The 72089-nt window shown below is 46.0% G+C and overlaps 1 protein-coding gene across 4 annotated transcripts; it reads left to right on the top strand.

The window, feature by feature from the left end:
- The first annotated feature begins 11585 nt into the window (after positions 1 to 11585).
- Positions 11586 to 47552, top strand: LOC134957862 (vascular cell adhesion protein 1-like). Of its 4 annotated transcripts, XR_010186770.1 has the most exons (12): positions 11587 to 12018; positions 14142 to 14417; positions 15181 to 15504; positions 16282 to 16551; positions 17200 to 17466; positions 18962 to 19216; positions 20961 to 21227; positions 22697 to 22963; positions 24084 to 24350; positions 27302 to 27568; positions 44716 to 45144; positions 45461 to 47552. XR_010186770.1 is itself a non-coding variant. In XM_063940080.1 (11 exons), exons 1-11 carry the CDS (start codon positions 11952 to 11954, stop codon positions 44871 to 44873), a joined length of 2493 nt encoding a protein of 830 aa, XP_063796150.1. In that variant the 5' UTR covers positions 11586 to 11951; the 3' UTR covers positions 44874 to 47552. The 4 variants fall into 4 exon arrangements, 3 of the variants coding, with proteins under 3 accessions (XP_063796150.1, XP_063796151.1, XP_063796149.1); XM_063940080.1 differs by having other exon boundaries at positions 11586 to 12018; positions 27302 to 27376; positions 44716 to 47552; XM_063940081.1 differs by having other exon boundaries at positions 11586 to 12018; positions 27302 to 27355; positions 44716 to 47552.
- The last annotated feature ends 24537 nt before the right edge of the window (positions 47553 to 72089 follow it).

Raw genomic sequence — 72089 nt, forward strand, 5'->3', positions numbered from 1 at the left:
TCACTAGTAACTATCAGCAAAACTCTGCAATCTGAGTACTCCTAATGCTCCCCAAAATTATTAAGTTAGTAGTAAATCAACTCAAGTGTCTCTATCTATTCTAACGGAGAGGACGCCAGCCACGTCCTCTCCCTATCAATCTCAATGCACGTGTGAAAATGGCGGCGACGCGCGGCTCCTTATATAGAATCCGAGTCTCGCGATAGAATACGAGCCTCGCGAGAATCCGACAGCAGGATGATGACGTTCGGGCGCGCTCGGGTTAACCGAGCAAGGCGGGAAGATCCGAGTCTGCCTTGGACCCGTGTAAAAAGGCTGAAGTCCGGGGGGGTTCGGATTCCGATGAACCGAACCCGCTCATCTCTATTATATGCAGGGTGTAGTTACCATAGGTGCAGCTGCTTTGGGACCCACAGCTGAGAGTGGCCACCTTCCCTGTCACAGTTACATGTATTATATACAAGGGTGTAGCTACCATAGGTGCAGGGAGTGCAGCTAGTCACCCTCCTCTCTCTGTGCCACTGATAGGAAGGGGTGGCAAGTTTGAATCCCTGTGCCTATATAAACCAGCTACTCAGTGGCGTCACAAGGTGGGTACGGCCCACACCCGAGTGTCACAAGCCGAGGGGTGACACCAAAGTGCCGGCTCCTGCTCAGTGACAGGAGCCGGGTGCTGCACTGTAACATTATGTGCAGCAACCCAGCTTCTGTCACCATGTAGGAGCAGGCAACACAGGCATACTAGTCTTAGAGATGAGCGGGTTCGGTTCCTCGGAATCCGAACCCGCCCGAACTTCATGTTTTTTTTCACGGGTCCGAGCGACTCGGATCTTCCCGCCTTGCTCGGTTAACCCGAGCGCGCCCCGAACGTCATCATGACGCTGTCGGATTCTCGCGAGGCTCGGATTCTATCGCGAGACTCGGATTCTATATAAGGAGCCGCGCGTCGCCGCCATTTTCACTCGTGCATTGAGATTGATAGGGAGAGGACGTGTCTGGCGTCCTCTCCATTAGAATAGAGATAGATTAGATAGAGAGAGAGAGATTGTGCAGAGTCGCAGACAGAGTTAGTTTACCACAGTCAGTGACCAGTGCAGTTGCTAGTTAACTTTTATTTAATATAATATATCCGTTCACTTCTCTCTGCTATATCCGTTCTCTGCCTGAAAAAAAAAACGATACACAGCACAGTCAGTCACACAGTGTGACTCAGTCTGTGTGCACTCAGCTCAGCCCAGTGTGCTGCACAGTCATCAATGTATAAATTAAAAGCTTATAATTAATTGTGGGGGAGACTGGGGAGCACTGCAGGTTGTTAGCAGGAGCCAGGAGTACAATTATATTAATTAACAGTGCACACTTTTGCTGCAGGAGTGGTGACCAGTGCCTGACCACCAGTATAGTATTGTTGTATACTACTAATATCTCTTTAAATATCAACCAGTCTATATTAGCAGCAGACACAGTACAGTGCGGTAGTTCACGGCTGTGGCTACCTCTGTGTCGGCACACGGCAGGCAGTCCGTCCGACCAGAATTGTATTATTTATTATTATATACCTACCACCTAACCGTGGTTTTTTTTTCATTCTTTATACCGTCATAGTGTCATCCTAATTGTTACGAGTATACTACTATCTCTTTATCAACCAGTGTACAGTGCGGTAGTTCACGGCTGTGGCTACCTCTGTGTCGGCACACGGCAGGCAGTCCGTCCGACCAGAATTGTATTATTTATTATTATATACCTACCACCTAACCGTGGTTTTTTTTTTCATTCTTTATACCGTCATAGTGTCATCCTAATTGTTACGAGTATACTACTATCTCTTTATCAACCAGTGTACAGTGCGGTAGTTCACGGCTGTGGCTACCTCTGTGTCGGCACACGGCAGGCAGTCCGTCCGACCAGAATTGTATTATTTATTATTATATACCTACCACCTAACCGTGGTTTTTTTTTTCATTCTTTATACCGTCATAGTGTCATCCTAATTGTTACGAGTATACTACTATCTCTTTATCAACCAGTGTACAGTGCGGTAGTTCACGGCTGTGGCTACCTCTGTGTCGGCACACGGCAGGCAGTCCGTCCGACCAGAATTGTATTATTTATTATTATATACCTACCACCTAACCGTGGTTTTTTTTTCATTCTTTATACCGTCATAGTGTCATCCTAATTGTTACGAGTATACTACTATCTCTTTATCAACCAGTGTACAGTGCGGTAGTTCACGGCTGTGGCTACCTCTGTGTCGGCACACGGCAGGCAGTCCGTCCGACCAGAATTGTATTATTTATTATTATATACCTACCACCTAACCGTGGTTTTTTTTTCATTCTTTATACCGTCATAGTGTCATCCTAATTGTTACGAGTATACTACTATCTCTTTATCAACCAGTGTACAGTGCGGTAGTTCACGGCTGTGGCTACCTCTGTGTCGGCACACGGCAGGCAGTCCGTCCGACCAGAATTGTATTATTTATTATTATATACCTACCACCTAACCGTGGTTTTTTTTTCCATTCTTTATACCGTCATAGTGTCATCCTAATTGTTACGAGTATACTACTATCTCTTTATCAACCAGTGTACAGTGCGGTAGTTCACGGCTGTGGCTACCTCTGTGTCGGCACACGGCAGGCAGTCCGTCCGACCAGAATTGTATTATTTATTATTATATACCTACCACCTAACCGTGGTTTTTTTTTCATTCTTTATACCGTCATAGTGTCATCCTAATTGTTACGAGTATACTACTATCTCTTTATCAACCAGTGTACAGTGCGGTAGTTCACGGCTGTGGCTACCTCTGTGTCGGCACACGGCAGGCAGTCCGTCCGACCAGAATTGTATTATTTATTATTATATACCTACCACCTAACCGTGGTTTTTTTTTTCATTCTTTATACCGTCATAGTGTCATCCTAATTGTTACGAGTATACTACTATCTCTTTATCAACCAGTGTACAGTGCGGTAGTTCACGGCTGTGGCTACCTCTGTGTCGGCACACGGCAGGCAGTCCGTCCGACCAGAATTGTATTATTTATTATTATATACCTACCACCTAACCGTGGTTTTTTTTTTCATTCTTTATACCGTCATAGTGTCATCCTAATTGTTACGAGTATACTACTATCTCTTTATCAACCAGTGTACAGTGCGGTAGTTCACGGCTGTGGCTACCTCTGTGTCGGCAGTCGGCAGGCAGTCCGTCCATCCATAATTGTATTATTATTATAATATATACCACCTAACCGTGGTTTTTTTTTCATTCTTTATACCGTCGTCATAGTGTCATACTAGTTGTTACGAGTATACTACTATCTCTTTATCAACCAGTGTTCAGTGCGGTAGTTCACGGCTGTGGCTACCTCTGTGTCGGCAGTCGGCAGGCAGTCCGTCCATCCATAATTGTATTATTATTATAATATATACCACCTAACCGTGGTTTTTTTTTCATTCTTTATACCGTCGTCATAGTGTCATACTAGTTGTTACGAGTATACTACTATCTCTTTATCAACCAGTGTACAGTGCGGTAGTTCACGGCTGTGGCTACCTCTGTGTCGGCAGTCGGCAGGCAGTCCGTCCATCCATAATTGTATTATTATTATAATATATACCACCTAACCGTGGTTTTTTTTCCATTCTTTATACCGTCGTCATAGTGTCATACTAGTTGTTACGAGTATACTACTATCTCTTTATCAACCAGTGTACAGTGCGGTAGTTCACGGCTGTGGCTACCTCTGTGTCGGCAGTCGGCAGGCAGTCCGTCCATCCATAATTGTATTATTATTATAATATATACCACCTAACCGTGGTTTTTTTATACCACCTAACCGTGGCAGTCCGTCCATAATTGTATACTAGTATCCAATCCATCCATCTCCATTGTTTACCTGAGGTGCCTTTTAGTTCTGCCTATAAAATATGGAGAACAAAAAAGTTGAGGTTCCAAAATTAGGGAAAGATCAAGATCCACTTCCACCTCGTGCTGAAGCTGCTGCCACTAGTCATGGCCGAGACGATGAAATGCCAGCAACGTCGTCTGCCAAGGCCGATGCCCAATGTCATAGTACAGAGCATGTCAAATCCAAAACACCAAATATCAGAAAAAAAAGGACTCCAAAACCTAAAATAAAATTGTCGGAGGAGAAGCGTAAACTTGCCAATATGCCATTTACCACACGGAGTGGCAAGGAACGGCTGAGGCCCTGGCCTATGTTCATGGCTAGTGGTTCAGCTTCACATGAGGATGGAAGCACTCAGCCTCTCGCTAGAAAACTGAAAAGACTCAAGCTGGCAAAAGCACCGCAAAGAACTGTGCGTTCTTTGAAATCCCAAATCCACAAGGAGAGTCCAATTGTGTCGTTTGCGATGCCTGACCTTCCCAACACTGGACGTGAAGAGCATGCGCCTTCCACTATTTGCATGCCCCCTGCAAGTGCTGGAAGGAGCACCCGCAGTCCAGTTCCTGATAGTCAGATTGAAGATGTCAGTGTTGAAGTACACCAGGATGAGGAGGATATGGGTGTTGCTGGCGCTGGGGAGGAAATTGACCAGGAGGATTCTGATGGTGAGGTGGTTTGTTTAAGTCAGGCACCCGGGGAGACACCTGTTGTCCGTGGGAGGAATATGGCCGTTGACATGCCAGGTGAAAATACCAAAAAAATCAGCTCTTCGGTGTGGAGGTATTTCACCAGAAATGCGGACAACAGGTGTCAAGCCGTGTGTTCCCTTTGTCAAGCTGTAATAAGTAGGGGTAAGGACGTTAACCACCTCGGAACATCCTCCCTTATACGTCACCTGCAGCGCATTCATAATAAGTCAGTGACAAGTTCAAAAACTTTGGGTGACAGCGGAAGCAGTCCACTGACCAGTAAATCCCTTCCTCTTGTAACCAAGCTCACGCAAACCACCCCACCAACTCCCTCAGTGTCAATTTCCTCCTTCCCCAGGAATGCCAATAGTCCTGCAGGCCATGTCACTGGCAAGTCTGACGAGTCCTTTCCTGCCTGGGATTCCTCCGATGCATCCTTGCGTGTAACGCCTACTGCTGCTGGCGCTGCTGTTGTTGCCGCTGGGAGTCGATGGTCATCCCAGAGGGGAAGTCGTAAGCCCACTTGTACTACTTCCAGTAAGCAATTGACTGTTCAACAGTCCTTTGCGAGGAAGATGAAATATCACAGCAGTCATCCTACTGCAAAGCGGATAACTGAGTCCTTGACAACTATGTTGGTGTTAGACGTGCGTCCGGTATCCGCCGTTAGTTCACAGGGAACTAGACAATTTATTGAGGCAGTGTGCCCCCGTTACCAAATACCATCTAGGTTCCACTTCTCTAGGCAGGCGATACCGAGAATGTACACGGACGTCAGAAAAAGACTCACCAGTGTCCTAAAAAATGCAGTTGTACCCAATGTCCACTTAACCACGGACATGTGGACAAGTGGAGCAGGGCAGGGTCAGGACTATATGACTGTGACAGCCCACTGGGTAGATGTATGGACTCCCGCCGCAAGAACAGCAGCGGCGGCACCAGTAGCAGCATCTCGCAAACGCCAACTCTTTCCTAGGCAGGCTACGCTTTGTATCACCGCTTTCCAGAATACGCACACAGCTGAAAACCTCTTACGGCAACTGAGGAAGATCATCGCGGAATGGCTTACCCCAATTGGACTCTCCTGTGGATTTGTGGCATCGGACAACGCCAGCAATATTGTGTGTGCATTAAATATGGGCAAATTCCAGCACGTCCCATGTTTTGCACATACCTTGAATTTGGTGGTGCAGAATTTTTTAAAAAACGACAGGGGCGTGCAAGAGATGCTGTCGGTGGCCAGAAAAATTGCGGGACACTTTCGGCGTACAGGCACCACGTACAGAAGACTGGAGCACCACCAAAAACTACTGAACCTGCCCTGCCATCATCTGAAGCAAGAAGTGGTAACGAGGTGGAATTCAACCCTCTATATGCTTCAGAGGTTGGAGGAGCAGCAAAAGGCCATTCAAGCCTATACAATTGAGCACGATATAGGAGATGGAATGCACCTGTCTCAAGTGCAGTGGAGAATGATTTCAACGTTGTGCAAGGTTCTGATGCCCTTTGAACTTGCCACACGTGAAGTCAGTTCAGACACTGCCAGCCTGAGTCAGGTCATTCCCCTCATCAGGCTTTTGCAGAAGAAGCTGGAGGCATTGAAGAAGGAGCTAACACGGAGCGATTCCGCTAGGCATGTGGGACTTGTGGATGCAGCCCTTAATTCGCTTAACAAGGATTCACGGGTGGTCAATCTGTTGAAATCAGAGCACTACATTTTGGCCACCGTGCTCGATCCTAGATTTAAAGCCTACCTTGGATCTCTCTTTCCGGCAGACACAGGTCTGCTGGGGTTGAAAGACCTGCTGGTGACAAAATTGTCAAGTCAAGCGGAACGCGACCTGTCAACATCTCCTCCTTCACATTCTCCCGCAACTGGGGGTGCGAGGAAAAGGCTCAGAATTCCGAGCCCACCCGCTGGCGGTGATGCAGGGCAGTCTGGAGCGACTGCTGATGCTGACATCTGGTCCGGACTGAAGGACCTGACAACGATTACGGACATGTCGTCTACTGTCACTGCATATGATTCTCTCAACATTGATAGAATGGTGGAGGATTATATGAGTGACCGCATCCAAGTAGGCACGTCACACAGTCCGTACTTATACTGGCAGGAAAAAGAGGCAATTTGGAGGCCCTTGCACAAACTGGCTTTATTCTACCTAAGTTGCCCTCCCACAAGTGTGTACTCCGAAAGAGTGTTTAGTGCCGCCGCTCACCTTGTCAGCAATCGGCGTACGAGGTTACATCCAGAAAATGTGGAGAAGATGATGTTCATTAAAATGAATTATAATCAATTCCTCCGCGGAGACATTGACCAGCAGCAATTGCCTCCACAAAGTACACAGGGAGCTGAGATGGTGGATTCCAGTGGGGACGAATTGATAATCTGTGAGGAGGGGGATGTACACGGTGATATATCGGAGGGTGAAGATGAGGTGGACATCTTGCCTCTGTAGAGCCAGTTTGTGCAAGGAGAGATTAATTGCTTCTTTTTTGGGGGGGGTCCAAACCAACCCGTCATATCAGTCACAGTCGTGTGGCAGACCCTGTCACTGAAATGATGGGTTGGTTAAAGTGTGCATGTCCTGTTTTGTTTATACAACATAAGGGTGGGTGGGAGGGCCCAAGGATAATTCCATCTTGCACCTCTTTTTTCTTTTCTTTTTCTTTGCATCATGTGCTGATTGGGGAGGGTTTTTTGGAAGGGACATCCTGCGTGACACTGCAGTGCCACTCCTAGATGGGCCCGGTGTTTGTGTCGGCCACTAGGGTCGCTAATCTTACTCACACAGTCAGCTACCTCATTGCGCCTCTTTTTTTCTTTGCGTCATGTGCTGTTTGGGGAGGGTTTTTTGGAAGGGACATCCTGCGTGACACTGCAGTGCCACTCCTAGATGGGCCCGGTGTTTGTGTCGGCCACTAGGGTCGCTAATCTTACTCACACAGTCAGCTACCTCATTGCGCCTCTTTTTTTCTTTGCGTCATGTGCTGTTTGGGGAGGGTTTTTTGGAAGGGACATCCTGCGTGACACTGCAGTGCCACTCCTAGATGTGCCCGGTGTTTGTGTCGGCCACTAGGGTCGCTAATCTTACTCACACAGCTACCTCATTGCGCCTCTTTTTTTCTTTGCGTCATGTGCTGTTTGGGGAGGGTTTTTTGGAAGGGCCATCCTGCGTGACACTGCAGTGCCACTCCTAGATGGGCCCGGTGTTTGTGTCGGCCACTAGGGTCGCTTATCTTACTCACACAGCGACCTCGGTGCAAATTTTAGGACTAAAAATAATATTGTGAGGTGTGATGTGTATAGAATAGGCTGAAAATGAGTGTAAATTATGTTTTTTGAGGTTAATAATACTTTGGGATCAAAATTACCCCCAAATTCTATGATTTAAGCTGTTTTTTAGGGTTTTTTGAAAAAAACACCCGAATCCAAAACACACCCGAATCCGACAAAAAAAATTCGGTGAGGTTTTGCCAAAACGCGGTCGAACCCAAAACACGGCCGCGGAACCGAACCCAAAACCAAAACACAAAACCCGAAAAATTTCCGGCGCTCATCTCTAACTAGTCTCTGGGGGCAGCCCGCAACTCCCGGACCCCCGGAGTGATGAAAACGCGTGTCAGGGTGCTTAGCCACGTCCCCTCAGTGAAGCCATGCCCCACCTTGCAGGCCGCCATGCTTAGCCACGCTCCCTCCCGTGAAGCCACACCCCGTCCACGGCCGCCCCGTATCGGGTGCATTAGAGGTGAGTGACGCCTCTGCAGCTACTACTGGTAAGAGATGATTCCAGAGTATTATTAATATTTAAACCCCCAGCTTATATGGACTACATCAGCTGCAGCCCATTGAAGCTGAATTGGGATGAAGATCAGGCAGGGAGTGGCTTCATACAAGAAGCCAGCTCTCTGCTTATCACAGCCCGGTCAGGCAGTCCTGAAGGGAGGAAACACCACTCAATGTGACTGCCTATTCCTGCAGGTGACTGGCAGATAGGAATTCCAATAAAAAGTCACTGTCAGTCACAGTGAAGCCTATGAGCCAGTGCAGTCACACAGACTGCAACTGGCTCAGCTGAGCTCACTGAAGTGGCAGATTTTACTGTAGGGGGCTGCAGTCCAGCAGTCCATATGTAAAATCTGCCACTACTCATATCTCTGTAATAATGTTTCTTGTAAATCTAATGAATTACAAATACAAACAGGACTAGTGTTACTATTATTTTATCCTAGGTGGTTGCCTAGGGCATCAAGGATAAGGAGCAGATAAAACACTGAGTGAAATAATGTTGTTTTATTCTTATTTATCTGCAGAAACAGCATTTGACATATCACTAGCTGGGAACATCATACCTATAAACATGGCAGCTGCTGCTCACCCATGCTATGATACACTTGACGTATGGCACTGAGCTAAGATATGACTGTCAATTCTGGGTACCAGAAGATGCTGAAACTTACCTCCTGTCTCACTCGGGAGGTTGGGGGGCAGAGATACACTGGGTGCTGCTCTCTTATGAACAGAGCCGGCCCTAACCAATATGATGCCCTAGGCAAGATTTTCGCTGGTGCCCCCTAGCACCACCGCTGGTTCTGCCTCTGACCTTGCACCTCTTTCCCAGCACCATCACCCCTCACCCATAGCAGTCCTTGTACCCCCTATATTTTAAATAGGAACAGTTCGCACATTTGACGCACAGCCCAAAAAGGGGCATCTTCTTGCTGGGAAGGGGCATGGCTACACAATAGTAACCCCAATTCCAATTACGCCACACAGTACTGTAACTTTATTCACATTTTATCTTGCGATAGTGTCCATAATTCATATTACATTCCACAGTAGTATCACTTTACCTTATAAACGTTACTCCTCACAGTAGAGCCCTTTATTCACATTACATCACACTGAATTGCTCCTTATTCACATTACACCACACCTTATTGCTCTTTATTCACATTAGACGACACAGTAGTGCCCTTTCTATATGCAACGCCACATAGTAGAGCACCTTATACACATAATGCCACACATTAGTAATGTATTTATACACAATTCCACACAGTAATGCCCCTTACACATATGAGACACATTAATGTCCTTATAAACATAATGCACCTTACACATTATGACAACCTTTATTAATGCCCTTTTACACATAATGTCCCTTACACTTATGCCGCACATTATTAATGCCCTTATACACATAATAACACACATAGTGCCCCCTACACATTTGCTGCACATTATTAGTGCCCTTATACACATAATGACACACATACATTAGTACCCTGTTACACATATGCCGCACATTATTAATGCCCTTATACACATAATGACACACATAGTGGCCCTTTACACATATGTTGCACATTATCAAAGCATTTTTACATGACACACATAATGCTCCTTACACGTATTCTGAACACTACTGCACAACCAACCCACTCACATGCACACAGCACTCACAAATCCACTAACACTGTGACCTCTGCCTCTGCTTGGATACAGATGTGTCCTCACAAATCTTGCATCAATGCTAACGTCGGGCACCTTTTTTTAAATGAAAATGCATCTTATTTGCATTGCTATGTGGCTAGGATGCACAAGCAGCTTCTGCTGATTAAACTGATATGCAGCATGCCAATATACTGTGTGAGACTGTGGCTGTATCTGCATATGAAATGCTACATACAGAATATAGGCATGCCGCATATCATTTTAATCAGCAGAAGCTGATGATGCCCCTAGGCATATCAAATGCCCTAGGCAATTGCCTAGTTTGCCTATGCCTATGGCTGGCTCTGCTTATGAACCCCCAACCAAAGCCTGGGAAAGAATGTCAGTGTGTGCACAGCAGCACAGCTCTATATCGCAAAAGCTGCAAAACATGTCGATCTACATGTGAATAGGGCCACAATGTATCGCAATGTATTTGTTATACATAATACATTCCACTATACCCAGATTCAAGGGGAAGAAGGGGTGGCCAGGGGATACTGTTCCCTGGGCCCCCCTATGTCAGAGGTCTCTCTGACAGGAGCATGCTGACATCACTAACTCTCCCTCTTGTGCAGCAAACGTGCTAACGTGATTACTTCACTTCTGTTTACTGCTCATGCACTTCTGTTCACCACTCATGCGGACTGTTCACCACTCATGCGCGTGTGCGGTCTGTTCACTACTCATGCGTGTGTGCGGTCTGTTCACCACTCATGCGCGTGGGTGGTCTGTTCACCACTCATGTTCGAGAGGCCATTGCCGGCGAGGGCTCCTCTCCCAGTCATTTTGGAGAAGTGTAGCCTATCGGGCTAACCCCATGTAAAGATTACACTCCATGTTACATACAGAGTATACTTAGTATTTGTGGGTATTTTGGGGGGATATTTGGCAAATATTTGATAAATAGGTCGGAGAGGGAAAGAAAGTGAGAGAGTGGGGGTTAGATGGGTAGGAGAGAGAGAGCGAGAGAGAGAGAGAGTGGGGGGTAGATGGGTAGGAGAGAGAGTGGGGTGTAGATGGGTAGGAGAGAGAGAGAGAGAGAGAGAGAGGAAGTGTAACTCAGTGGAAGATAGTAAGTTTACATTTTGGGAGATATGTTTTCTACGAAGGTAATTCTGAAGTGTAATTTTCTATTAAACTGTATCAATAAAGCAAAAAGTACAGATTTGCATTGTTTTCTCATACTTTCAAATTATTCCGGTTTTTATTCCTATGAATAATAATAACAACAACAATAATAATAATAATAATAATAATAATAATAATAATAATAATAATACAATTATTTATACTATATTATGACAGTCAAAGTTGTGTTATTTGCTATTTTTAAAAAATAAATAAATAAATAAATAAATAAATAAAAGTTACATATTGTATGATAAAGAAGATAGAAAAGTCTCACGTTGCAGAAACATTTGCTCTTCTTTGCCAGCAGGTGGCAGTAGTGTGACTCGTTCTTGTATCATGATGTAAGCAAGGAAAGCATGTGGTTTCCCAGCCTGGGAATCCCGCTGCTCCTGTACTGTATATAACGCTGCAGGGGCGTCTGCCGCCCGGGTCACATCACTACTGGTGGTAACGCAGATCGTGTTGCACAGAATAAGCGAGAGCTCTTTCTCAACCGCGGCATTTATCATCGCCAGAGAAAACCTCGAACGCACAGGTTTCCATAAACCTCCTGTGATTTTAATCACCTAATCAATGCACAGATTTCAATAAAGATCCTAGGATTTTAATAACCTAATCAGGACCTCAAATTTTTGGACCCGTTAGAGAACCTCGGATACAAAGAGCTCATTGAGAGAACATACAGTAGGTTACTGCTGGACTCCACCATGTCTCGGACCAATGTTCTCCCCATCGCCTCAATAATATTCCTCCTACAGATCATCCCTACGCATAGTAAGATATTTCATGTTATACATAAAGATTGTTTATTAATGAATGGATTTATCGTGAATTAAGTATTGAACGAACAAAGTGTCTAGTGTTTTGTATTAATTTGATTCATTGATGCTTATGTCTATTCATGTCATTGTTTATTGGGATCCCAATGGCATGTTCTTATGTGTTCTGTTGTAGAATATTGGCAATTGTAATCCAGATTCTGTTGATACCGCAGGCACAAATTACAACTAAACTTACATTTAAATACAGAAATAAATCTGAGGGGGAGATGAATCAAGGCTTGGAGAGAGATAGAGTGGAGAGAGCTAGAGTACCAATCAGTCAGTTCCTAACTGACACAATGGTCCATTTGCAAATTCTCTGAGAGAAATTAAGTGGAGAGAGATAAAGGGGCACATGTACTAAGCAGTGATAAAAGTGGAGAAGTGAGCCAGTGGAGAAGTTGCCCATGGCAACCAATCAGCATTGACATAACATTTTTAATTTGCATACTATACAATTGTATGGAGCAGCTGATTGGTTGCCATGGGAAATCTCTCCACTGGCTCACTTCTCCACTCTTATCACTGCTTAGTACTTGTCCCCCAAAGTGCCAGCCAATCAGCTCCTAACTGCCATGTTACAGTCTGGGTTTGAAAAATGACAGTTAGGAGCTGGTAGGCTGGTACTTTATCTACATCCACTTTATCTCTCTCCAAGGCTTAGTAAATAGACCCCACAGTCTGTAAAATTAAAGGAGCTGATTGGCTGGTACTTTGGGGTCTATGTACTAAGCCTTAGATGGAGATAAAGTGGACGGAGATAAAGTACCATCCGACCAGCTCCTAACTGTGATTTTTCAAACCCAGCCTGTGACATGATAGTTAGGAGCTAATTCGCTGGTAATTTATCTCCATTCAATGCTTTGTAAAGAGACCCCTCAGTCTCTCTCCAAGCTTTGATAAATTGCCCCCTAAGTTTCATATGGTTCTTTCTTTGCTGATCTGTCATAGTGAACAGGGCCGTTTCTTGGGGCGGGCGAGCCATGTAGTCGCACATGGCGCCTGCCACGGCACTGACTGTGGCTCCCTGGCTTTCCCCTCCTCCCTCTCCCCGAGTACCCAGCTTGGGAGGCGGAGTTTCGTGGAATGACGTAACAACGTAATGTAATGTGTAAAATGGGGACTCTTGCCTGCCGTAATGTGTAAAATGGGGACTCTTGCCTGCCGTAATGTGTAAAATGGGGACACATGCCTGCCGTGATGTGTAAAATGGGGACTCTTACCTGCCGTGATGTGTAAAATGGGGACTCTTGCCTGCCGTGATGTGTAAAATGGGGACTCTTACCTGCCGTGATGTGTAAAATGGGGACTCTTGCCTGCCGTGATGTGTAAAATGGGGACTCTTACCTGCCGTGATGTGTAAAATGGGGACACATGCCTGCCATAATGTGTAAAATGGGGACTCTTACCTGCCGTGATGTGTAAAATGGGGACTCTTGCCTGCCGTGATGTGTAAAATGGGGACTCTTGCCTGCCGTAATGTGTAAAATGGGGACTCTTGCCTGCCATACTGTGTAAAATGGGGACTCTTACCTGCCGTAATGTGTAAAATGGGGACTCTTGCCTGCCGTAATTTGTAAAATGGCGTCTCTTGCCTGCCGTAATGTGTAAAATAGGGACTCTTGCCTGCCGTAATGTGTAAAATGGGGACTCTTGCCTGCAGTAATGTATAAAATGGGGACTCTTGCCTGCCGTACTGTGGGGATTTAATCATGTATCAAGGGCATTGCGGTGTGTGGCATAATATGGTGCAGGGGGCATTACTGTGTGGGGCTTAATATGTTAGAATTTTATTTTCCTATGGTGGGCGTGATCTGTTGGTGCAGGGTCAAATACTGGTGTGTGAGGTAGTCTTTTCAGACAAGGCCATGCCTATCAAAATGAGGCCACACCCCTTGTCGGTGTGTGGGTTTTTTTATCAAGGGGGGGGGGCATTTTTTTTTATGTCATGGGGGCGAGGGGGCGCATTTTTAAATCTCGCACTGGGAGCCAAATTGGCTAGAAACAGCCCTGATAGTGAAATGTATATATTATGTATAATTACTGTATCTGATATTATATATGTCCTTTCTACAGCCTCTGCCTCAGACATCACACTTTCCCTTCCTCATACCATCATCAGTGCTCAGATTGGTGAAGAGCTTCATATTACTTGCGAAGCCAACACTTGTGAGAAACCTGGGTTCATCTGGGCTAACCTTGTGGACAGTACATTAAGTGGTACAGTTAGTACTGTGGGGCAGAAGTCAACCCTGACCATGAAGGTCAACAGTGAGAGCGATGGATCCTATCGTTGTACTGTGTCCTGCAATAAGCCACCACCAGAGAAGAGCTTCAAAATCGCTGTCTACTGTAAGTGTTTTATATAGGGCTCAAGTAGAGAAAAATATTTACAGGAGCTTTTGGAACTAATGACAGCTGCTGCAGAACCTCTTGCACAGTTTAATTGTCAATCGAAGGGGACGGTTACGTTTAGGCTGCGGGAGGGGTGGGTTAGTATTAGGGTGTGGGTTAGGGTTCTGCTGCCAGTATTGTGACCGTCGGGATATCGTACCCAATTGTATCTCTCCTATACTAGGCACCAAAGATATGCCTCCTAGCATGCACATTTATCCACTATGATGAATTATGAGCAGCACGGACTGTGTAATGGTTAGCATTACTGCCTCACAGCACTGAGGTCATGGGTTCAACTCCCACTTCACCCCTAACTGTGTGGAGTTTGTATATTCTCCCCGTGCTTGCAGTGGGTTTCCTCCCACAATCCAAAATATACTATCTATCTGTTATAGCAATTGTAATATTACCAACCATGTTTGTGCATTTTCATGGAGTGTTCATGTCAGTGTGTCAGTACTAATTAGCTTATAAATAGCTTAGGGTTAGGGCTAATATAAATAGCTCTGTGTGCAAAAATATAAACGGTAAAATTATTATATTATGATTTCATGAGAAAGGCAAAGAAATAATTAAGAGACAAAGGGAATATTGTACAGCAAAGCTATGTAGCTGCCATTTTATAGAGCTTTGTGCTACATTTCCTTTGCAGACTGCTTATATTTACATGGTTCTTCAAACAACGTAGTAATCATACATGTCAAATATTCTTTTACAGCTTTTCCAAGTGACCCCATTCTAGACATGTCATCTGCTGTGGTGGGAGAACAGTCCCGTATCACCTGTACACTCACCAACATCTATCGCTCTGAGATGATGACTGCTAAGATAATGCTGGATACGGAAATAGTGGTGGAATATAACGGGGCAGAGGTGGATGAATATGACCAGAAGATAAAAAATATCAGCTTTTGGCATGACTTAATACTGGAGGAGAGTTATGAGGCAAAGAAGATTGAGTGTGTGGCTGAAATGGAATTCCAGGAGGAAGATGAAATTGATCCTATAATACGGCAAACATCAATAGACCTTCACCTAAAGTGTGAGTTATAGTCACCAACATCTTTCTTTTCCCGGTAACTCGTACAGTCATTCATACTGTATTGCTGCAAAGCACATCTGCTAAACCGTTAGCTGGTCCCTTACTACAGAAGCACCTACCTCCTATTGTGGCAACGTGCTGCAGATGGGTGAAAGACAGAACAATGGACTAATTCCAGAAGACTCACTGAAATGTTAACGTTCTACACTCCATTGTATATGTCATATAGGGACTCTTATTTTTTAACTATAAGAATATATTTAGGGATAAATAGAATATGTTGTGAAGCTATCGATGTCTCACATTGTCTCATAGGCCTTTCTGTTCCTACTGTATTTGCGTACAAGACCATTGCCAGTGTTATATGTGTGCCTTATAAATAAACTATAACATGGGGTCAATTCAATTAACTCAACCCCTGGGTGGCGAGTTGATTAAATTGACCTCTTAGTGTCACTATCTCGCCCTGTACTCTCTGATTTTTGTAGAGCTGCGTACACAAATGAACGACTACACAGTGAGATTCGGGCCACGAGGGGACAAGTTTGGCGGCCATTTCTGCCATTTCTATGTCATTACAACTGCAACTTGCCCTCCTTGCATTTAATTGAATTGACCCCAAGAGTCTAAATAACTGTGTAACATTTTATTATAACCAATACAACAAATGTCCTATAAAATCTGTACATTAAAGGATGCCTTGGAATTTAGAAATGTTAGCACAGAAAAAGAAATCATCTTATACAGTATCTAAAAAAAATTTCTTCTCATTTTCAGACCCACCAGCAAAACCCCAAATCAGAACACATCCATCCACAACTGTGAGAGCGGGTGAGGAAATATCTCTGACCTGCAGCTGTGACAGTGCATCCCAAGCTTACATCCAGTGGTTGAAGCTTGTTGATGGCAGGAAGCTGGAGATGCCAACTGATGACCAAGGCATACTGACTCTTTCCAGTGCAGAACCACAAGACAGTGGGATTTATATCTGTTGTGCGAAAAACGACGTAGGAGAAACCTCTTCACAAGTGGAGATCACTGTACAAGGTGAGATGAGCATCTAGTACAAGCATTCCCAACTGCGGTCCTCAAGGCACACCAACAGTGCAGGTTTTAGTGATATCCAGGCTTCAGCATAGATGGTTAAATCAAAATAACTGAGGTACTAATTAAGTCACCTGTGTTCAAGCCTGGATATCACTAAAACCAGGACTGTTAGTGTGCCTTGAGGACCGAGGTTGGGAAACACTGCTCTAGTAGATACAGCCTTGTGGCACCTCCTGTTCACACTGCATTGTACGATCGTGTAAACTCTTCCTTTTTCATCTTCTCATCACTCACAGTGACATGTAAATGTGATTCTCTTGGAGCTGGGAAATACTCATCCATCTGCTATCCATACCCCTGTCTACCTTTATGAGCATGTACAGGTTAATGTGCAGCAAAGCCCCATTTGTTCTGCAACATCCATTCCAGAACATGGAAGATTTATCAAAGCTTGGAGAGAGATAAAGTACTAGCCAATCAGCTTCTGTCATTTTAGAAGCCGCATTTGAAAAATGTCAGGAGCTAATTGGTTGATACTTTATCTCTCTCTCTCTATTTTATATCCCTCCAACCTTTGATAAAACTCCCCCATTGTTATTATTATAGATAATTGTATATGAAACATTTACTTTATTTGATCATACTTAGGTCTTCCAGAAATTCCTAAGATTACCATCCAGCCAGGAGCCAGAGTGACGGCTGGGCAGACTGTTACAATTGAATGCTTTGCCAATGGCAACAGAAACACAAATGTTACATTGTGGAAGGTGTCGGAGGAATTGGATATTCTTCTTCATGGCACAGAAGGGAAATTCTTCATCAAAGAAGCAGCTCCTTCTGACACTGCGGAATACAGGTGCACCGCTGAAAATCACTATGGACTGGCTGACACATCGGAATCACTCACAGTAACATGTAAGTGTCATTCTCTTATGTACAGTGGGTGATGTGATCTGTGAGGGGTAGTTAATGTGAATCTGTCAGCTCACACTTTCTGAGCGAGAGTTATCAAACCGTGTAGCGATAAACTGGAGAGAGATTAAGGGGAGATGTACTAAAAGTAGAGAAGTGAGCCAGTGGAGAAGTTGCCCGTGGCAACTAATCAGCAGCTCTGTATATTTTTATAGTATGCAAATTATAAATGTCAAATCAATGCTGATTGGTTGCAATGGGCAACTTCTCCACTGGCTCACTTCTCCACTTTTATCACTGCTTAGTACATCTCCCCCAATAAGCTTCTGACATTTTGCAGGCTGCATTTAAAAAAATGACAGTTAAAAGCTGATTAGTTAGCACGTTATCTCTCTCCAAGGTTTGATACATCTGTTTTAAGTAGCAATAGTAATACACAGTATGACATAATACATCCTATGCATTCAATTATACAGTTGTTCATAACTATGAAAAAAAAACAACTAAAATCCTACATTTAAGTTGTTGGTGGTTGATGGTGTTACATACACTATAGACTGTTGGGCGATGGGCATCCAGCATTTTCTTCTGTCCTCACACTAATAAAAGTGTTAGTGGCGATAAATAATTTTTAGAGCAATTTCTATTTCAATTCCTGTTCTTCATTGTTGTAGTTTTTTTTAATTATTTGTTTTTATTGCAGCGAAGAACAGTTTACAGATGTGTCCATTAACATCTAGGTTCCCTACACATTAAACAGCCCTTCTAATCACACCATGCCGTCGCGTGACTCGGTAGCGCTGAGCATCTTTACGTTCAACTTTTTCCATTAAAATGCATCTTATTCACAAAACAGTGCAAAAAGGAAATACAAGTAACTTATGCTGATTGAAATAATATGCAACATTTCTATATTCTGTGTACTAACGTTGCTGTATCTGCATATGAAATGGTACGTCAAAGTATTTTCCTAGAAAACACTGTAATGTAGCAAGTCGTATGCAGATGCAGACGGACACAGAATATAGGTATGCCGCATATCATTTTAATCAGCATAAGCTGCCTGTGCATCCTAGTCACATAGCAATGCGAATAAGAAGCATTTTCTATACAAAAAGATGCCTGATGCTAACGGAGTTGCACGGGACCTGTCAGTTCACTCACGCCAGGCATCTCCTACTGCATGGCGTATTGAGGCAAGATGTATGAGGACACCTCTGTGCATAAAATTTATAATAAGCATGAGACATGCAAATAATTCAAACAGGAATCAAAGCAGTACAGACATCAAAAAAGAACATTAAATTAAAGTGCCATTAATAATAAAAATATGTAACCGAAGACAGAAACCCAAATTGCAAAGAGGAAACAACATTTTATTTAACCATAATTACAATAGTCTATTATACATTTTAGTTTTTTTTAAAGTTCATTTAATATGCTTGTTCCATAACACTTTTCTCTAATGCCTGTACAAAACATTTATTTTTCTGCACAGATCCTCCCAGGGAAACTGTCCTTTCATCCTCTGCTGTGGATGTGAAAGAAGGGGATACAGTCACTCTGTCCTGTGCTTCTAAGGGAGACCCCAAACCCAGCATCTCCCTGTATAAACTTTTATTATCGGGTGAGAGTCTTCTCCTTTCTGAAGGTCCAGTGGTAACATTAACACTTTTGACAAGTGGGATTTACCAGTGCCATGCCAGTAATGTACTGGGAAGACAAGAGGACACACTGGAACTCAAAGTACGTGGTGAGTATTTTACACCAGTGGAAATTTTGAAGTATGGTTATGGAAATACCATGGAGGCTCAGGCCTTGGGCCCGCCTAAGTAGTGACAACGTAACTTACCAGGGGAATGGTCTCATTGCCAGCCTAACATGCACCACAGGCCTGATTGCGCCCGCTGGCCTAGTGCCCAACAATCCTGGTGGGAGGGTTAAATAAGTTGAGGTGACCCAAGCTGCCTACCATGGTGCTGGAAGCGGCTGCAGTGAGGAGATTCATTTAGCTCTTTTCCGTTCTAACACTGCAGCACTTTCCAGTCCTCGGCTTCTTGCAATGGCCGCTGGCCCGTCCTGGCCAGCAGCTCCTCCACTTCTTTCTTCCGCCAGGGCTTCTTCCATGTCTGGTTATTCTGTCTCCTTTCCTTCGAGAATTCATCTTTCCGCCCTCTCCACAGCTGGACTCTCTTCTTCTTTTGCTCATCGGCATTGTCTTGAATTTGATGCTGGCCGTGAACCAGTCAAGGCTTGTGTACCGGCAGCCAATCAAGGGAAGCTGGCGGCATTTTGAATTTGGTGCTGGCTGTGAGCTAATCACAGCTTGCAGACCGACAGCCAATCAGGCTGCCAGTCCGAGTACTTTGATTGGATTGCAGCAGGTGCCAAATTAAAAATGTTGCATGGCCACCCCTGATTTGTGGCCGTTCTGCAAACAGTGATTGACTGGCTTGTGGCTGACACCAAATTCAAAATGCCGCTACTTAATAGTCGCCGGTCCACAAGCTGTGACTAGTTTGTGACCGTTTGTAAAGTAGAACAGAGGCCACAGCCGCTCCTTGCCCGAAGCTGTGAGCAGACACACTGTCACCGTCCCAGCGCCGCCCACCGATGTGGACAATTCTCTGCCTCATGCCTCCACATTTCTGAAGCTGGGAGTCGACACTCGGACTGTTTCATACTTGCACATTGTCTACAACTGAATAATAACTTTTGTTACCGTGCAATAGGGTAAATGTATTAAAGGTCGTTATGGGGGGAGAGAGGTATCTTCGCACGTTATGTGCGCTGATACCGCCTCCCCCCATGCATGACAGTGGCATGACGATATGCAGGGCAATGTAAGACTGACCGTTCCGACACCTGCAGCTATCCATTTCGACACTGCTGTCTCTGGCTGTGGCAGCTGCCGGCTCCGGGCTGCAGAGGAGATCTTGCATTGCTAGCGAGATCTCACACATGCCCAGAGGAGCTGGCCAGGGTAGAAACACAGCGCATAGGCTGATGCGCTGTGTGCTCAGGTGGGGATCGCCGGAGGGGGGAGTTTCACTCCCCTGCTCCGGCAGACAAGATGTTAATACATCTTGTCGATGTAGCGTCTTCCTTCGCGTCGGTAATGAGGGGAAGCAGGAAGTGCTATAGCAGCACGATCCATGCCACTATACTACATCTCCCACAATGTGCCATATATAAAGGAGCTGTTTGCATTAATGAATTATCAAGTGGTGTCATGCAAAAGGTTTTTCTTTCTTTTTATTTCTGACAAGAGTTTTAAATAATGCTCTTCTAATAAGTCAGCAGGCAAAATGCTCTGATATACTGAAGATATACTTGTCTGCTTCCCTGCTGAGTGAATGATGTAACTGTCTAACTGCCCACCAGAATAATGAATAGTAAAAATATTGTATATCTGTAGTGCAGAGAAGTTGAAGTTAAATATTTTTGTTTCTGTTTATAATTTCATTTTGTTTTTAATATAATTTAAATTTTAACAGTTCCACCCAAGAACACACATGTAACCATCACCCCATCTCCGGTGGTGAGAGAGGGAGACTCTGTACAGATAACGTGCACCTCCGAAGCTTCTCCTGCCCCCAGCCTGGTGCTGTACATCAGGACAGAAAATGGCCTTGTTGAGTTGGAATCAGAGAGTGGAGAGTACAACGTATCACATGCTGGAGCGGGTGACATAGGGACATACATCTGTGAATCCAAAAATGTGGTTGGACAGCAAATAGCAGAGACTCCTCTGACTGTACAAGGTGAGGACACCATATATAATACTAGACCTAGATCAGTGAGTTGTACTACTCATCTGGAGCTTTCTTACTGTCTCTTTATTTTATTATTTATTTATTACTAGTTATTTATATAGCGCACACATATTCCGCAGCGCTTTACAGAGAATATTTGTACATTCACATCAGTCCCTGCCCCAGTGGAGCTTACAATCTATATTCCCTACCACATGTACACACACATTCACGCTAGGGCTAATTTGTTGGAAGCCAATTAACCTACCAGTATATTTTTGGATTGTGGGAGGAAACCGGAGCACCCGGAGGAAACACACGCAAGTATGGAGAGAATATACAAACTCCACACAGTTAGGGCCATGGTGGGAATCGAACCCATGACCTCATTGCTGTGAGGCAGTAATGCTAACCATTACACCATCCGTACTGCCCGGGGCTTATTCAACATCCTTTATAGACCTGTAACACACGCAGAAATGCTAGTTTTTGTATGTATTAAGTAACATAAGGCAGGATGTACTAATTGATATCGCTGCCCATCGCAGCTATGCTAATTGCATATGCACTTACATATGCGATAATTATTGCAAAGGACAGGTCTTCCGATAAGAGCTGTAATTTGCGATCTCCAGCGGGACCTGGACTTCCGGGTGTATGACCCGGGAGTCATTTTGCACATGCGCAGAGTGACGGGGCGGTTGCGGAGCATGCTGGGAAAGATCCTACTAGATCCCTCACACCGGCGCTGCGGAGAGAAGCCCACAGGCTTCTATGGGGTAATGCCAGCAAAAGCTGGCGTTCCCCTCCGCGACAGTGCCCCGGCAGCCAGCAGTTAGTACATTCGGAAAATGCGGTAAATGGTGGTTTTACCGCATTTTACGTTTAGTACTTCCCACCCATAGAAACATAGAACGTGGTCATCTAGTGTGCCCTTTTTAGTAACAGGCCAATTCATTCCTAGGTCCCGATGGGGCCGCCTAGTATTCGCCAAACTCCAAAAACTGAAAGTTTTCAAAGTATGCATTCGGGAACCAACATCATCTTTTGATGGCATTGATTCCCGGAGCTCCGATCCTACCTATGAGAAGGAGGTCTTGGGTTGCGAAGAGTGTCCCGAGCAGATCCCTCTGCCCCCTCCACATGCTCCCTCTGCTGGCACATCACTGGTAAGTAACAATTCTATTTTGGTAACAGTATTAGGGATCATGGGGACAGCTGCCTTTCGGAGCAGCTGTTCCCACACCGCAGCAATACTGAATTGCCTTCCAGCCCACAAAAAAGAATAGGCACCTTCGTGCTTAACTTCTATTTACACAAAGACGCTAGTGGCAAGTATTTGATTGAAATGGTAACAGAATTTAATATGTAAGAGTTGATCTACACCTATAAAAAGGTACCTGGAGGATATGTAATGCAAAGTTTATCCCGGACCACAATGTTAACAATGTTTTGTTATTCTGTTTTTCATTACACAGTTCCACCCAAGAACACACATGTAACCATCACCCCATCTCCGGTGGTGAGAGAGGGAGACTCTGTACAGATAACGTGCACCTCCGAAGCTTCTACTGCCCCCAGCCTGGTGCTGTACATCAGGACAGAAAATGGCCTTGTTGAGTTGGAATCAGAGAGTGGAGAGTACAACGTATCACATGCTGGAGCAGGTGACATCGGGACATACATCTGTGAATCCACAAATGTGGTTGGACAGCAAATAGCAGAGACCCCACTGACTGTACAAGGTGAGGACACCATAAGACGTACTAGACCTGCTGTAGATCAGTGAGTTGTACTACTCATCTGGAGCTTACTTACTGTCTCTTTTAGGGGCTTATTTAATATCCTTAATAGAACTGCTACACATGCAGAAATGCTAGTTTTTGTATGTTTTAAGTAACATAAGGCAGGATGCACTAATTGATATCGCTGCCCATCGCAGCTATGCTAATTCCATATGCACTTACATATGCGATAATTATTGCAAAGGACAGCTCTTCCTATAAGAGCTGTCCTTTGCAATCTCCAGCGGCACCTGGACTTCCGGGTGTATGACCCGGGAGTCATTTTGCGCATGCGCAGAGTGACAGGGTGGTTGCGGAGCATTCTGGGAAAGATCCTATTATATCCCTCACATCGGCGCTGCGGAGAGAAGCCCACAGGCTTCTATGGGGTAATGCCAGCAATAGCTGGCGTTCCCCTCCGCGACAGTGCCCCAGCGGCCAGCAGTTAGTACATTTGCAGTAAACGTCGATTTTACAGCATTTTACGTTTAGTACTTCCCACCCATAGAAACATAGAACGTGGCCATCTAGTTTGCCCCTTTTAGTAACAGGCCAATTCATTACTAGGGCCCAATGGGGCCGCCTAGTATTCACCAAACTCCGAAAACTGAAAGTTTTCAAAGTATGCATGCGGGAACCAACATCATCTTTTGATGGCATTGATTCCCAGAGCTCCGATCCAGCCTATGGGAAGGAGGTCTTGGGTTGCGAAGAGTGTTCCGAGCAGATCCCTCTGCCACCTCCACTTGCTCCCTCCGCTGGCACATCACTGGTAAGTAACAATTCTATTTTGGTAACAGTATTAGGGTTCATGGGGACAGCTGCCTTTCGGAGCAGCTGTTCCCATACCGCAGCAATACTGAATTGCCTTCCGACCCACAAAAAAGAATAGGCACCTTCGTGCTTAACTTCTATTTACACAAAAACGCTAGTGGCAAGTATTTGATTGAAATGGTAACAGAATTTGATATGTAATAGTTGATCTACACCTATAAAAAGGTACCTGTAGGATATGTAATGCAGAGTTTATCCTGGACCACAATGTTAATAATGTTTTGTTATTCTGTTTTTCATTACACAGTTCCACCCAAGAACACACATGTAACCATCACCCCATCTCCGGTGGTGAGAGAGGGAGACTCTGTACAGATAACGTGCACCTCTGAAGCTTCTCCTGCCCCCAGCCTGGTGCTGTACATCAGGACAGAAAATGGCCTTGTTGAGTTGAAATCAGAGAGTGGAGAGTACAACGTATCACATGCTGGAGCGGGTGACATCGGGACATACATCTGTGACTCCAAAAATGTGGTTGGACAGCAAATAGCAGAGACCCCACTGACTGTACAAGGTGAGGACACCATATATAGTACTAGACCTAGATCAGTGAGTTGTACTACTCATCCGGAGTTTTCTTACTGTCTCTTTTAGTGCTTTTTTTCTTCCTGTTTAATGTCCAATTTACACAAAAACTGAAAAATAATCTTATCACAAGTATTTGATTGAAATGGTAACAATTTAATTGCAACTTACACAAACATTTTTCGAAATAACCTAATTGTAGGTATTTTGTTGAAATGGTAGCCAAATCGACTTTAATATGAATGAGCTGATCTACACCTATAGAAAGGCTTTTCTCTACATACCTGGAGATACATACATATATAATGGAAAGCAACAATGGGCCCAATTCAGACCTGATCGCAATAGCAAATTTGTTAGCAGTTTGGCAAGACCATGGGGCTCATTCCGACCTGATTGTAGCTGTGCTAATTTTCGTACAGCTATGATCATTTACACTGGCATGCGTGGGAACGCCCAGCACAGGGCTAGTCCGCCCCACATGTCAGGCCGCTCCGCCCCCCCCCAGACAAGTACAAAAGCATTGCACAGCAGCAATGCTTCTGTACTTAGAGTAACTCCCGGCCAGCGCAGCTCCTGCGGCTGTCCGGGAATAACTCGTCGCAGCGGCTGTGTCTGATGTCACGCAGCCACTGCAGCCCGCCCCCTGCACAGTCCGCCCATGCCTGCATTGGCCGGATTGCGCCCCTAAAACAGCGGCCAAACACCGCCGTGCCGCCCCCTCCCGCCCAGCGACTGCCTCTGCCTGTCAATCAGGCAGAGGCGATCGCTAGGCAACGATGGCCTTTGGCTGTCTGGCATGCGCCGGCGCACTGCAGCACCGGCGCATGCGCAGTTCTGACCCGATCGCACTGCTGCGAACAACTGCAGCATGCGATCAGGTCAGAATGACCCCCCCATGTGCACTGCAGGTGAGGCAGATATAACATTTGCAGAGAGAGTTAGATTTGGGTGGGTTATTTTGTTTCTATGCAGGGTAAATACTAGCTGCTTTATTTTTACACTGCAACACAGTGGGTGGTTTGAACACACCCCACCCAAATCTATCTCTCTCTGCACATGTTATATCTGCCCCCCCCCCCCTGCAGTGCACATGGTTTTGCCCAACTGCTAAAAAATTTCCTGCTGCGATCAACTTGGAATTACCCCCATGGTTTTGCCCAACTGCTAACAAATTTGCTGCTGCGATCAACTCTGAAATAGGGGTGTAGTAGGGTATGCCGGCGGCCGGGCTCCCGGCGACCAGCATACCGGCGCCGGAATCCCAGCATTCCGACAGCTGGGTGAACGCAAATGAGCCCCTTGCGGGCTCGCTGCGCGCACCACGCTATCTATTCTCCCTCCAGGGGGGTCGTGTACCCCCAAGAGGGAGAAAAGATGTCGGTATGCCGGCGGTCAGGATTCCGGCGCCAGGATGCTGGTCGTCGGGAGCCCGGCCACCGGCAAACAGAAGACCACCCCTGAAATAGGCCCCATGTACACTGCAGGTGGGGCAGATATAACATTTGCAGAGAGAGAGTTAGATTTGGGTGGGTTATATTGTTTCTGTGCAGTGTAAATACTGGCTGCTTTATTTTTACACTGCAATTTAGATTTCAGTTTGAACACACCACACCCAAATCTAACTCTCTCTGCATATGTTATATCTGTCCCCCCCCTGCAGTGCACATGGGGCCTAAGTCAGATCCGATCGTAAATTTAGCACATCTACGATCACTTACTCTAACATGCGGGGGGACGCCCAGCACAGGGCTAGTCCGCCGCCCCGCATGTCTGGCTCTGCCTACCCCCCCCTTCCCCCCCTGCACTTGTACAAAAGTATTGCACAGCGGTAATGCTCTTGTACCTGACGAGAAGCTCCCTGCCAGTGCAGCACCTGAGCACTGGCAGGACGCTACTCGCCATGTCCCAGCGGCTGTGTGTGATGTCATGCCACCATGGCCCGCCCCACCCAATGGTCCGGACATGCCTCCGTTGTCCAGACCGCGCCCCACCAATGGCATTCTAGTGCCATTGGCACGCCCCCTCCCGCCCTGCGACCGCCTCTGCCTGTCAATCAGGCAGAAGCTATCGCAGCCCTGAGATGCTCATAGCATCTCACTGGGCTCCCGATGTGCGCGTGCGCACTCCACTAAGTAATTAAGACTGCGATCGCTGCCGCTGCAGGATGCAGTCTGGATTACCCCCATGGTTTTGCCCATTAGCTAACGAATTTGCTGCTGCAATCAGGTCTGAATTAGGCCCAATGATAAAGTTTTGTCATTGGTTTTCATATTAAACATGTCCTCCAAGATTACATATATAACCATCAGGGCCATAACTAGGGGTGTGTGAGAGGTGCCGTTGCCCATAGGTGACACCGTTGGCACCTGGTTTTGGCTTGCAGGGTGCTTGGAGAACCCTCCGGGAAATTCTTGGAATGCATCCGGTGCCCAGTATCCTGGTCCCAGCCCCTTCTTCTGTGACATCATGATGTCACATGTGTGCAGGTGGGTGGAGGAGCCATCCTAGGTCACATTAGATCTCTGCTTTGGCTCTTATATCCATAACACTAGAGAGGGCAAATTTGGGCCTGATTCATATTTGCATGCAACCCTGATGGTTTGCCTACAAGTACGATGTTTGGAGGTCTGCACAGGTGCAAGACTCATTCTACGAATGTGCAGAACGGGTCTTGTGATGTCACCCACCTCCTGCTGATTAACGGCGTTTGGGGGATGACGCTGGGGTAACACTCGCCACCCTTAGTCAAAACGGTGCGTGTCGGAGCCAGGCTCTGCGTAGTTGATTGCTATTTTAACCATGTATTCATTAAATACAGGTTTCACTAATGGAAAGCTTTGTAGCAAAAAATATTAATGTAATGTTGCAGAGCAAAATAAGATAACCCTTTTATACTCATATTTTTTATATTAAATAACCTCATCAATTTTCTTCCAGTTCCACATAGAAACACCACAGTGGTTGTGATTCCATCGCAGAACATCACAGAAGGTGACACAGTCATTATCACTTGTAAGACTCACAGCGTCCCATCTCCTTCTATCACTCTGCAGAAGATGTGCGCCAGTAATAGCGCAGTGCTATACGCCAGCAACGGCACCTTTACACTGCACAATGTTACCCGCAATGACACTGGAACATACACCATCAATGTAATCAGCGACTTCGGGAATGAGACAGAGGTCATCAATATCTATGTTGCAAGTGAGAAATACATAAAATAGTTTATTTAATAGTTTACTTTCCCAGGATTTGGCTAAGTGCTATTAATGCAATAATTTTCTTCTCAAGGACAGTAAGTATTAACGGGCATATTTATCAATATTATTTTTACTAAAATAATGTGAAAACAGGTGTCTTCACATTATTTTAGTATCACAGGCATGTACTAATTGCCAATTAGATGAGAATTTGCTAAATTCTCCTCCAAGCCCTTAAAATCTATTTATTTATTTTTTAGTAATCAGATTGCATTACTCATACTTAATGGGAAATAAGATCTACCCGAATTTACTAAAAATTAATTATAATAAAATACCAGAGGGAGCCCTTTGATAATAATGCTATCTTCAGATAGCATTAACAGATCTTTCCTCTGGTTCCCCTACTCTAGCTCAGCCTACTCTGCATGCTGGCAATGAAGGCTGAGCTCAGAGACAGCCCCTGTGATCAGTCATGTGTGTATAAATTGACTGCGGGCTGATTGCTGAAGAAAAAAGTTCAAAAAAGAACGCAATAAAAGAAAACTTACCTACAGTACACCCTGCTGCAGCCATGGATTGGTTGCTCGGCTCCTTCTCTGCATGTCCACGGTCAGCTGATGCTGTGACTCTCCTGGCGGGCATTAGTGCTGTAAAGTGACCACCGGGAGTTTCACAGCAGCAGCTGACCGGTGACACGCAGAGAAGGAGCCGGTCCTCGATCCACGGCAGCAGCAGCTTGCAGGTAAGTGCTAGCTTGGTGGAAAGTGGGTGGTACCTGGTGGTGGTCAGACACTCCCGATATTTTTCATGAAAAATACCCTGAAAGCTGGGATAGGAGTATTCGCAGAGACAGAGCTTTCTCATGGTTATGGAATGAGCTCCTGTTATTCCATACACTGTGCTAGATAGATGACAGAAGCTACTTGGTTGCGTTGGGCAACTTCTCCGCTTTCTCTCTCTCCACGGCTTGATACATCTTCCCCTCAGTGTTTTACATCTGATCACCCTATAAAATGATAGCACTAGTCACTCATTGCAGTGGAATCTCTGGATATCTGAGGTAGGGATGTACGGGTTGTGTTGCCGTGGAACAGGACTTAAGGGCCCAAAGGTGGTAGATGAAAACAGGCGAATTTTCTTGAGCCCAGATTGAGTGTACACACTGGAACGAGTTTAATTAAAGATGGGATGATCGTGTTTCGTCCTCCAATACTGTAGCATAAACAAGGTCGCTAGCAGTACCGCAGAACATCAAACCTAGAGTCCGCATGCAATCACCTGTAGACACTGAGCAATGTAAGTGATTTGTCGTTATGAAACAGCAAATCGGCCTGACATCCATCCAGTGTGTACCCAACTTTAGTGCACGTGGGTGGTGGAGGGGTGAGATAGTGATTAGTGGGAGCTAAGTTTGGTGTGATATATAGAGGATGTGTGAGATACATTTTGAATAAAATTATATTAAAACCATTATTTCAGCAGGCAGGAAATATGTCTTTGGAGAGGTGACGACAGTATGTGTTGGAGTATGGAAGGGAACATCATACGTGATTTGGAGTAATAGTAATGGAGTAAATTAATAGGAGTGTTAAAGGTTGTTAATTATTTTATACTTACAGTATTATCTTCCTTTAATAACAATAATATCAAATAATGTCTTTATTGAAGTTATTAATACAGGTGTAATGTTGATGACATGTAAGGCATCACAGCATCTGTAGGGAAAAGAGCACATATATAAAACAAAGACATACCAAAGAGTCAGTATAAATGCAGACGTGAAAACAAAGGTTAGAATAGGCCCTGATTGTAAGAGAGCTTACAATCTAGTGGGGAATGTAGAGCTGAGACGAGGAATAAATTCTGCCCAGAGTGGAGATTGTGATTGCAGCATGGTTGTGCCGTGGTGAGTAGATTAGGTGGAGTAGGATAGGTTCTCATAAAGAAATTAGTTATTAGAGCATTTAAAGATTTAAAGGCTGAGTCCAATCAGACATGGTACAGAATGTGATAGGTAGGTAGAGGCCAGGTGCAGAACTACCATTGGTGCAGCAGGTGCATTGCACAGGGGCCCCTTAGGACTAAGGGACATACTGCCGCCCAGACCAGCAATGATGAAATTTATGTTTTCTCTGACGTCCTAGTGGATGCTGGGAACTCCGTAAGGACCATGGGGAATAGCGGCTCCGCAGGAGACTGGGCACAAAAGTAAAAGCTTTATGACTAGCTGGTGTGCACTGGCTCCTCCCCCTATGACCCTCCTCCAAGCCCCAGTTAGATTTTTGTGCCCGGCCGAGAAGGGTGCATGCTAGGTAGCTCTCCTGAGCTGCTTAGAGTAAAAGTTTAAATAGGTTTTTTTATTTTCAGTGAGACCTGCTGGCAACAGGCTCACTGCATCGTGGGACTAAGGGGAGAAGAAGCGAACTCACCTGCATGCAGAGTGGATTGGGCTTCTTGGCTACTGTACATTAGCTCCAGAGGGACGATCACAGGCTCAGCTTGGATGGGTCCCGGAGCCGCGCCGCCGGCCCCCTTACAGAGCCAGAAGAGCGAAGAGGTCCGGAAAAATCGGCGGCAGAAGACGTTCCTGTCTTCAATAAGGTAGCGCACAGCACTGCAGCTGTGCGCCATTGCTCTCAGCACACTTCACACTCCGGTCACTGAGGGTGCAGGGCGCTGGGGGGGGAGCGCCCTGAGACGCAATAAAACGTTTTAAACCTTATATGGCTAAAGAAATGCATCACATATAGCTCCTGGGCTATATGGATGCATTTAACCCCTGCCAGTTTTCCTAAAAAAAGCGGGAGAAAAGGCCGCCGAAAAGGGGGCGGAGCCTATCTCCTCAGCACACAAGCGCCATTTTCCCTCACAGCTCCGCTGGAAGGACGGCTCCCTGACTCTCCCCTGCAGTCCTGCTACAGAATCAGGGTAAAACAAGAGAGGGGGGGCACTAATTGGCAGATAATACAAATACAGCAGCTATAGAAGGGAGAAACACTTATATAAGGTTATCCCTGTATATATATAGCGCTCTGGTGTGTGCTGGCAAACTCTCCCTCTGTCTCCCCAAAGGGCTCGTGGGGTCCTGTCCTCTATCAGAGCATTCCCTGTGTGTGTGCTGTGTGTCGGTACGATTGTGTCGACATGTATGAGGAGGAAAATGATGTGGAGGCGGAGCAATTGCCTGTAATAGTGATGTCACCCCCTAGGGAGTCGACACCTGACTGGATGGTCGTATGGAAGAAATTACGTGACAGTGTCAGCACTTTGCAAAAAACTGTTGACGACATAGGACAGCCAGCAAATCAGTTAGTGCCTGTCCAGGCGTCTCAAACACCGTCAGGGGCTCTAAAGCGCCCGTTACCTCAGATGGTCGACACAGACCCAGACACGGATACTGACTCCAGCGTCGACGGTGACGAGACAAACGTAATGTCCAGTAGGGCCACACGTTACATGATCACGGCAATGAAGGAGGCTTTGAACATTTCTGATACTACAAGTACCACAAAAAGGGGTATTATGTGGGGTGTGAAAAAACTACCTATAGTTTTTCCTGAATCAGATGAATTAAATGAGGTGTGTGACAAAGCGTGGGTTTCCCCCGATAAAAAAACTGCTGATTTCTAATAAATTATTGGCATTATACCCTTTCCCGCCAGAGGTTAGGGCGCGTTGGGAAACACCCCCTAGGGTAGATAAGGCGCTCACACGCTTATCAAAACAAGTGGCGTTGCCGTCTCCTGATACGGCCGCCCTCAAGGAACCAGCTGATAGAAAGCTGGAAAATATCCTAAAGGGTATATACACACATACTGGTGTTATACTACGACCAGCAATCGCCTCAGCCTGGATGTGCAGCGCTGGAGTGGCTTGGTCGGATTCCCTGACTGAAAATATTGATACCCTGGATAGGGACAGTATATTATTGACTATAGAGCATTTAAAGGATGCATTACTATATATGCGAGATGCACAGAGGGATATTTGCACCCTGGCATCAAGAGTAAGTGCGCTGTCCATTTCTGCCAGAAGAAGTTTATGGACACGACAGTGGTCAGGTGATGCGGATTCCAAACGGCATATGGAAGTTTTGCCGTATAAAGGGGAGGAGTTATTTGGGGTCGGTCTATCGGACCTGGTGGCCACGGCGACGGCTGGGAAATCCACCTTTTTACCCCAGGTCGCCTCTCAGCAGAAAAAGACACCGTCTTTTCAAACTCAGTCCTTTCGTCCCCATAAGGGCAAGCGGGCAAAAGGCCACTCATTTCTGCCCCGGGGCAGAGGAAGGGGAAAAAGACTGCAGCAGGCAGCCTCTTCCCAGGATCAGAAGCCCTCCCCCGCTTCTGCCAAGTCTTCAGCATGACGCTGGGGCTTTACAAGCGGACTCAGGCACAGTGGGGGCCCGTCTCAAAAATTTCAGCGCGCAGTGGGCTCACTCGCAAGTGGACCCCTGGATCCTGCAGGTAGTATCACAGGGGTACAAATTGGAATTCGAGACGTCTCCCCCTCGCCGGTTCCTGAAGTCTGCTCTACCAACGTCTCCCTCCGACAGGGAGGCAGTACTGGAAGCTATTCACAAGCTGTATTCCCAGCAGGTGATAATCAAGGTACCCCTCCTACAACAGGGAAAGGGGTATTACTCCACGCTGTTTGTGATACCGAAGCCGGACGGCTCGGTGAGACCGATTTTAAATCTGAAATCATTGAACACTTACATAAAAAGGTTCAAATTCAAGATGGAGTCACTCAGAGCAGTGGTTATGTGGACTAGATGGCGCTACCGTTCAAGTGGTGAAGGAGGAGAAAACGAAAAAAAGCTTAAACTTAGCTTATAGTTGAGGTCTGAGATGTTCTGCTCCTGGTGACAAAACAGGATGCTCCAGTATACGTGTAGAGAAAAGATTGGAAAAAAAAAATTGGAAAAAAACAATGTGTAGTAGGGTTTTTTTAGAACAAATGGTAAATATATTGTAAAAAGTTTATTCACTTCTATCGTGAATGGTTACCCAGGGTATGTATATTACGAATAATAGGAGGCTGATGAAAACACACCTTACTTACACAAGCAAAGGTGTGAGAAAACATATAAAGGTTTCTTTCTTGGTATCCTCCCAAATATATAAACCAATACAGTGGAAGCGTCGATAGGTCAATTATGTACCTGGCACTCACAGTTAAAGCTGTTATGATCCTCATATAACGGTTTCTTTGACCGTCGATCGGGGCACGTAGATTCTCTCTCCCTGATGCGATGGTTTGATTGGACGCTCAGATATATGCGAAAGAATATAAAACACGATATGTGTAGTACTGTTATGATTTCATAAAATATTTCTGTGGAACGATATTTACGCTCACTTGCAGTGGTGTCGGTGAGCAAAATATGGTGTCTTTAAGTTAAGTGGGACACACCTGACTTACACAGAAAAAGGTGTTTTATAGGCTTATAAAGGTATCTTTTTCAACCGTCACAGCTCTGGTTGAGCCGGTTGATATCAGCGAATGTGAAGATGGACCAAGTGAGGTAAGAGGGGTATCGGCGTACCTGATACTCACAATTCGAATGGCTCAGATCCTCCCATAGCGGTTTCTTTTGGACATCGCTTCAACCGTATTTATAAAATATAGGTGTTTATTCGGTACAAAAAAATTGATTAAAATTATATAACAAAATGTAAAATATATAGCATAGAGAACTATATTTCATGGGGGTGTGGAGAACTCTGAATGAAGTAGGAGCCAGGGGGGACCAGAAGTGGCCAACTTGGATCCCAAAAGATAAAAATTATGTGTTCAAAATTGGTATCCTACCTTCCTTCAGAGTGCCGCACCCAGATCCACCAGTATAGTATCCCCTCTTGGCCTAGAGGGGATACTATACTGGTGGATCTGGGTGCGGCACTAAGATACCAAGAAAGAAACCTTTATAGGTTTTCTCACACCTTTGCTTGTGTAAGTAAGGTGTGTTTTCATCAGCCTCCTATTATTCGTAATATACATACCCTGGGTAACCATTCACGATAGAAGTGAACAAACTTTTTACAATATATTTACCATTTGTTCTAAAAAAAACCTACTACACATTGTTTTTTTCCAATTTTTTTTTTCCAATCTTTTCTCTACACGTATACTGGAGCATCCTGTTTTGTCACCAGGAGCAGAACATCTCAGACCTCAACTATTGTCACGATCCGGGTATCTGGACGCCATTTCTTACCCATCAGATGCCTCCTAAGGCTGGCTCAGCGCTCCAGGACCGGATCCCATCTGTTATCCTGATGTGTACATTCCTGTATCCTCTCCTGTCACTCTGGGACGCTGTCACAGTAAACGCCATATTACACCTGGCATGGCGTCTCCCGCGGCCTCCGCCGCCGTCCCTGAACTTCTGCATGCAGAGTGTCTGAGTGGCGATTACGTCAGCCGCGGCCTCCGCTGTGTCCGCGTGGTTGGATGTGCATCTGTCAGCCTGGCGCCTCCTGTCTCCGGTGGCCGGCGCCGCCATTACTGTTTTCATTACCACATGGATTACAAACCAAACTTCCCTCCAAGTGTCTGCATGGGCGCAGCCATCTTGGATTCTGTCAGCTGATCATTTCCACCAATCTGTTCTCAGTATTGATAATCTGCATAATTGCCTAGCCAATCCCTTCCTTGCTGCAGGTATAAATACACTGTGCCTGAGCAAGGAAGGCGTCAGTGCTTTGGTTGTCAAACCTAGTTCCTGTTTGTCTCTCTCCTGTGATTGTCTTCCAGGTTCCAGCTCCTGTCTCAAGACTTCCACCATAGAGACCCGCACCAGCATTCCACCTGCGGTGTAGCCTGACTCTCCAATCCATTGTGGATTCATCTGTTTCCAGCTACAACATTACCTGCTTCCAGCTCAGCTTCCAGCAGAGTACAGCTTCCCTTAAAGGGCCGGTGTCCTTTCTACACTTTACCACTCTCCACCGGTATTATTATTTCTCCGCTCTCAAGTTCTACATTTCAGTTCATATTTCATCGCTCCCAAGTTCATTTATTATTTAACTGGTTCCAGCCAGTATCCACTCCGTGCTAACAACAGTCTGGTTCCAGCCAGTATCCTCAGCAGCTGTTTTATCTTCAGCAACCCAGCTTTTCCTGGAACACCAGCTGGCACAATCCTGGGTTATCTCCATTGCTACAGTCGGGCCTGGTAAGGACTTTCCATCTAGAAGATCATAAGAACTATCTCACACTACCAGTGCCCTGTGGCTCCTGCCATCCTGTAGTACCCAGGAACTGTATTTATTCTTTGCTGACTTTTACGTTTTCTTTTACTGCTGCTGTGTTGCGGAGTTGTCATAATAAACATCATTGACTTTTATCCAAGTTGTCGTGGTCACGCCTTCGGGCAGTTATTATTCATGTTACTTACATGTCCAGGGGTCTGATACAACCTCCCAGGTTCCGGTACATCTCAGCCCCTGCAACTGAGGCTGCCTCCCGTCAGCTCAGGCCCTCAGTTGTGACAGTAAGCACTGACCTAATGAATCCAGCCGGAGACCAGGATCAAGCGGCCAGGCCGATGCAAGAACTGGCAGCCCGACTAGAACATCAGGAGGCTGCACAGGGCCACATCATCCGCTGTCTCCAGGATCTCTCTACTCGGCTGGATGGGATTCAGACAACTCTCCGTGGATCAGGCGCGTCTGGTGCGTCAACCACAGTGACTCCAGCTATAACCCCACCCACCTTACCCATTTCTGCTCCACGTCTTCATCTTCCAACGCCAGCAAAATTTGACGGATCTCCAAGATTCTGCAGGGGATTTCTCAACCAGTGTGAGATTCAGTTTGAGCTACAACCTGGCAATTTTCCCAGTGACCGTACAAAAATTGCCTACATTATTTCTCTTCTCAGTGGCTCAGCCCTTGATTGGGCATCACCGTTATGGGAGAGGTCCGACACCCTGCTATCTTCCTACACTGCCTTCGTGTCAACATTCAGGCGCATCTTCGACGAGCCAGGCCGGGTAACCTCAGCTTCATCCGAGATTCTCCGTTTACGCCAGGGGTCACGTACTGTAGGACAATATCTGATACAGTTCCAGATCCTGGCATCCGAACTGGCATGGAACGACGAGGCCCTGTATGCTGCATTCTGGCATGGCTTATCTGAGCGTATTAAAGATGAGTTAGCTACCAGAGACTTACCTTCTAAGTTAGATGAGCTAATCTCACTCTGCACGAAAGTTGATTTATGTTTCAGAGAGAGAGCAACTGAGCGTGGAAGATCATCTGCTCCAAAATCTTCTGCTCCTCCTCCTCGTCAACTGTCACCATCTAAAGATGAGCCCATGCAACTTGGCCGTTCCCGTTTAACTCCTGCTGAGCGCCGAAGACGTCTCTCCGAGTTTCTCTGTCTCTATTGTGCAGCTCCGTCTCACACCATTAATGCCTGTCCCAAACGTCCGGGAAACTCCAAATCCTAGCTCGCCAAGGAGAGGGCCGGCTAGGAGTAATGATCTCCTCTCCATCTCCTCAAGATTGTAATCTCCCAGTCTCGCTTCAAGTTGCTCAACGTTATCGGAACGTCATTGCCCTCCTTGATTCCGGAGCAGCTGGGAACTTTATTACCGAAGCCTATGTTAAACGGTGGTCCCTACCCACCGAGAGACTTCCTTCGTCCATTTCTTTAACTGCCGTAGATGGCAGCAAAATTTTTGATGCAGTTATTTCTTTAAGGACTCTACCAGTTCGTCTGAGAGTGGGAGTTCTTCATTCCGAACTTATTTCTTTTTTAGTGATTCCAAGAGCCACACATCCTGTGGTCCTGGGCCTTCCATGGCTCCGTCTTCACAATCCTACAATTGATTGGACGACTACGCAAATCCTGGCATGGGGTTCCTCCTGTGCTGAGACATGTTTGTTTAAAGTATTGCCTGTCTGTTCTTCCTCCCCCAGGTCGTCTGATGTTCCACCTCCTCCATATCAAGATTTCACGGATGTGTTCAGTAAAGCTTCTGCAGATATCCTTCCTCCTCATAGAGAATGGGACTGTCCGATTGATCTCGTTCCAGGGAAGGTTCCACCTCGAGGCCGAACTTATCCGTTGTCTCTGCCTGAGACGCATTCTATGGAGGAATATATTAAAGAGAACCTAGCAAAGGGGTTCATTCGACCTTCTTCTTCTCCAGCCGGCGCAGGCTTCTTTTTTGTAAAAAAGAAAGATGGTGGTCTGCGGCCGTGCATCGACTACAGAGGTTTGAACGACATTACCATCAAGAACCGTTATCCTTTACCCCTGATTACTGAGCTCTTTGACAGAGTTAGCGGAGCTACCATCTTTACAAAGCTGGACTTGCGAGGTGCATACAATCTCATCCGGATCCGTGAGGGTGACGAGTGGAAGACCGCCTTTAACACCCGTGACGGACATTATGAGTACCTCGTCATGCCCTTCGGATTGAGCAATGCTCCAGCTGTCTTCCAGCATTTTGTCAATGAGATCTTCAGAGACATTCTATACCGTCATGTCGTGGTCTATCTAGACGATATCCTCATTTTTGCCAACGATTTAGAGGAACATCGTTTTTGGGTTAAAGAGGTTCTGTCCCGTCTCCGTGTCAATCATCTCTATTGCAAATTAGAAAAATGCGTCTTTGAAGTCAAGTCCATTCCGTTTCTAGGGTACATTGTGTCCGGTTCCGGACTAGAGATGGATCCTGAGAAACTACAAGCAATCCAAAATTGGCCGGTACCCTTAACCCTCAAAGGGGTCCAGAGGTTCTTAGGGTTCGCCAACTATTACCGAAAGTTTATACGAGACTTTTCCACCATTGTGGCGCCTATTACTGCTTTCACTAAGAAGGGTGCTAACCCGTCCAAGTGGTCTGAAGAAGCCATGCAAGCATTTCATCTTTTAAAACAAAGGTTCATCTCTGCGCCTGTTCTGAAACAGCCTGACATCGACTCTCCTTTCATCTTAGAGGTGGATGCCTCCTCCGTTGGAGTAGGAGCGGTGTTATCTCAGAGGGCTAAAGATGGCCATTTACACCCTTGCAGTTTCTTCTCCCGGAAGTTCTCCCCAGCTGAGCGCAACTATGCCATTGGCGACCAGGAGTTGCTAGCCATCAAGCTCGCTCTAGAAGAGTGGAGGTATCTGTTGGAGGGAGCTTCTCATTCAATCACCATACTTACAGACCACAAGAACCTTTTATACCTGAAGGGCGCACAATGTCTCAACCCTCGTCAGGCCAGATGGGCACTTTTCTTTTCCAGGTTCGACTTTAAACTCCAGTTCTGTCCGGGCTCTCAGAATCGCAAGGCCGATGCCCTTTCCCGCTCATGGGAGCAAGAAAATGAGTCAGAGTCTTCAGACAAGCATCCTATTATAAATCCGTTGGCATTCTCCACGGTAGGGATGGACTCTACGCCCCCATCAGGGAAAAGTTTTGTGAAGCCGATGCTAAGGAAGAAGCTCATGCATTGGGCCCATGCTTCCCGTTTTGCCGGACATACAGGTATCCAAAAAACCCTGGAGTTTATCTCTAGGTCCTATTGGTGGCCAACTCTGAAAAAGGACGTCTTGGAGTTTATTGCATCTTGCCCAAAGTGTGCCCAACATAAAGTATCCCGCCAGTCGCCTGCGGGGCAACTGGTTCCACTATCCGTTCCCCGTCGACCATGGACCCACTTGTCGATGGATTTCATTACAGACTTACCCATGTGCAACAAGTTCAATACCATCTGGGTGGTAGTTGACCGGTTCACCAAGATGGCACACTTCATTCCTCTCACCGGTCTTCCGTCAGCTTCCAAGTTGGCTCAAGTATTCATACAAGAGATCTTCCGACTCCACGGTCTTCCTGAAGAAATTATCTCAGATCGAGGAGTTAAATTCACAGCCAAATTCTGGCGAAGTTTATGTCAAGTCCTCCAAGTCAAGCTAAAGTTTTCCACGGCTTACCATCCTCAGACCAATGGTCAAACCGAGAGGGTGAATCAGGACTTGGAGGCCTTCCTCCGCATCTATGTGTCCTCCTCTCAAGATGACTGGGTTCAATTACTTCCCTGGGCCGAGTTCTGTCATAACAACCAGTATCATTCTTCATCTGCTTCAACACCATTCTTCACTAACTTTGGATTCCACCCTAAAGTCCCTGAGTTCCAACCGCTTCCAGCAACTTCTGTTCCCGCAGTGGATATCACCTTGCATCAGTTTGCCAATATCTGGAAGAGCGTACGATCAGCTCTGCTCAAGGCATCGTTCAGGTACAAGAAGTTTGCGGATAAGAAGCGTCGAGCAGTTCCTGCTCTCAAGGTGGGTGATCGGGTATGGTTATCCACGAAGAATTTGAGGTTAAGAGTTCCCAGTATGAAGTTTGCACCTCGCTATATCGGTCCTTTCAAGATTGAACAAGTCATCAATCCTGTTGCTTACAGACTCCAGTTGCCTCCCTTCTTAAAAATACCCAGGACATTCCATGTTTCCCTGTTGAAACCGCTGATCTTGAATCGGTTTCATTCCTCACTTCCTCCAACTCCGAAAGTCCAAACTCAACGAGGCGTTGAGTATGAAGTGGCCAAGATCCTGGACTCACGTCACCGTTACGGTCAACTACAATATCTTATTGACTGGAAGGGTTATGGTCCTGAGGAACGTTCATGGACCAATGCTTCTGATGTCCATGCTCCTGCCTTGGTCCGGAGATTCCATTCCAAGTTTCCTCAAAAGCCAAAGAAGTGTCCTGGGGCCACTCCTAAAGGGGGGGGGGGTGCTGTCACGATCCGGGTATCTGGACGCCATTTCTTACCCATCAGATGCCTCCTAAGGCTGGCTCAGCGCTCCAGGACCGGATCCCATCTGTTATCCTGATGTGTACATTCCTGTATCCTCTCCTGTCACTCTGGGACGCTGTCACAGTAAACGCCATATTACACCTGGCATGGCGTCTCCCGCTGCCTCCGCCGCCGTCCCTGAACTTCTGCATGCAGAGTGTCTGAGTGGCGATTACGTCAGCCGCGGCCTCCGCTGTGTCCGCGTGGTTGGATGTGCATCTGTCAGCCTGGCGCCTCCTGTCTCCGGTGGCCGGCGCCGCCATTACTGTTTTCATTACCACATGGATTACAAACCAAACTTCCCTCCAAGTGTCTGCATGGGCGCAGCCATCTTGGATTCTGTCAGCTGATCATTTCCACCAATCTGTTCTCAGTATTGATAATCTGCATAATTGCCTAGCCAATCCCTTCCTTGCTGCAGGTATAAATACACTGTGCCTGAGCAAGGAAGGCGTCAGTGCTTTGGTTGTCAAACCTAGTTCCTGTTTGTCTCTATCCTGTGATTGTCTTCCAGGTTCCAGCTCCTGTCTCAAGACTTCCACCATAGAGACCCGCACCAGCATTCCACCTGCGGTGTAGCCTGACTCTCCAATCCATTGTGGATTCATCTGTTTCCAGCTACAACATTACCTGCTTCCAGCTCAGCTTCCAGCAGAGTACAGCTTCCCTTAAAGGGCCGGTGTCCTTTCTACACTTTACCACTCTCCACCGGTATTATTATTTCTCCGCTCTCAAGTTCTACATTTCAGTTCATATTTCATCGCTCCCAAGTTCATTTATTATTTAACTGGTTCCAGCCAGTATCCACTCCGTGCTAACAACAGTCTGGTTCCAGCCAGTATCCTCAGCAGCTGTTTTATCTTCAGCAACCCAGCTTTTCCTGGAACACCAGCTGGCACAATCCTGGGTTATCTCCATTGCTACAGTCGGGCCTGGTAAGGACTTTCCATCTAGAAGATCATAAGAACTATCTCACACTACCAGTGCCCTGTGGCTCCTGCCATCCTGTAGTACCCAGGAACTGTATTTATTCTTTGCTGACTTTTACGTTTTCTTTTACTGCTGCTGTGTTGCGGAGTTGTCATAATAAACATCATTGACTTTTATCCAAGTTGTCGTGGTCACGCCTTCGGGCAGTTATTATTCATGTTACTTACATGTCCAGGGGTCTGATACAACCTCCCAGGTTCCGGTACATCTCAGCCCCTGCAACTGAGGCTGCCTCCCGTCAGCTCAGGCCCTCAGTTGTGACAACTATAAGCTAAGTTTAAGCTTTTTTTCGCTTTCTCCTCCTTCACCACTTGAACGGTAGCGCCATCTAGTCCACATAACCACAGATCTTTCTATCATTTACACCCCTTGGGATAGGGTACCAGTGTACTTTGCGGGCAGCCACCGTCATACTAGAAGCGCCACGAAGGACTTCTCTACACCACTTTTTGACCTTCACTCAGAGCAGTGATAGCGAACCTGGAAGAAGGGGACTATATGGTGTCTCTGGACATCAAAGATGCTTATCTCCATGTCCCAATCTACCCTTCTCACCAAGGGTACCTCAGGTTTGTGGTACAAAACTGTCATTATCAGTTTCAGACGCTGCCGTTTGGATTGTCCACGGCACCACGGGTCTTTACCAAGGTAATGGCCGAAATGATGATTCTTCTTCGAAGAAAAGGCGTCTTAATTATCCCTTACTTGGACGATCTCCTTATAAGGGCAAGGTCCAGGGAACAGTTAGAGGTCGGAGTAGCACTATCTCAGGTAGTGCTACGTCAGCACGGGTGGATTCTAAATATTCCAAAATTGCAGCTGATTCCAACAACACGTCTACTGTTCCTAGGGATGATTCTGGACACAGTCCAGAAAAAGGTGTTTCTCCCGGAGGAGAAGGCCAGGGAGTTATCCGAGCTAGTCAGGAACCTCCTGAAACCAGGACAAGTGTCAGTGCATCAATGCACAAGGGTCCTGGGAAAGATGGTGGCTTCTTACGAAGCGATTCCATTCGGAAGATTCCATGCAAGAACTTTTCAGTGGGATCTGCTGGACAAATGGTCCGGATCGCATCTTCAGATGCATCAGCGGATAACCCTATCTCCAAGGACAAGGGTGTCTCTCCTGTGGTGGTTGCAGAGTGCTCATCTTCTAGAGGGCCGCAGATTCGGCATTCAGGACTGGATTCTGGTGACCACGGATGCCAGCCTGAGAGGCTGGGGAGCAGTCACACAGGGAAGAAATTTTCAGGGCTTGTGGTCAAGCATGGAAACGTCTCTTCACATAAATATCCTGGAACTAAGGGCAATTTACAATGCCCTAAGTCAAGCAAGGCCTCTGCTTCTGGGTCAGTCGGTATTGATCCAATCGGACAACATCACGGCAGTCGCCCACGTAAACAGACAGGGCGGCACAAGAAGCAGGAGGGCAATGGCAGAAGCTGCAAGAATTCTTCGCTGGGCGGAAAATTATGTGACAGCACTGTCAGCGGTGTTCATTCCGGGAGTGGACAACTGGGAAGCAGACTTCCTCAGCAGACATGACCTCCACCCGGGAGAGTGGGGACTTCACCCAGAAGTCTTCCACGTGATTGTAAACCGTTGGGAAAAACCAAAGGTGGACATGATGGCGTCTCGTCTCAACAAGAAACTAGACAGATATTGCGCCAGGTCAAGGGACCCTCAGGCGATAGCGGTGGACGCTCTGGTAACACCGTGGGTGTACCAGTCAGTGTATGTGTTCCCTCCTCTGCCTCTCATACCCAAAGTATTGAGAATCATAAGAAGGAGAGGAGTAAGAACTATACTCGTGGCTCCGGATTGGCCAAGGAGGACTTGGTACCTGGAACTTCAAGAGATGCTCACGGAGGACCCGTGGCCTCTACCTCTAAGAAAGGACCTGCTCCAGCAGGGACCTTGTCTGTTCCAAGACTTACCGCGGCTGCGTTTGACGGCATGGAGGTTGAACGCCGGATCCTGAAGGAAAAAGGCATTCCAGATAAAGTCATCCCTACCCTGATCAAGGCCAGGAAGGATGTAACCGCGAAACATTATCACCGCATTTGGCGAAAATATGTTGCGTGGTGTGAGGCCAAGAAGGCCCCTACAGAGGAATTTCAACTGGGTCGTTTCCTGCATTTCCTGCAAACAGGACTATCTATGGGCCTAAAATTAGGGTCCATTAAGGTTCAAATTTCGTCCCTGTCAATATTCTTCCAAAAAGAACTGGCTTCAGTGCCTGAAGTTCAGACGTTTGTCAAAGGGGTACTGCATATACAGCCTCCTTTTGTGCCTCCAGTGGCACCTTGGGATCTCAATGTAGTGTTGAGTCTCCTAAAGTCACATTGGTTTGAACCACTCACCACTGTGGAATTAAAATATCTCACATGGAAAGTGGTCATGCTGTTAGCCCTGGCTTCAGCCAGGCGTGTCTCAGAATTGGCGGCTTTATCATATAAAAGCCCTTACCTAATTTTTCATTCAGACAGGGCAGAACTGAGGACTCGCCCTCAATTTCTCCCTAAGGTGGTTTCAGCGTTTCACATGAACCAGCCTATTGTGGTGCCTGCGGCTACTAGGGACTTGGAGGACTCCAAGTTGCTGGACGTAGTCAGGGCCCTGAAAATATATGTTTCCAGGACGGCTGGAGTCAGAAAATCTGACTCGCTGTTTATCCTGTATGCACCCAACAAGCTGGGTGCTCCTGCTTCTAAGCAGACGATTGCTCGTTGGATTTGTAGTACGATTCAGCTTGCACATTCTGTGGCAGGCCTGCCACAGCCAAAATCTGTAAAAGCCCATTCCACAAGGAAGGTGGGCTCATCTTGGGCGGCTGCCCTAGGGGTCTCGGCTTTACAACTTTGCCGAGCAGCTACTTGGTCAGGGGCAAACACGTTTGCTAAATTTTACAAATTCGATACCCTGGCTGAGGAGGACCTGGAGTTCTCTCATTCGGTGCTGCAGAGTCATCCGCACTCTCCCGCCCGTTTGGGAGCTTTGGTATAATCCCCATGGTCCTTACGGAGTTCCCAGCATCCACTAGGACGTCAGAGAAAATAAGAATTTACTTACCGATAATTCTATTTCTCATAGTCCGTAGTGGATGCTGGGCGCCCATCCCAAGTGCGGATTGTCTGCAATACTTGTATATAGTTATTGTTACAAAAATCGGGTTGTTTATTGTTGTGAGCCATCTTTTCAGAGGCTCCTACGTTTATCATACTGTTAACTGGGTTCAGATCACAAGTTGTACGGTGTGATTGGTGTGGCTGGTATGAGTCTTACCCGGGATTCAAGATCCTTCCTTATTATGTACGCTCGTCCGGGCACAGTATCCTAACTGAGGCTTGGAGGAGGGTCATAGGGGGAGGAGCCAGTGCACACCAGCTAGTCATAAAGCTTTTACTTTTGTGCCCAGTCTCCTGCGGAGCCGCTATTCCCCATGGTCCTTACGGAGTTCCCAGCATCCACTACGGACTATGAGAAATAGAATTATCGGTAAGTAAATTCTTATTTATTTAGGCAAAACCAACTTGACTTTCCCTAGATAAACATTTTGAATCTGACTGCTATGCCGCTGTAATCTCGGCACTTTGAGAAACCGGAAGCTACTGCATGTGGCCCATTCTGGCTTATCTAAAAAGACAGCACTGTGCGAAGACTTCATTGCACAGCAATCCTGAAAGAATCATTGACTAAGAGGGTCACACTGGTGTATTGCATGCTTGGCAGGGCGGTGCAGATTTTGCATCAGGGTCTATGAGCCGCTACCTATACCACTGCAACATGGTGAGCCAAGGCTGCTTAGATGGTCCCACACAAGACAGGCTTAGACGCAGTTGTTCAGTAGGAAAATATCATTACTAATTTTATTCTGGTCAAGTTTGAAGAATAGAATGTAACCAATGGTGAGCTACTGTACTACCCCAAGTTTTTGGCAAATTGTCGCAGGCTTCTTCCTTCACTATGGCATAGCTAGAATTAAACTATCTTCAAATATACAATTCATTATTAATTAATTAATTAGCCGTTTCTTATATAGCGCAGCATATTTTCCATTGTGCTTTACAGTTGAAATTAATTATTTATAGGTTTATATTTCTTAATATTGTCACTTTATTTTCTTAAGAGATGATGTGTAAAAGTGCAAATTTCCTATCCTGGGTCTGTGTATTTGCACATTTACAACTGCTGAAGATGACCTGACCTTCTGTCTATAGAACCAGCATCTGTTGTGTCTTATAAATGCCATTCATGTCTCTCTCTCTCTCTCTCTCTCTCTCTCTCTCTCTCTCTTAGTCCTGCTCCTGTCAATCCCGCTCTAACCATCCCCCTCCATGTCTCCTTTACAGTACGGCAGCCGAAACCAAACTTTAACCCCATATCAGTGATCATTGGATCCGTTGCTTTTGTGTCAGCGGGCATCATTGGGGCGGCCATTTATCTTCTCAAGCAAGCAAAGGTGCAAGGATCCTACAGCTTGGTGAAAGCCTTGAAAAACACAGTGTAATATTACATATGTAGCTTGTAATGGACATATTCATGTGCTGCTATGGGACAGTGATTTATATTACATAGGAACACCAGCTTCAGCACAAGAAAGACCAGTTCCATCAAGGCTTGTGCTGTAAGAGTTCTTCTGTGAATGAATCCAAAGTGAGCTTGTGCTGCCCACAGTCTGCTTTCCGGTACATACGGAGAACCTTGGTGCTAAACCATAGTTATCCAGATATTCTGCCTATGAATGGGAAAAGATTCAAGCAAAAAAGACTAAAAGACAGGTATCAAGGACAAAAATGACTTAAACTGGATGGAGCTTAGTGTGTGAAATGGCACTGTTTGCACTTAGATTTCTGTGTGTGTGTGTGTGTGTGTGTGTGTGTGTGTGTGTGTGTGTGTGTGTGTGTGTGTTTGTCATGTATACTATGTGTGTGAGATTGTCATTATTTTAGTGTCTAAAGGCTGCTCATATTTATATTTACTATTATTTTCGGCACACTGTTCCTGATTGTTCTGTCACCGCCTTTGTGTGCTTGTTTTATATGTGGTAGAGTTGTGTTACGTGTGATACATTTTAATTTGGCTCTTCTCCCCCAGCATAGCTGTCGCTCTTTTGGTCTTTTGTTTGGCAATGAAAAGAGTGAACTGAGTAATTGGAAGGATTAAACCCAAGAGAAAGGGGATTTTGTGAAGTGAGAGCAAAGGAACACTACATCATTACACTTGTAGATTTCTGGGAGGACCTGAAACTGTTCTGAACTGATTCAGCCATTATACCCAAATTATGCATATAGGACAATCCTGTGAATTTCAGTGTCCATCTGGCTAGAAGATGTGTGCTTTGGCACAATTTCATGAAATAAATAAAAAATAGATAATTCTAGTTAATAAAAAATATGTGTTAGGAATTTGCCAGTAGTACTCACCCTGCACACACTTACTGTACTTACCTTTCTGCATAAATAACCTGGAGAACAGCGTAGCGCAGCTTTCCCAATGATATGCAAGGCAGAGAAATCACTGGGAAAACCATTTTCCTGGGGAATGTTGCACCAGGGCAGCCCCTTACGGAATTTATTCACATAGGAATGTAATGTTTGAAAAGGGATAAAAGTAAAATAATAGGAGATACAATTATCAAAACCTGACTCCAAAGCTTCTCACATCAGAAAGAAAAAATATTTACTATGCATATTACTGATGGGAAATATAATACATATGCTAATGTATGTATAAACTCCTGTAGAAACAGCTGTATAAGGGGAAGATGTATCAAACCTTAGAGAGAGATAAAGTGAAGAGAGATGAAGTACCAACCAATCAGCTTCTGTCAAATTACAGGCTGTGTTTGAAAAAATGACAGAAGTTGATTGGTTGGTACTTTATCTCTGTCCAAGGTTTGATATATCTCCCCCGAAAACTGTAATTTCTGTAAATCTGTATGGCATTTGTAAGTTCCAATGCCATCACTTGTGAATGATGTGGAATATTGCACATCCTCCTGATAATTATTACAGATATTAGAAGTAACCTTGGAGATCAAGTGCATTTGGCCCTCTGCCTTAACCCTTTATATGGTTACAGAACTCCTTTGTGACTTGTAATAGCATTATCATTTACAGTAGGCATTACATTATCCCGTATACTGTATTATTCATTGTTGAGTTACTGGGCTGCATATTACACAGTATTTACTTTGCAATCATTCATTGTTACGTATATTCAGTATTCATACTATTCTGTCTCTCTTTCAGTCATACACTAGCAGCAGGCCGCCCTGTGCATCACAGCTAGCAGTTGTCACTTATATCAGCCGTACATTTTTACACTGTTTCATACGATCTGTAGCTGATATTACGTATTGTAAATAACTACACTGTTTGAGAACATTTGCCAGCAGATTTGCCTTACAGTATGTGTATGGCATTGCATTTACTGTTTGCACTGCAGAACACTCCTTGGATGCTAAACAGCATGTGTTATGTCTGCGTTACTTGTTCTCCTCAGAACAACAGTGTTACCTGTACCAGCAAAATAGCCTAGTAGTGGACACTGCTTTTTATAGATGTCTCCAGTTTCAGCATTTAAAATGACTAATACTCAGAGGTGCAAGTATGCGGGTACGCTCGGGTATGGAGTACCCTTAAGAATTTGGCAGCGGGTACACAGTACCACCTGCCACACACTATGCCATTACCACAATTATAATGTGCCACAAAGCAACAAGACTATGGTGTTTGGCAGCATGACAGCTCCTCCCACTTTGTCAGGGTTACTTTGAATGTGACAGTGGCTGTATTTTCCTGTTATAATGGAGGCATTACTACATATTGTTATTAAATTGGGGGCATTGCTATATATTTCTATTATACTGGAGGCATTACTATATATTTTTAGCCTTGCCTCTAGATTAAAAAAAAAAAGGGGGGGGGGGCTGTCTTGTGGCTAGGCCGGTAGTGTCATGTAGCCACTCCCACTAGCAGCATTTGGCCATGCCCCCTCACAACACATGACCACGCCCATTTTTCGGCACTCAGTACCACAAAGAAAATATTTCTACTTGCACCACTGCTAATACTGTATGGTTTTCTTATAGTCTAGGTGTTTAGAAAGCTTTTTTGTGTAAAATCTGTTATTTTTGGTTAACACTATGATTTTTGATGAAAGAAAATATTTTAAATAAACATTTGATGCTTTTTAAAAGTGGATTCTTTATAAATGTCTTCCTTCATTCCTTCTGCTTTGATTGTCTTATGCACAGAACAGTAGTTTGTAGGAATCTATGATCTGCAAATTTTATTTGTTGAAGGGAATAGGGTTACCTCCTAGCAACAGGTAGTGGGTTTACAGTATGTGCAAGCCTCCATCTATTCTGAAGGCAGGGAGACTATTCACTCACCTCCCTGACAATCTAGTGGTGAAGCCACACAAGTGCAATCCAGGCGCCTCCAGTACAGTGGTCACATGCATGTCCGCCAGCAGCTAAGCAGGCAGCCGCCTCACAGATTTTCACAAGTTTACAAATGGCAATCCCATACCTGAACAGGAATCAAGGTATAAGGTAGGATTATCTCTACAGCAAGAAAACAAGTAAGAGAAAGAAACTAAAAATGTACTGAAACAGTATAACAAAGCTAGGGTGCTGAACAGCAACGATCAGGCCTGAACTGCGCATGCGCCGGCACATGACAGACAGCCGACGGCTGTCTTAGCCCTGCGATCACCTCTGCCTGATTGACAGGCATAAGCGGTCGCTGGGTGGGAGGGGGTGGGCCGGCTGCGTTTAGCCGCCGTTTAGGGGACACGGTCCGGGCAACGCAGGCGTGCCCAGACCATTGGGGGGGAGGGCCGCGGCAGTTGCGTGGCGACCTGGGCAGCGACGAGTAGCTCCATGCCAGCGTGCAGGAGCTGTGCTGGTAGGGAGCTACTCTACAAGTACAAAAGCATCGCAGCTGTGCAATGCTTTTGTACTTGTACGGCAGGGTAGGGACTGACATGCAGGGCAAACTAGCCCTGTTCTGGGCGTCCTCCCGCATGTCAGGGAAGCTGATCGTAGATGTGCTAAATTTAGCACACCTATGATCAGGTCTGAATCACCCCCATAGTCCTGGTGTCTTTTTCTGTTACCATGGAGGGTCTGTACCAAGATATTTGGAGAGAAATGCAAACAGTTGAGAAGGGCACGGTTGCTAGGTAGCAATCCTATGCCTTAGAACAAATTGTTTGCCAGTCATAGATTCCTGCAAACTATTTGTTCATCGGGAGATTGTCACTTAGAAGCAGCTAGTGGGCATAGTACCACATACATGGTGGTTGTTCAGAGAAACCTAATCCTTTCCATATCGCTAGGCCTCCAATAATATTGGAAAATATATGTGCAGATGACCAATGTGCAGTGTGTGCATAATTGTTTTAAGAGATAAGAGTTGTGGCTGCTTTAGGTACAGCCCAAAACCATACATGCCTTCCCCGGAAAGGTGGGCAAGTCTCCCGCTTTGCCTGCCAGCCCCCCGCACCCCTCCTCGGCCTCCCACAGCAGGGAACAAGTGTGCAGTCCAACGGGTTCCGATGATGTGATTCGTACTGAATCGCGTCATCGTAGCTCCGCCTCCACTATATGTTTTGTTCATATGTCTGTAAATCCAGTCATCAGGACACAGAGACATGTGAGTTCACACACCAACTCCAGGCACACTGACCACTGGACCACCCACTTCCCAGCATCCCCCTGGTCCTAGGGACCATCACCGAAGATTCAAGCTTACAAATGTTAGTAAGGGAGTGTCTACAAATATTAAGCATTCTAATACACTAACATCACATCCTCTTTTCTTTAAAGATAAGCCCTGTACGCTTCAATGCAACAATTAACAACTTCATATTAAGAACATCATCTAACACGTTTCAATGAGTCTCTCAGGTCTGCGTATTTCCCTTTTGGGTCTTTCATACACAGTCTGTGTTTCATCAACCATGTTGGACCTTTCTAGAATCGTGGTTTGTTCACCATTATGAGGATCATCATACATGTCAGATGAAGGGTATTCTTCAGTCATGTTGTCTTCATTATGGTTAGGTTGAGATCTTAAATCCACCCGATTTCTTCTTACTTCCGTTCCATGCTCTGTACGTATAGTATAAGATCTTGGTGCTACTTGTGCTTGCACAATACCTTTCTGCACCCAAAATACCTTTCTCGTGATCTCTGAGACGGACTTGGTCACCCGATTTTAGATCAGATAAGCTTTTTGCTCGCCTGTCATGGAACAGTTTCTGTTTCACCTGTTGATGTTCCTTACTCAGTCTGACCAACGCTGAGTTAGGTGTATTAAGCAGTTCATCATGTATCGGGAGATTTGCTCTAATCCTCCTTCCCATCAGCATTTGTGCAGGAGAAAGTCCATTCTGTAAAGGTGTACTGCGGTAGATTAAAAGACTTTTGTAGAAATCTTCTTTACCTTCTTGAGCTTTGTTCATGAGACTCTTTACAGTTTTAACTGAACCTTCCACCAACCCATTTGAGCATGGATAGTGGGGACTTGACGTAGTATGGACAAATTCCCACTCATCAGCAAATTGTCTAAATTCAGCACTGGAAAACTGAGGACCATTGTCAGTGAACACTTCCATAGGAAAACCATGCCTTGCAAAGATTGACCATGCAATTGATTACGGCTTTACTAGTAGTTGTATGTAGTGTCTTCACCTCAGGGTAGTTAGAGTAATAATCAGTCACGACAATGTACGTTTTCCCATTACAATCAAACAAATCTGCGCCAACTTTCTGGTACGGTCTCTCTGGCACTGCGTGAGGACTCAGTGGCTCGACTTGTTGTTTCGGTCTATACGTAAGACATAATTCACATAGCTGTAGTCTGTGCTATGTCTTGGTTCATTCTTGGCCAATACATAACTTCATGCACTCTCCACTTACATTTTTCTTCTCCTAAGTGCCCTTCATGTATCTTGAACAGCATAGTTTTTCTTAGTCGTACAGGTATGACAAACCTATTGCCTTTGTAAATAATACCATCGACAACGGTAAGGTCACTGCGGTACATCCAATAATCATGGATAGACAGCGGGCACGCATGTTTTTCTGCTGGCCAACCTTTCAGAATTATATCTTTCAACACTTTCATTGTGTCATCTGTCTCAGTTTCTTTCCTAATCTGTTCTTGTCTTTCAAGAGACACTGGTAGAGAAGCTACGATCAAATTAACATAGGCTTCTATCTCTTCATCCATCAGACTTTTGGAACCTTCACTTTTGTCCACAGCACGAGAAAGTGTATCAGCAATGTACATGTATTTGCCGGGACAGTACAGCAAGTGTACATCATATTTCTGTAGTCTGATAAGCATTCGTTGAATTCTCATGGGACAGTCATGCAATGATTTAGTCATGATAGCTACCAATGGCTTGTGGTCAGTTTCCACTGTAAATGTTTGACCATACACAAACTGATGAAATCGCTCACATGCATATGTGATCGCTAGAAGTTCTTTTTCTATCTGAGCATACCTTGTTTCAGCACTTGTCAGTGCTCTTGATGCATAGATTACTGGTTGCCATGTATCCTCATGTTCTTGTAACAGCACTGAGCCTAGGCCAAATTGCGAAGCATCTTCTGAAATTCTTATTCTTTTCGCAGAAATTTAAGCACTGGTTGCTCTGTAATGATCTGTTTCAAGTTTTGCCAACTTTCTTCTTGTTCATGTGACCACATCCACTCGTTATCTTTGTCCAACAACCATCTAAGAGAGGCTGTTCATTCAGAGAGTTGAGAAATAAACTTTCCTAAGTAAGTAATCATTCCTAGTAATCTTCTGACGTCGTCTTTGTTGTTAGGACGTTCCATGTTCACTATGGCTGATATTTTCCTTGGGTCTGGTTTTACACCTTGATCCGAGACCACGTCGCCCATAAAGGTAAGTGTATTCACGCCAAATTCACATTTGTCCTTGTTTAGCTTTAGATTCACTTTCTTGACAAGTTCCATTACTTGTCTCAATCTAGAATCATGTTCTTCCTTTGTAGATCCCCAGACAATAATGCCATCCATCATTGTTTCAACACCTGGAATATGTTCAAAAATCATGTGTATCTTTTTGTGATATACTTCTGGAGCAGACAATATTCCATATGGTAGTTGAAGAAATCTGTATCTACCTTCTGGTGTATTAAATGTACAAAGCTTTGAGCTGGCCTCATCTAGCTTCATTTGCCAGAATCCTGAAGATGCGTCCAATTTACTGAACCATTTTGCTCCTGCAAATTGCGACATGATTTCATCTCTGGTTGGTAGTTTGAAATGTTCTCGTTTAATAGCTTTGTTTAAATTTCTGGGGTCTAGACATATTCAGAGTTGTCCATTTTTCTTTTCAACAATTACTAAGGAGCTTACCCATTCAGTAGGCTCATCAACTTTCTGTATCACACCCAAGGCTTCCATGCGATTTAACTCTTGTTTTAGTTTTTCTCTCAGCGCAAACACCACTTTTCTACAAGGGTGTATCACTGAAGAAACTTGCGTGTCTATATTTATTTTATGCTCTCCAGGCAAACAACCTAGACCTTCAAACAAGTCTCTGTATTCTGTAAACATTGATTTGCAGTCATCTTCTACTTGTGATGTCACCATAAAAACTTTCTTTAGCAAGCTTAGTTTCTCACAGGAACTTAATCCTAGAATCGGTTGCACATTTTTATCCACAATCAGTAGAGATGTTTAAAACGGTTGTCCCTTATATTTCAGTGTCACTAAGCATGTACCTTTCACAGGAATTTCCTTCCCAGTGTACCCTGTAACTTTCACTTTGGTTGGATGAATTTTAGGTTTTACTCTAAAAGTCTTATAGTCTTGAAATGATATTAAATTCACCTGCGCGCCATTATCAAGCTTAAAGGGAATGACAATCTCGTTCACAGTTAAAGGGACAATTCATTCTTTCTTATCTGCACTGCAAAGTTCAATGCAATCCACAAAGAATTCATCTGTTTGTTTAACAGCATGCACTTTGGTTGTTTTACTTTTAATTTTACAGCATTTGGCAAAGTGATTAAGTCTACCACATTTCATGCAGGTTTTACCATAAGCAGGGCACATTTTAGGATTGTGAGCATTTCCACATCTACTACACATTTCCTTATTAGACTGTGGCTTAGACTGCTTCATTATTGAGAATGGAGGTTTGCAAGGCTCTGTTTTCTGCACTACATGGACATTAGCATCAACTTTCTTGTGTAACGTTTTGGCTTGAAATCTAGTTATTTCTGCAGATCTACACATAGTCACTGCCTTGTCTAGTGTTAGGTCTTGCTCTCTCAGCAGTCTCTCTCTGAGTCCATTATCAGGTATTCCACAGACAATACGATCTCTAATCAGTGAATCCTTTAAATCACCAAACTCACAGGTTTTACTGAGTGATGCAGCTCTGTAACATACTGATCAAATCCATCTACAGACTTCTAATCACATGTGAAAAACTTGTATCTTTCATATGTCACATTTTTCCTTGGCACAAAGTAATCTTCAAACTTTTGCATTATAGAAGATAGCACCATATTCTGCCCCTCAGCAAACTGAAAACTATTATAAATGTCCAACCCATCCTCTCCTATCACATGGAGGAAAATGGATGTCTTTGTTTTGTCAGCCTCTGAATCAGCTCCACATGCAGCAAGATATATATTAAACCTTTGCTTAAATCTTTTCCGGTTTTCAGACAAGTTACCAGACATCTGCATGCCGGTTGGAGGAGCTAGTTTATCCATGGTTACTCACTGTTTGAAGAGAGGAGCACACGGCAGCCTTACAGACTTCTGCAAGATTCTTTCACACTCGAGAGCACTAGCAGTCCAAGTTAAACTTCTTCTGACACCATGTTTTGTTCATATGTTTGTAAATCCAGTCATTAGGACACAGAGACATGTGAGTTCACTGCTGTGCTGTTTATTCCAACACCAACTCCAGGCACACTGACCACTGGACCACCCACTTCCCAGCATCCCCCTGGTTCTAGGGACCATCACTGAAGATTCAAGCTTACACATGTTAGTAAGGGAGTGTCTACAAATATTAAGCATGCTAATACACTAACATCACACTATACACTGGCTGTTTTATCTGCACTGTATAGAGGGGCGGAGGCATGATGAAGCGATTGTGATGCCACTCCCCCCAGACTGCCCACCTCCCGACAGCCACACCACCGGACGGCACACTTTGCTGTTGGTCATGCCCCCCGATAGCCCACCTTGCTGCCGGCCACGCCTCCATGCGCCTACCAGGCTGCCACCTCCTGTAGGAGTGGGCAACAAAGTAGGTAACTTATGGCCCAAACCTCCCTGGTGTGCACATGTACACAGTGTATAGCTGCAGAAAGTAGAACACTGTAACTCCATACTCAAAAGGACTCCAGCTCCTTCTGTTTATTTAAGAGAAAACATAATTCTCACTGTGACACCCCACCGGAGCTTAGTTAGACATTTATTCAATTTAATGTACATAGCTGATATAGGGGTAAATTTACTAAAGCTTTGAAAACAGAGAATTGGTGATGTTGCCCATAGCAAACAATCAGACGATGTCTATCATTTTCTAAAAGACAATACAGAAATGATAGACAGCATCTGATTGGTTGCTACGGGCAACATCACCAATTCTCTGTTTTAGAATCTTTTGCAAATTTACCCCATATACTGCTGTGAGCCAGCAGCTGGTCACATGACTTAGGGGTCTATTTATGAAGCAGTTAACAGAGTGGAGAAGTGAGCCAGTGGAGAAGTTACCCATGGCAACCAATCAGTGCTGAGGTAACATTAAAGTGCATTCTATAAAATTATATGTAGCAAATGATTAGTTGCCATGGGCAGCTTCTCCACTGATTCACTTCTCCACACTTTTCACTGCTTCATGAATAGACCCCTTAGAAGCTTCTGGAACCAGCTGCCACTGGCTGAGTTAGACAGGGCAGTTACAGACAGTCTCCTGAGGGAGCGGTTGTGAAGCAGGGAGCCGCACAAGCTGAGCGCTGCCTCAGGCCACATCACGACAGTGAGATGGCAGACACCAGGATTCAGCAGCACCTGGATACGGAGAGCCCTGAGGGGAGTGTGGAGGAGGACTGAGATGAGCCAACTGGCTTGTCTGTCAGTGAGGGCAGACTGCTGAGCGGGCGCTGGGCTGCTCATTAGTGAGACGCTGGCAACCTGGCATAGACTTCCACAGTAGTCTGAAGCAAAATCATCCCTTCTCCAGAGTACACCGGTAAGCAGGAAGGAGACAGAGCGGAGGCACGTTTAAACCGGTGAGTGGCAGTGGCAGCAGCACAGGAGAGGTGTGTGTGAAGTGAGTGAACCTGCTGCACTGCGGTACCTGTGAGGCACAGTTAATGGAGGACAGCAACAGTGTGGAGCAGGGACAGATTATAGGAAAGGCGACAGGGATGGTCGTCCCGTGGGCCCTCACACATTATGGGCCCCCACACTCTGTCCCCCAGAATCACTGCTGCAATTTAAATAAAAACAGCATTTACCTGCTGTCTTCGGTTTCTCCCTCTTCGGCGGCTCAGCTGTTCTCTAACAGCAGCCGCCGCCAAGGAGCTTCCCTACAGTAGGAATGGCCATCGACCATCGATGATTTGAAATCATCAATGGTTTATGACTGATATTGAATACTTTTACTATCGATGGTGGAGAAGCTAATTGTTTTCCGCCATCGATGATGGGTAAAGAGCCGATGGTAATGTTTTTTATGTGCCCACAACAACACAGTCACTACTTAAGGTGGGTACACACTGGCCGATATATCGCAGGTCTGTCGGCCAGTGTGTACGGACGATATGTCTGTGAACTCCGTCGTTCACAGACATATCGCGTCGGCCCCGCAGCACAGCCGATGGCCAAAATATCTACCGATATATTGGCGCGTCGTTGTGTGTGTACGGGCGGTCGGCCGACCACCCGTACACATACTGCGGCAGCCTGCAGTGATTGACAACTGAACTAGGCGGGCATGTGTACACGCCCGCCCAGTTCATAATGTCAGTCCCCGACGGATCTGGCAGTGTGTATGTTCAACACACTGCCCGATCCGTCCATAGATATATCTGCCGATCAGTTGATCAGCAGATATATCTGTCAGTGTATACTCACCATTACAGTCACTACTGCTGCATCCGCCCACCGCTGCCCCGCTGCTGACACAGTCTTCTTCATAGTGAAAGTCAAGGCCCTGCAGCAGAGCCAGTGGCAGCCAGAGCAGACATTGACTGATCACTAACCTGTCTCCTATCAGTTACTCAACAGCTAGACACAACACAGGGGTGAGTATCTACTGCGCCCACAAACAGCTGCGGTGAAGGCGTCCGAGGAGATGTCACTCTATCTCCAAAAAGAACAATCACAAACAATACAATGGTTCGCCTTCTACTGCGCTATCCGCCAGTTTTAGAATGTAAAATAATGTTCACTTTTCACACAGCTGTAATAAAGTCCCAAACACAAGGGGGAACAGCTTCCAACAGTTGAAATGATTCAGGCAGAGTGGTATATTTGAGTCTATATGGGTGGTGATTGATAGATGTAGGTCGTAGTATACGGGTACGCACCGTACTCACATGTGCAGTGTGCACGAACTGTTCATAAAGGTATCTTTCTCCTCCTTATGTGTCGTGGGTTCCCTCACTCTTCTTTCCCTTTTCAATCGCCGCTCATAAAACAGAGAAGGGCAGAAAAAGGGGTACAGAAACCCCGATGGTGTAATACGTTCAGTATACGATTATCAGGATGATGTATGTAGAACTAAGAGATCGATATTATATCAGGAACATACCCAACTTACGTCAAAATAAGCGGGTTGCTCATATAAAGGTATCTTTTCAAAAGTGCTGATGAAAAAAGAGGGTAATGCGTACCCAAACTCACGTTCTGCATATATTGCACAGGCACATCAAGGTTTATTTAGCGGATTATTTCCTGTTCACCCCTTCCGTGCTATTGCCGAGGCCACAGGATACACGGACCCTCACAAAGGAGAAGAGCAAAAGGGTACAGACCCCAAACTCACGTTCTACAGATGTTATGCAGGCACGTCAAGGTTTCTTTAATGGATCCCTTCCTATTTTCCTCTTCTATACTGTCGCTGAGGCCACAGGATACACAAACCCTCACAAAGGAGAAGGTTTCATGATAATGTGTCCATTTATTGTAAATAATTATAAAACATTTACCACCAACGCGTTTCAACTAAACTGTCTTTGTCAAGGTGACACCTTTTAGTTGAAACGCGTTGGTAAAGAAGGGACACCCCAGTATCCAGGAGATCAGCCCTTTGGAGTGTGGGAGTCCGGAGTTACCACACCCCAGGTCTGTGTTTTTTTCTACAACTACCTCCCAATATTGGGTTGTTTTCCTCTATTATATACATGGTGACTTATATATTATATATTTGATATTTTGATAATTTTATGAGGATTTTTTAGAAAATGTTTTATAATTATTTACAATAAATGGACACATTATCATGAAACCTTCTCCTTTGTGAGGGTTTGTGTATCCTGTGGCCTCAGCGACAGTATAGAAGAGGAAAATAGGAAGGGATCCATTAAAGAAACCTTGACATGCCTGTATAACATCTGTAGAACGTGAGTTTGGGGTACGTATCACCCCCACAATACCTTTGAAAGATACCTTTATAAGATTATTTTGTTTTATGTCTATGTAAGTTCGGTACGTTCTAGATCTTGCATCACCTCCTCCTTTCCTGCACACCTTTCTGATACCCATATATCGAACGTATTACACTATTGGGGTCTGTACCCTTTTTCTCTTCTCCTTTGTGAGGGTCCGTGTATCCTGTGGCCTCGGCAATAGCACGGAAGGGGTGAACAGGAAATAATCCGCTAAAGAAACCTTGATGTGCCTGTGCAATATATGCAGAACGTGAGTTTGGGGTACGCATTACCCTCTTTTTTCATCAGCACTTTTGAAAAGATACCTTTATATGAGCAACCCGCTTATTTTGACGTAAGTTGGGTATGTTCCTGATATAATATCGATCTCTTAGTTCTACATACATCATCCTGATAATCGTATACTGAACGTATTACACCATCGGGGTTTCTGTACCCCTTTTTCTGCCCTTCTCTGTTTTATGAGCGGCGATTGAAAAGGGAAAGGAGAGCGAGGGAACCCACGACACATAAGGAGGAGAAAGATACCTGTATGAACAGTTCGTGCACACTGCACATGTGAGTATGGTGCGTACCCATATACGACCTACATCTATCAATCACCACCCATATAGACTCAAATATACCACTCTGCCTGAATCATTTCAACTGTTGGAAGCTGTTCCCCCTTGTGTTTGGGACTTTATTACAGCCGTGTGAAAAGTGAACATTATTTTACATTCTAAAACTGGCGGATAGCGCAGTAGAAGGCGAACCATTGTATTGTTTGAGTTACTCAACAGCCCTGCCCCTCCCCGCCCACTGTAACTATCTTCATAGACAGGGAAGGCGGCTACTTGCGCCTTGCCCTGCCTATGTGGGTGTGTGCTGTCAGCCTTTCAGGAGGAGTCAATGACTGTCTCCTCCCAGCTCAGTCAGTAAAGTGACTGATATTAGCCCTCCACAGCCCACGGCTGCGGCACAGTATATCACAGGCTGTCACACAGTGAGTGACAGCATCCATGCAACAGCCAGCTAGCCACGGGGGGAGCTGCGCATGAGCAGAGGAAACTTTTGCTGGCTGACTTTCTCCAGCAAAAGCCTCTTCTACGCATGCGCGGCTATTCGATAGCTGGAACCATCAATGGTATTGAATAGATCCTGAAAGATGGCAGGAGCGTTGGAGAGTCCAAAAGGCATAACCAAGTACTCATAGTGACCCGAATGAGTATTGAATGCGGTCTTCCATTCATCTCCCTGCTGGATCCGAATGAGATTATATGCCCCTTGTAAATCGATCTTGGAAAATATTGTAACACTTCTGAGTTGATCAAATAAGACAGTGATCAGGGGTAATGGGTATGAATTTTTGATTGTAATCTTATTCAGTCCGCTCTAGTCAATACATGGCCATAAAGAGCCGTCCTTTTTACCGATGGAGAAAAAAACGGCTCCTAACGGTGATTTAGAATGCCTGATGAAGCGTTTTTCTAAACTCTCCTAGATATATTCCTCCTTAGCTTTCGTCTCGGGCAAAGACAGATCGTAAAGACGGCCCTTGGGTAGTCTAGCTTCAGGTATGAGATTGATTGCACAATAATAAGGATGTGAGGAGGCAGAGATTCAGCTTGTTGTTTGGAAAAAAACGTCCGTAAAAGATATGTACTGGGTTGGCAACCCTTCAGGGACAGGAAGTTCTGAGCGAACCAGCATGGTCAGGCATTTGATTGCACATTCCATGCTCCAAGAAACCAGATCTCCAGTACTCCAGTTGAATAATGGATTATGAATCTTAAACCAAGGCAGGCCCAGAACAATTGGAGTTAGGGGACAATGTACCAGAAAAAAAGATAACTCTTCACAATGGAACATTCCGACAAAAAGCTGGAGGACTGGAGTCCGGGTACTGACCTGACCGTTTTGGAGAGGACTACCATCCAATCCACAAACGGAAATTGGTGAGCAAAGAGTTTCCGTAGGAATTCCTCTGGCAAGAGCACATTCCAAGTCCATAAAATTTCCGGCAGCCCCGGAATCAACAAAAGCAGTAACCTCACTAGGCCCAGAAGGGGTTGTTATCCTAACGGGTAACAACAACAAATTATTTGGGGAGATTGAACAGAGACCCAAAAAGACTCTCCAAAAATTTATCGGGTCTACTAGTTTTCCGCCTTCTGTGGACAAATGTTTGCCAGATGTCCTTGGTCCCACAATAGAGACACAGTCCAAGAGTGCGACGTCTCACTTTCTCTTGAGGCGTTAAAACGTAAAGCCCCGATTTGCATGGGTTCTTCCATATCCCCTACAACCTCTGGCACCATCCAACGAGACGAAGGTGAGGGGACCTCCTTCTCCATTCTTCGTTCCTGAATCCGCCTATCTACTTTGATGGCTAACTCCATGAGAACATCCAGGGTGGCCGGAGAAGGATATTAGACGAGAAAATCCTTGATTTGTTCTGTTAATCCTAACCGGAACTGACTCCGAAGTACTGGGTCATTCCAGCCACAAACATTGGCCCATCGGCGAAATTCGGTACAATACACCTCGGCAGAGTTTCTCCCTTGTTTAAGAGAACAAAGTTGGGCCTTTGCGGACGCTGCCAGATCTGGATCATCATAGAGAACACCTAAGGCTTTAAAGAAGGAATCCACAGAAAGCAGACTAGGGTGATCTGCTGAAAGGCCAAAGGCCCAAGACTGTGGGTCAGTGTCGGACTGGGGCATGAAGGGTCCACCGGGGAATGCAGCGATAGGGGCCCATACTTAAGGGTGTGGCCAGCCTACAAAGAGGGTGTGGCCAGCCTCCACAGAGACTTGAAATACACAATAGTCTAGTGCAGTGTAATGCAACATATCTACCATGTATAATACAAGTGCACAGTCTTGAACCTGATCCCTAGAGGAAGGAGTGGGCACTCAGGCAGTGGGGCCTACAGGTGGTTTCCCTGGTACCCCTGTGGGCCAGTCCGACCCTGCTCGGGGTCACCTTGTAACATGGAAATTATGATCCCTACTCGCTGGGTCTCAGTGCCCGAAGAGAAAGGCCTGAGCTTGAAATACAGCTTGCAACTTTCCCGGAAGTTCACAAACTGTTTACGGTCTCCAGAAAACCTATCTGGGAGGTTTAGCTTAGGCTCCCTGGGAGTGGATAATGAGACAGTCTTCCTCCTGAGTGTCCACTTGAAGAGTAAGATCCCGTAGCTGCTGGGTCAAATCCTGGATCTGGTCTGCCAGAATCTGAGCCGGATTTTATGTTGGTTCCATCCGGAGACAAATGACCCACGGAGCTACGTTTTTTTTGGCTGGTGATACTATTATGGATGAGTACCTGGAACTCAGGGGAGTATGCGACAACTGGGAAGTTCCAGTACTCACAGGTAAAGCTGCAGCTAGAATTGATGTCTGCAGCAACTCGTGCTCTACCCCTGACTCTGTTACCCCTTTTAGTGGTCAGATGGTGCCTGCGGTGCTAGTGTTCTTCTGCCCACGGCAGCCGTGTTTGAATGGGCGAATTAGGTCCGCCCAAACTCCGATGCCCCCTGGTCTTATTAAGTGACAAGGCACCACCCGAGACTGCGGGTGAGTAAGGGGGAACCTAACTAACCCTGCAACACCAATGCACAAGTGATAATGAGAACAACAATGGTCTTAGATGTTATAAGCAAATAAACAGTGAGAGCGACAATGCTCAGGGATGTTAAAGATATAAATATAAACAAAGAACTGTTAGCGTGGATACTCCATGAAAACCTGAACACCGGCTTGCAAGATCTGGTCAAGAATCGATCAGTCAAAGTCTCCAGGTCACAGCACAACACAGGCAGGATCTCCAACGAGCTGACAGGTTCACACAGAAGAACTATTACCAGCGTCTTTGGAGTGACCAGGAAGAGAATATAAATGCTGCTGCACCAATCACAGAAGAAACTCCTTAATTGCAAATATCGTGCAGCTGTCCTGCTGCACTTCCTTGTACACAGCTGGGTACTTAGTTACCCAGCAACGGGGAACGCCATCTGCCTCCGACGTCCCCGCTGCTTGAGATCCGGCGGCTCACAGTGCCCAGCGTCTGCCTGTTGCTAGGTGCTGGGCAGGGACCAGGAGACTTTGCGCCCGGCGTCTACATGTTGCTAGGCGCCGGGCGGGGACCAGAAAACCTTGCCCCCGGCGTCCGCCTGTTGCTAGGCGCCGGGCGGGGACAGTGGGAGGTGCGGCATTCTGGCTATACCGCAATGGCAGAGACACGCGCCTCCGGGCACTAACACCTGGTTAATATACCCATTCTGTCCTGCTTCCTACTACCCAAAAATGGAAGCTTCCTGGTCACAGGACACTGGAAGGAGAGAAGCACAATGGTGGTCATTCCGAGTTGGTCGCTCGTTATTTTTTTCTCGCAACGGAGCGATTAGTCGCTAATGCGCATGCGCAATGTCCGCAGTGCGACTGCGCCAAGTAAATTTGCTATGCAGTTAGGTATTTTACTCACGGCATTACAAGGTTTTTTCTTCGTTCTGGTGATCGTAATGTGATTGACAGGAAGTGGGTGTTTCTGGGCGGAAACAGGCCGTTTTATGGGAGTGTGTGAAAAAACGCTGCCGTTTCTGGGAAAAACGCGGGAGTGTCTGGGCGAACGCTGGGTGTGTTTGTGACGTCAAACCAGGAACGACAAGCACTGAACTGTTCGCACTGGCAGAGTAAGTCTCGAGCTACTCAGAAACTGCACAGAGAAGTCTTTTCGCAATATTGCGAATCTTTCGTTCGCTATTTTGATAAGCTTAGATTCACTCCCAGTAGGCGGCGGCTTAGCGTGTGCAAAGCTGCTAAAAGCAGCTTGCGAGCGAACAACTCGGAGTGAGGGCCAATGTCTGGGAATTAACTAATTCTCTGATACCAGGTGTAATCGTCTGCCCCTTTCCTTAGGGTGTCCAGATGATAGGTCACAGTTAAAAGGTCAACAAGCAACAGGTCAACACCAAATCATCAATAAGTATATGGTCAACAGGTTCAAATGGTCAAATGATAATGGTCAACACAACATATAGTTGACATGAGTTTTTTTAAGTTTTTTTATTTTTAGGACTTTCATACTTTCTCATACGTCCCAGAGGATGCTGGGGTCACTTCAAGAACCATGGGGTATAGATGGGATCCGCAGGAGACATGGGCACTTTAAGAATTTCAAAGGGTGTGACCTGGCTCCTCCCTCTATGCCCCTCCTCCAGACTCCAGTTTAGAATCTGTGCCCAGTGAGAGTGGATGCACTCTGAGGAGCTCTACTGAGTTTCTCTGAAAAAGACTTATGTTAGGTTTTTTATTTTCAGGGAGAACTGCTGGCAACAGTCTCCCTGCTTCGTGGGACTTAGGGGAGAGAAGTCAGACCTACTTCTGTGAGTTTCAAGGCTCTGCTTCTTTGGCTACAGGACACCATTAGCTCCTGAGGGTTTGATCACTAGGTACGCCTAGGGGCTCATTCCCAGAGCCGGCCGTCACCCCACTTGCAGAGCCAGAACACAGGTGAATAGAAGAAGCAAAGAAGCATTCAGTGACGGCTTCTGAGGTACCGCACAGCGATCGCACGCTGCGCACCATGCTCCCACACACAGAGGCACTACAGGGTGCAGGGCGCGGGGGGGGGGACTGGGCAGCATATATACCTCAATTATAAGACTGGCAACAGGGGACATAGGTGCTGGGGCACTCTCCTAACCCCCACCCAAAAATAGCGGGACTGAAACGCGCCATTACGGGGGCGGGGCTTAGCCCTCACAGCTCACACAGCCAGCGCTATTTTCTATTGTAGAGACACTGGTCCTTCCTCACACTGCTGAAAGAATCAGTGTGCAAAACGGGGGTGGGGGGGGGGGAGGGGGGCACAGCAATATATGTTTACTATAAAAGCGCTGCAGGTTTTGGGGCATTCTATAATGTTCAGAACTGTTGATTATGCGCTGGTTTATGAGCTGGCAAACTCTATCTGTGTCTCTCTGACATGTTTGATACACGTGTGTCGGCATGTCTGAGGCGGAGTGCTTCCCACAAACGGCTGCGGGAGTGACCCTGTCGGCACCGCCGACTTCTGATGGTACTTGGTACATGTGTGTCAACATGTAGGTGGATGAATGTTTTTCCCAAGTGAAAACTATATTAGGGACACAGACGCGGGTGGGTGGCCCTGTCGGCCAGGGGCGGATCTAGACTTCTCCTATAGGGGGGCGGTTTTAAAATGAATCTGGACTCCTCCCCCTTCCAGTCCGCTAGGCCGTAGTGATACACAATACATACACTACTAACACACACACACACGCACACACACAGACACTAGTGATACACCATACATACACTACTAACACACACACACACACACACACACACACACACACACACACACACACACACTAGTGATACACCATACATACACTACTAACACACACTACTAACACACACACACACACACACACACACGTGATACACGGCATACACAACCCCTAGTAACACTCCATGCACATAGACACTAGTGATGTACCATACAGTACATACACAGACACAATAGGATACAGTAGAGTCCCGTCTACCCAGCGCTCCTCCATCTGCCGGGACAGGCCGCCTGTCTCTGCTGCCCTGTCTCTCCGCAGGACAGAACTCCGGCCGCTCTCTCCACACCAGCCAATCGCCTCTCCCTCCTCTCCCCGCCCCTCACCTGTTGTGCGTCCTTGCGGTTCCTGATCTGACATGGCGGCGGCAGCTCCTCCGCAGCTGAAGGAGCGAACTAGGCTGCGGTGCGGGGAGTTGTGCTGCTGCTGCCACTGGTAGCTGGGGCACACTGGGTGGTCCAGCCCAGCGCCGTGTCAGTTGCCCTGTCAATGCGGCCAGATCCCGGCCGTCACACTCAACTTCCCCCATCTCTGCTGCCCGCAGGAACAAGTGGGCGGGTCTAGGTCGCTGAGTTACGGGGGGCGATCGCCCTCATCGCCCCCTGCTGGATCCGCCACTGCTGTCGGCACCACCAATATATGACTGGGTAAAAAATTGCATGTTAATGTGATGCATATCAGAAAGGGCTATGTGTGTGTATATATATATATATATAGTAAGGTTGAATAAATCGGTGTAATAGACACAGGAATATCTATGGATGTCTTGTTCATAGCTATATTTCCCTCAGACCCCTCGGGGTCGCAAACAGGTTATTTTGTCCAGTTACTACTCCCTTATACCGACACAGATGCTAATTCCTGTGTCGACCATAATGTTTCCTGATGAGATCCGGGAAAAAAAAAAGAGCATTTAGTACATGATTAGTGCATAATAAGGACGTATTAACGTCACTGTGGACCCTGCTGTTCCGAACAAAGGGGTCTATGTGTGTATATATGTATATATTTGTATGTACTGTATGTGTGTATATATATATATATATATATATATATATGTGTGTATTTATACTGTGTGTGTATATATATATATATATATATATATAAATTTATAATACTGCTGAAGTAACATTCTTCATTCTCATGTGCTAAACGCTCTGTTCGAGAAGGTCTGGGTCAGCCCTGACAAGATGATTTCAAATCCTCAAGATTGTTAATTCTTTTCCAACCGCGGATAGAATAAAGTAGGTGTCACCCCCTGTTCTGCACGGTGCCCTGTCACAAAGCCAGCGGATCATATGTAGGAAGCTTCGTTATGTTCTAGTTATGTGTCCACGCGTACGTCAGTTAGACCTGGCCATTACATGCGCATGGTGGAGTAGTAGTATTCAAAAATGGTCGGTTGCCTGGTCATCCATTATAGATACCTTAGGGAGAGATTGGATACTCCTTACGTTGGGTCATATCAAGGACGCTCCAGCATGCTTTCGTTTGACTTCAAGGGATAGAGGACTCTTGGGTTCGCGGGCCGATTCCACGGCGGTTTCGGCTAGGAGGGCGTTGTGGATTCACCAATGGAATGCTGAGGCTGACTCCGAGAAGATATGGCGTCTCTTCCCGATGAATGCGAAGCCTGGTTTGGTGACGACCTAGTTAATTTGATCTCGGCAGATGCCGCTGGTAAGTCTACCTTCTGGGCCTATGTTCCCTCACAATGGATGATGATGCATAATTGTCGGATGCAGTCATGTCAGCCCAATAGATACGGATTCCCCCTTTTTTTCTTTGCAGGTAGAGGAAAGAGAAAAGGGAAGAGGTCAGCAGCCTCTTCAAGGTCACAGGAGCAGAAATCATCCTCTGTTTCTGCCAGATCCACCGCATGATGCTGGGACTCTTTTGAGGGAGCCCACACCGGTGGGGTCACGTCTAAAACTTTTCAGTCGGTCCTGGAACGGACTTGGACCCATGGGTTTTACGAATAGTGTCACAAGGGTGCATACTGGAGTTTCCAGGCGTTTTCCCTCACCAATTCTTCATTATTACCGATTCTCCTCCGGACGAGGAGGGAGTGTGCGACGCAACACAAGAGTTGTGTCAGGATCAGATCATGGTCCTGGTGTCCCCTGTCACAATAGGGAGAAGGCTGTTATTCAAGCCTCTTCGTGCTCCTGAAGCCAGACGGCTAGGTCAGACGAATTCTAAATCTGACATCCCTTAATTTCTATTTAAAGAAATTAAAATCCAAGATGGAATCTCTCAGGGCAGTAAGATCCAATCTAAAAAAGAATAAAGGAGGTCTAATTACATTTTCCTCCGCATTAGATTTACCTGAGGTTTGCTATTCAGGATGGTCATTACCAATTTCACCAGGGTGATGGCGGTAATGATGGTTCTCCTTCTCTAGTACGGAGTCACATTTATCCCGTACTGGGACGGTCTCCTGATAACGGCGAGATCAAGAAACCAGTTGGTGCAAAACGTTGCACTCTCCCTGACAGTTCTTCAACAACAGGGTTGGCTCCTGAACTTGCTAGAATCACTGATGGCCCATCGACGCGGTTGTCGGTTATGGGAATAATACTAGATACTACAGAGAGTTTGTTCTTCCAGTGGGAAAGGCTCTGGAGATCCAGTCTGGTCATACAAATTCCGAGACCAGCTGGAGTGTCAATCCATCAATACATTAGAAAAGATGGTTGCGGCCTACAAGGCCAATCCGTTGGCAGGTTCCTTGCAAAGGTGTTCTAGTGGGTCCTGTTGGACGAGGGGTCTGGTTCCCACCTACACATCCACTGGAAGATAATCCTGTTGTCAAAAGCCAGGATTTCGCTCCTGTGGTGGCTCCACACCTCGCACTTACTAGAGGGATGCAAGTTCGGGATTCAGGACTGGGTCCTGGTAACCACGGATGCAAGTCTCCGAGGCTGGGGAGCTGTCACTCAAGGGAAAAGCTTCCAAGAAAAATGCTAAAGTCGGGAAGCCTGCCTTCACATGAATATGCTGGAATTGAGAGCCATTTACAACGGCCTTCAACAGGCGGTACATCTTCTTTAAGATCACCCCGTGCAGATCCAGTTGGATAAGGTAACAGCAAGGCGGAACAAAAAGAGCGGAAATGGCAGAGGTGACGAAGATCCTCCTCTGGGCAGAAAAATATGTAAGGGCTCTGTCGGCAATTTTCATTCCGGTGGACATCTGGGAAGCATGCTTCCTCAGCAGACACGATCTCCGTCCGGGAGAGTGGGACCTCCACCAAGAAGTCTTCGCAGAGGTGATAAGTCTTTGGGGAGTTCCTGCAGTAGACAGGATGACTTATCGTCTCAACGAGAAGCTTCAGAAAAATTGTTCCAGGTCGAGAGACCCTCAGGCAATAGCAGTAGATGCTCTGGTGACCCAGTGGCTATTCCGGTCAGTGTATTCCTTCCACTTCCACTGATCCCAAAAGTTCTCGGGATAATAAGAAGATCAAGGGTTCAGGCAATTTTTACTGCCCCAGACTGGCCAAGGAGGGCTTGTTGCTCAGATCTTCAGGAGTTGCTCATTAAAAGATCCTGGGCCTTTTCCTCTTCGCGAGGACCTACTACGGTAGGTACCGGGCGTGTACCTAGACTTGCCATGGCTACATTTGACGGCATGACTGTTGAGTGCCGAATCCTACCCCGAATGGGTATTCCCAAGGAAGTCATCCCCACTCTTATTCAGGCCAGGAAAGGAGTAACGTCTAAATATTACCACCGTTTTTGGAGAAAATATGTGTCTTGGTGTGAATCCAAGAAAGTTTCAACGGAAGTGTTTCAGTTAGGGTGTTTTCTCCGTTTCCTACAGGCTGGGGGAAATGCAGACTGCAGTTGGACTCCATTATGGTCCAGTTTTCAGCATTGGCAATTTTCTTTCTGAAACTATTAGCTTCCCTTCCGGAAGTTCAGTTTTGCGTGAAAGACGTGTTGCACGTCCAACCTTCATTTGTGCCTCCAGTGGCACCTTGGGATCATAATGTAGTGTTGCAGTTCCTTCAATCACATTGGTTTGAACCTTTCCGGAAGGTGGGGTTGAAATTCCTCACTTGGAAAGTGGTCATCCTATTGGCCTTGGCATCTGCAAGGTGGGTGTCTGAGTTAGCGGCCTTGTCTCACAAGAGCCCTTATTTGATCTTCCAGGAAGATAGAGCTGAATTGAGGACATGTCAGCAATTTCTACCGAAGGTGGTTTCCTCTTTCCACATCAACCAACCTATTGTGGTGCCTGTGGCTACTGACGCCTTCGCTCAGTCAAAATATCTGGATGGGGTCAGAGCTTTGAAGATTTATGTCGCCAGAACGGCTCAGATTAGGAAAACAGAGGCTGTTTGTCCTGTATGCTCCCAACAAGGTTGGGTGTCCTGCTTCCAGGCAGATCATTGCATGCTGGATCTGGAACACCATTCAGCACGCTCATTCCACGGCTGGATTGCCGTTACCGGTATCGGTGAAAGCCCATTCTACTAGGAAGGTGGGCTCATCCTGTGCGGCTGTCCTGGGGGTCTCTGCATTGCAAATTTGCAGAGCAGCTACATGGTCAGGGTCAAACACTTTTGCAAAGTTCTAAAAGTTTGACACCTTGGCCGATGAAGTGAAGTTTGGTCAATCGGTGCTGCAGAGTCATCCGCACTCTCCCGCCCGTTCTAGAGCTTTGGTATAAACCCCATGGTTCTTGAAGTGACCCCAACATCCTCTAGGACGTATGAGAAAATAGGATTTTAATACCTACCGGTAAATCCTTTTCTCTTAGTCTGTAGAGGATGCTGGGCGCTCGTCCCAGTGCGTACTGTATCTGCAGTTATTGGTTGTGGTTTCACACGGGTTGTGTTACGGTTTTGTCAGCATGGTGCTGAAAATTCTTCATGCCGTTGGCTTGTGTTGTATTGAATGCCATGTTCTGCGGCATGCTTGAGGTGTGAGCTGGTAAGATGCTCACCGTGGTTTAGCAATAAATCCTTTTCCTCGAAATGTCCGTCTCCCTGGGCACAGTTTCCAGGTCACACCCTTTGAAAGTCTTAAAGTGCCCATGTCTCCTGCGGATCCCGTCTATACCCCATGGTTCTTGAAGTGACCCCAGCATCCTCTACGGACTAAGAGAAAAGGATTTACCGGTAGGTATTAAAATCCTATTTTACCATCCATGTGGACTAAAATTCAGAATGGTAACTTGTGCAGAGAGCTATGCAAGGTGACGCGGTGCACTAATTGGGGGTCCACGTGCTGGAAGGGAAATTTTGACACCAAAAAAACATCAAAAACTCATGTTGACCTTTTCATGTGTAGATCATTTCCGTGTTGACCCATTGACCCTGTTGAGTCGACCTTTTGACCATGTTGATCTCATGCATGTTGACCATTTGGTGTCGACCTAGACATTGTCGACCTTCTGACTGTTAACCCTTTGATCAATAACCTTCCTTAGAATAGTGTTTCCTGCCCAGCAAATGGAGATGGCACCTTGGGCAGCGTGAAATATGGAATAATTACAGGCTCTCATCTCCTCTTCCTGCTCTGGCATACCGAGGATACAGGCTTCCGATCACTTACCAGTGTGAATTTCTATTTCTCTTACGTCCTACAGGATGCTGAGGTCCCCATTAGTACCATGGGGTATAGATGGGTCCCTTGAGAGCCATGGGCACTTTAAGAGTTTAATATTGTGGGCTGGCTTCTCCCTCTATGTCCCTCCTACCAGACTCAGTTTAGAAAATGTGCCCGGTGGAGCCGGTCACAGCTAGGGTAGCTCCTAGGAGTTCTTTTAGTTTTATTGTTTTTTAAAGAGTTAGGCACAGGGAGACTGCTGGCAACAGACTCCCTGCTTCGTGGGACTTAGGGGGGGAGTAGGATCCAACCCTTGAGGTTAATGGCAGAGATGAGCGGGTTCGGTTCCTCGGAATCCGAACCCCCCCGAACTTCATGCTTTTTACACGGGTCCGAGGCAGACTCGGATCTTCCCGCCTTGCTCGGCTAACCCGAGCGCGCCCAAACGTCATCATCCCGCTGTTGGATTCTCGCGAGGCTCGTATTCTATCGCGAGACTCGGATTCTATATAAGGAGCCGCGCGTCGCCGCCATTTTCACACGTGCATTGAGATTGATAGGGAGAGGACGTGGCTGGCGTCCTCTCCGTTTAGATAGAGAGTGAGACACTTGATTTACTGGAGCATTAGGAGTACTCAGAGAGTGCAGAGTTTTGCTGATAGTTATACTAGTGGTGACCACCAGTTTTATTTATTATTTAATATAATCCGTTCTCTGCCTGAAAAAAAACGATACACAGTCACATACCATATCTGTGCTCAGCCTCAGTGTGCTGCATGATAATATCATCTATGTATATCTGACTGTGCTGAGTAGTGCTCACTGCTCACACAGCTTAATTGTGGGGGAGACTGGGGAGCAGTTATAGCAGGAGTACATATTTAACAGTGCACACTTTTGCTGCCAGAGTGCCAGTGTGACTGACCAGCAGTGACCACCAGTATATTGTCTGCCTGAAAAAGTTAAACACTCGTGTGGTGTTTTTTTTTTTAATTCTATATATAAACGCATTCTGCTGACAGTGTCCAGCAGGTCCGTCATTCATTATATTTCTATCTTCTTCATACTAGTAGTATCATCCAGTCTATACTAGCAGACGCAGTACGGTAGTCCACGGCTGTAGCTACCTCTGTGTCGGCAGTCGCTCGTCCATAATTGTATACCTACCTGTGGTGGGTTTTTTTTTTCTATCTTCTTCATACTAGTAGTTTAGGAGTCTGCAGTGCTGACAGTGTCCAGCAGGTCCGTCATTATACAATATATATACCTGTCCTGCAGTAGTGATATATATATATATTTTATATCATTATCATCCAGTCTATACTAGCAGACGCAGTACGGTAGTTCACGGCTGTAGCTACCTCTGTGTCGGCAGTCGCTCGTCATCCATAAGTATACTAGTATCCATCCATCTCCATTGTTACCTGAGGTGCCTTTTAGTTGTGCCTATTAAAATATGGAGAACAAAAATGTTGAGGTTCCAAAAATAGGGAAAGATCAAGATCCACTTCCACCTCGTGCTGAAGCTGCTGCCACTAGTCATGGCCGAGACGATGAAATGCCATCAACGTCGTCTGCCAAGGCCGATGCCCAATGTACAGAGCATGTAAAATCCAAAACACCAAATATCAGTAAAAAAAGGACTCAAAAATCTAAAATAAAATCGTCGTCGGAGAAGCGTAAACTTGCCAATATGCCATTTACCACACGGAGTGGCAAGGAACGGCTGAGGCCCTGGCCTATGTTCATGGCTAGTGGTTCAGCTTCACATGAGGATGGAAGCACTCAGCCTCTCGCTAGAAAAATGAAAAGACTTAAGCTGGCAAAAGCACAGCAAAGAACTGTGCGTTCTTCGAAATCACAAATCCACAAGGAGAGTCCAATTGTGTCGGTTGCGATGCCTGACCTTCCCAACACTGGACGTGAAGAGCATGCGCCTTCCACCATTTGCACGCCCCCTGCAAGTGCTGGAAGGAGCACCCGCAGTCCAGTTCCTGATAGTCAGATTGAAGATGTCAGTGTTGAAGTACACCAGGATGAGGAGGATATGGGTGTTGCTGGCGCTGGGGAGGAAATTGACCAGGAGGATTCTGATGGTGAGGTGGTTTGTTTAAGTCAGGCACCCGGGGAGACACCTGTTGTCCGTGGGAGGAATATGGCCATTGACATGCCTGGTGAAAATACCAAAAAAATCAGCTCTTCGGTGTGGAAGTATTTCAACAGAAATGCGGACAACATTTGTCAAGCCGTGTGTTGCCTTTGTCAAGCTGTAATAAGTAGGGGTAAGGACGTTAACCACCTCGGAACATCCTCCCTTATACGTCACCTGCAGCGCATTCATCATAAGTCAGTGACAAGTTCAAAAACTTTGGGCGACAGCGGAAGCAGTCCACTGACCAGTAAATCCCTTCCTCTTGTAACCAAGCTCACGCAAACCACCCCACCAACTCCCTCAGTGTCAATTTCCTCCTTCCCCAGGAATGCCAATAGTCCTGCAGGCCATGTCACTGGCAATTCTGACGAGTCCTCTCCTGCCTGGGATTCCTCCGATGCATCCTTGCGTGTAACGCCTACTGCTGCTGGCACTGCTGTTGTTGCTGCTGGGAGTCAATGGTCATCCCAGAGGGGAAGTCGTAAGACCACTTTTACTACTTCCACCAAGCAATTGACTGTCCAACAGTCCTTTGCGAGGAAGATGAAATATCACAGCAGTCATCCTGCTGCAAAGCGGATAACTGAGGCCTTGGCATCCTGGGCGGTGAGAACCGTGGTTCCGGTATCCATCATTACTGCAGAGCCAACTATAGACTTGTTTGAGGTACTGTGTCCCCGGTACCAAATACCATCTAGGTTCCATTTCTCTAGGCAGGCGATACCGAAAATGTACACAGACCTCAGAAAAAGACTCACCAGTGTCCTAAAAAATGCAGTTGTACCCAATGTCCACTTAACCACGGACATGTGGACAAGTGGAGCAGGGCAGACTCAGGACTATATGACTGTGACAGCCCACTGGGTAGATGTATGGACTCCCACCGCAAGAACAGCAGCGGAGGCACCAGTAGCAGCATCTCGCAAACGCCAACTCTTTCCTAGGCAGGCTACGCTTTGTATCACCG

Source organism: Pseudophryne corroboree, chromosome 9 (assembly GCF_028390025.1).
Source record: "Pseudophryne corroboree isolate aPseCor3 chromosome 9, aPseCor3.hap2, whole genome shotgun sequence".
Classification (NCBI taxonomy): domain Eukaryota; kingdom Metazoa; phylum Chordata; class Amphibia; order Anura; family Myobatrachidae; genus Pseudophryne; species Pseudophryne corroboree.

Bases quoted from the DNA above. Each gene is read 5' to 3' on its own strand.
- LOC134957862 (XM_063940079.1), top strand. From the start codon at position 11,952: ATGTCTCGGACCAATGTTCTCCCCATCGCCTCAATAATATTCCTCCTA. The intron at 21,228-22,696 runs GTGAGGACACCA...TTCATTACACAG, and splicing joins GACTCCTCTGACTGTACAAG to TTCCACCCAAGAACACACAT. The intron at 22,964-24,083 runs GTGAGGACACCA...TTCATTACACAG, and splicing joins GACCCCACTGACTGTACAAG to TTCCACCCAAGAACACACAT.